The sequence below is a fragment of the Euphorbia lathyris genome, chromosome 2 (genome assembly GCF_963576675.1).
Source record: "Euphorbia lathyris chromosome 2, ddEupLath1.1, whole genome shotgun sequence".
Lineage (NCBI taxonomy): Eukaryota > Viridiplantae > Streptophyta > Magnoliopsida > Malpighiales > Euphorbiaceae > Euphorbia > Euphorbia lathyris.
Window position 1 is genome coordinate 90950555 of NC_088911.1, and position 71857 is coordinate 91022411.

Sequence of the window (71857 nt, forward strand, 5' to 3'; positions counted from 1 at the left end):
TGGCAATCCTACTATTGAGTCAGTCTCCCTAGTCAGCGGACTCAAATATAACTTACTCAGCGTAGCTCAACTATGTGATAATGGGAGAAAAGTTATATTTGATTACACTGGATGTAAAATATCCGAGGGTAAAACAAATGAGTTAATTTTAACTGCCCCTCGTATTGATAATATCTTTATGCTGAACTTGGAAAAGAAGTTTTCAAAAACTGTATGCTTAGTGTCAAAGGAAGAAAATTCCTGGCTATGACACAGGAGACTTGGTCATGTAAGCATGGACCTCCTGGCCAAATTAGCAAGAAAGCAATTGGTTGAGGGTCTGCCAGAACTTAAATTTGAAAAAGATCAACTATGCCATGCTTGCCAAGCTGGAAAACAAACCAAACAATCTTTTCATAGTAAAAACATTGTCTCAACTAAGCGTCCATTAGAGTTACTACACTTGGATCTCTTCGGTCCAGTCCAGCCGCTGAGCTTGGGTGGAAGAAGATTTTCCTTGGTCATTGTAGATGATTTTCTCGGTACACTTGGATCATCTTGTTGAGTAGCAAGGATGAAACCTTTGAGACATTTTCAAATTTGGTAAGAAAACTTGAAAATGATAAAGACCTTAAGTTAGCTCACATCCGAAGTGATAATGGTGGAGAATTCAAGAACCAACAGTTTGTTTAATTCTGTGAAACCAACGGCATTGACCATAATTTCTCTGCTCCTAGAATGCCTCAACAAAATGGGGTTGTTGAAAGGAAAAACAGAACCTTGGTTGAAATAGCCAGGACAATGCTGAGTGAGCATAGGCTTCCAAAGTACTTTTGGGGAGAAGCTGTCAACACAGCGTGCTATATTCTTAATAGGGCTCTTGTTAGACCTATACTAAAGAAAACCCCCTACGAACTTTAGAAAGGACGAAAGCCCAACATTGGATACTTTCGTGCCTTTGGCTGTAAATGTTTTATCTTAAATACCAAAGATAGCCTAGCTAAGTTTGACTCAAAAGTTGATGAAGCTATCTTTTTAGGCTACTCAACAAACAGCAAAGCATATAGAGTTTTCAATAAACGAACTCAAGTCTTAGAAAAGTCAGTATATGTTGAGTTCGATGAAACTAACCCTGCAGGTAGATACCAGTCGCTGACCGAGGATGACCCACACTCAGCACCCGCTGACCAAGAAACAGCCGCTGAGTCATTTCCTCAAGGGCTGGCCAAAGGTAAAAGTGAAACTCAAATTACTTTCACTGACCAATCTACACCTGCAGAGATTGTTGAAACACAACCAGCGCAAGACATCAATCTACCAAAAGAGATTAGGATACCAAGAGGTCACTCAGAGAGTGCCATTCTTGATGCCGCTGAGAATACCCTGATGATGAGAAATCAACTCAGGAGATACCTCAGCAACGTAGCATTCGTCTCAATCCAGGAGCCAAAGAATTTCGCTGAAGCTGAGTATGACGAATTCTGGATGAATGCAATGCAAGAAGAACTTGATCAGTTCAGACGAAATGAAGTATGGGATCTAGTGCCAAAACCAAGAAGCCAGAAGACCATAGGAACAAGATGGGTCTTCCGCAACAAGCTGGATGAACAAGGGAACGTGGTCAGAAACAAAGCAAGACTTGTAGCTCAGGGCTACAGTCAGCAAGAAGGTATTGACTACGGTGAGACCTTTGCCCCAGTGGCAAGGCTAGAGGCTATTAGAATTTTATGTGCATATGCAAGCTATATGAACTTTAAATTGTTTCAAATGGATGTTAAGAGTGCATTCCTTAATGGAGTTATAAACGAGGAAGTTTATGTTAATCAGCCTCCAGGGTTTGAGGATCCTAAATTCCCAAACCACGTTTATAAGCTCAAAAAGGCTCTGTATGGCCTCAAGCAATCACCACGTGCTTGATATGAGAGGCTGACCAGTTTCCTGCTGACTAGAAATTATGTCAGAGGTAAAGCTGATACAACCTTATTATTAAGAGGAAGGGTAAAGATACCCTGCTGGCTCAGATATATGTTGATGACATTATTTTTGGTGCCACTAACGAGTCAATGTGCAAGGAATTTAGCAAGCAGATGCAAACTGAGTTTGAAATGTCAATGATGGGAGAACTCAACTTCTTCCTTGGACTTCAAATCAAACAAGGGAAAAATGGCATCTTCATAAGTCAAACTAAGTACGCTAAGGAGATATTGAAGAAATATGAACTTGAAAATTGTAAGCCAATATCTACTCCAATGGGCACTGACACTGTCCTCTGCGCTGATGAGAATGGTAAGTCAGTAAACAGCAGATTGTACCGAGGTATGATTGGTTCTCTACTTTACTTAACTGCCAGTAGGCCGGACATTCAGTTCTCAGTATGTTATTGTGCTAGATATCAATCTAACCCTAAGGAATCTCATTACATAGCTGTAAAAAGAATCCTTAGATATTTGCAAGGCTCAGTGAATGCAGGTTTGTGGTATCCCAATACTTCAGATTTCACACTTATAGGATACACTGACGCTGACTATGGAAGAGACAAGCTTGAACGAAAAATCACCTCAGAAGGATGCCACTTCCTTGGGAGTTGTCTTGTGTCCTGGTTCAGCAAGAAGCAGGCGTCAGTAGCCCTGTCAACCACTGAAGCTGAGTACGTTGCTGTTGGAAGCTGTGTTGCTCAAGTCCTATGGATTAAGCAACAACTTGAAGATTTTGGCGTTCGGACTAAAAAAATTGAAGTCAAATGTGACAACAAAAGTGCCATTGACTTATCAAAGAACCCAATCCAACACAGCAGGATGAAGCATGTCAGCATAAGACATCACTTCATTAGAGATCACGTACTCAAGGAAGAGATCAAGCTGACCTATGTCCCAACTGATGAGCAGCCTGCTGATATCTTCACAAAGCCACTGGCTCGTGAGCAATTCAACATACTTAGAGAAGCCATTGGTATGTTTAATTCTCTTCAATAAATTCCAAGCATAGTATGCATGCTGAGTGAATTACCATGCTGAATGATTTGTGTTATTACATGCCGAGTAGATAAATATACATGCTGAGTATTTACCTCAAGCTGAGCTTCTACGCATAAGATCTATTCCTTTGCCTAACACTGACTACTCAGAATTTTAAACGCTTGAAATTCTTAACACTGAGTAAAGAGCCGTTGCAAACTTTAATGCAAAGCACGCAAATTAAATAGCCACCTAGGATGACGTATATGCTATAATTAGAAAACACACATGCCGTATGTGTTATAAATGCCAAAATCTTTGTCGATTGAGAATCTCGAGGCAAAATGGATTACTCAACGCCTTGGATCAACTCAACATCTCTATAAATAGTGGATGAATTCCCACGTCTATTTATTTACGCTTAGAAATCTTCGGCATTCATACTCTCTCTCTCTCAAAGTTCCCAAACCTCCCAAAAACTTATCTGAGAAAATGACTAAAATTTCTCTGAACATCTCCGGTGCCGGTCTCTCCCATAACCGCTCCGATGACAATCCCACTTCTCCTACTCAGCATAATCTCGCTGGAGCTACTACGCCGAGTAAGAAAGCTCAAGCTGTCCAAGCCACCTCTTCCAAAGGGAAACAACAGCAAAAGGACAAGGGTAAGAAAGTAGTACAATGCACCTACACTCAAGTCTTCGAGAGTGTGAGGGGGTGGAAGATTGACCACTCGCGGTGGTTCTCACAAGGATTCGTGGATGCCGAGCAGCCTTTCTGTGAGTGGATCAAGAACAAGGAATGGACCGAGCTGTTCTCAGTTCGGGATCCCACTTACCTTGAGTTGGTACGAGAATTTTACGCCAACCTGAAAGTCGCCAATGACAACAGGAACTACCTAGCAACTCATGTTTGAGGAAAGAACATCTCCATCAACTCAGCATATCTAGCCTCATTATTCAAGCAAAAAAACGAAGGAGCTATACTTCGTAAATCTGGTGACTATACGAAAATTGACTACATTCAGACCTTCTGCAAACCTGAGGGTCATGTAGGTGAAATTTCAAGCACTTCCATGGGTCAACATCAAAAGATGGCCCATTACATACTGACAAATTTCCTCTACCCTAAAATCAACTGCACCAACTCAGCAACCAACTTCGAGCAGTGTTTCATATGGCACATGCTGACCTACACGCTGATAAATATGCCTGTCTTCATAATCAGTGGATTTCTACAAAGTACAGGAACCCTTAGGTTAGGCTCCTTCATCACTCGAATCCTCCAGGATCACAAAGTGGACACGGTTTCGGAAATCCAAGTTCGGGGAACCGAAATTACAGCTGCTGCCCTATTTGGTTTGGCACATGACCTACCAATTATGGCGAAGGAAGGAAAAGGGGAAGCTGTCCAGAACGCTGAGGGGGAAAACACTGAGGGGGCTGTGACTAGAAAGGGCAGAACACAAAGAAAGAGGAAAGTTGTGCAAAGCACATCTAAAGGAGCTGCCTCCACCCCAAAGAGGATCAAAGTTGTATGTAAAGGAACAAAGCCGCAAACTCAGCAAAGTCCGGGTGGATCTAGGTCAGCTTCGAAATGACCTAGGCAAGCTGAAATTGAGACAGAAGAAAGAGAGGTTGATGACCAACCATTAAAGAAGAAGAAGAAGAAGCTCAATTTTGAGTTGAGACTTATAGATGCCCAGCCAACAGATATCGTCGTTCCTCGTAACTCACACTATGCACAGAGTCAAGGGATTGACGCTGAGCAACAGGATGAGGAAGAACAAGACCAATTGGGTGGTCTATTTGTTGAGGAAGAGTTGGATGACCAGTTAGAAGAAGAAGAACTGGATGATGAGTCTGAAGAAGAAGAAAGTGGTCAGAATGACACTGAGGAACCAGCAGATGATGAGCATCTTGAACCAATCAACACTGAGTTGGTTGATGAAGAAGAAACTGAGAACCAAGAAAATGCTCCTGTTGTTCAAAGGGATGCCTCACCCACTGGCTCTATTGAGTCTATTCTGTGTGACCCTACTCCTCCGAAGCTTAGGAGACTGAGAAAGAAGAAAGCCTTCAAAACACCCGTCATTGACCTCATGGGTGACTCACCGCTGAGGGATGAGATTCCCGATCTTACAGATGTCCAACTTAAATACTTCTCAATCCCTCCTGAGTCTCAACAAAGGCAACTAGAAAATCAAGCCTCTGTTTCTCCAAAGGAACATGCCGACTTAAATGTCTTCGCCAATCAAAGTACTACCGAGCAAGTGCTCGAAGATTCCGCTCCTTAAACTGTTGAGCAAGCTAAGGAATTTCCTCCTCAGGTGGAGACTGAACTTCCTAACATTCCATCACCTAGTCAGCTTCAGCCTGACACTGAGCAAGCAACTCTTTCTGCTGATCCTCCACTTCCCCAACTCAATGAGCAGAATCGGATTCAGTCAGTTTCAACTGACAATCCAAATTCCAGGCCAGCCGCTGACAATGCTGGGCCTTCCAATGACGAGCAGAACCAAACACTGCCCTTATTCGGTTCTACTCCACCTCCGGCACCTGGGCCAACACAAGATGGATCCTTTAGCTACCTCATTGCTTCTGAGTCTGGTCGAAGAATTGTTGCTCATGCTCCCATCCAGGACCTCCATCAATCAAGTACCAATGCCGCTGAATCTACCACTGTTGAGACAACTCCATTTTCGTCTGTCACTCAACTTCTTATGGAGATCAAAGGTATGAAGGATCTTTTGAGTGTCATGACTACACTACAATCTCAACAGCCCAGGCAGGACTCTATATTGAAGCTGGCCGAACTCCAGCTGACCATGGTCAACCATATAAACTCACTACAAAGGGAGTTTCATCAACTGTCAGCTGTGAACTCAGCATATGCCACTTCTGCCAAAGTACATAATCTCTTCAGCCAGCTTCACACTGAGCAAGAGAAAACCAATCACCAGCTTTCCACCTCCTCTCAATGCTCCATTGAGCAAATTAGCGAGGCTATGCGTCTGCTGAACTTAAACAGACAAGAGATGGCAACTGACGAGCTTAAAACCAATGAGATTCTAAAGTATTCTCGAGCAACTTTTAGCAATGTGCGCGAAATCAACGCTCAGCGTGAATATTATGACTCCTCTTTGCTAAAGATGTTTCATCAAGCCTTTTCCATGCTCACTAAAACCATGCACTGGATTGGCAAGTCTCAAGCCGTTGTCTTAAGTATGCTGAGTGCTGCATCAATTAGAATTCCTCGATCCATTGTGGATGATGGTGTTCCAATTTTCGACGGAATGAATGAAAGCACGAGAAAGCTAAAGGCATTTTCTCAGCGCCTCACTCAAGCTGCAATTGAAGCCACCTTCATTCCCAAACCTGATGATGGCAAAACGGGGGAGAAAGATCAAGCCCCAAGAACTCAGCAAGCTTCAGTTAGTCAGCAACACAAGGGCAAGGGCAAACAAAAGTAGCTTAACTTGTATTGTCTAGGATAGCTAGCTTTTGTTTTTGAACCTTTATATCTGTGTTCTTTTTGTGAACCCTGTTGTGCTGACTTTAAACTTGAAACAAATTATATGCATCTTTCATACTGACTACTCTTGTGCGATGCTTACTTAAGTGATTGATATAATTTGTTAAAACGCATCTTCATTAAATCAACTATGCTACACTGTCTATATTAATTGATGATATGTCTGCTGTGTTGATCATGCATGTTGACCACTTCTTATATGTCCATTTAACTAAAACTCATTGAACAAAGCATACTCAGCACTCTCTGATATTTAAACCTTCCGTGTAAAACTGAGTTAAATAGAATATGTTCCATGAGCTGACCTATCTCTGAAAACTGACCTTAGACTTACACAATTAAACCTTGAAATGTTTAGAGTAAAACTAAGTCAGTAGCTCAACCCTTATGGGGGAGTTATTTGATAAAATAAGGTCAACTATCATGGGGGAGCTCAACACTGAGTTCTTCGACTGAATATTTTTGCCAACATCAAAATGGGGGAGTTTGTTGAAACACCTTTCCACATGATTTTGATTTGACAAAATTATTTAAGTGATGATAAAAATATTCTAACACATTAAATTTAAATGCTTTGATTTATTACACTAATGTGTTTGTTCAATGTTGAGTTTAATTGTATATGAGACATTGAGATTAAAAAGCCCAAAGGCCCATAAAGTGGAAGTCAAGCACAAGTCAACACATCAATACCATTCGGCCTAAGAGTTCAAAACGTAGCCGTATCAACTAAAACGACGACTCAGCAAGAGAAGGATCGAGAAGCCTTCGTGGCAAAAGCTTCAAGAAGAAGCTGCTGAGTTGGACGACAAAGCAGTATGGACAGCGGCAGGCAATGTTCAACTTCTAGACAAAGTATTTCTACTTTGGGAAAAGTTCAGAAGGCGCAGAAAGCTATCTCGTGGACTTTTCCTTAATTATCGAAACATTCTGCCAAAGACTGACGAAGACAGAAGATGCGTGAATCCTATTGGCCAACGACGCTGAGCACGCCCAGAGTGACAACGACAGGAAGCCATTTCCCTCCAACGGTTATTTCGAAATTTGAAATGACCAGGTGCCTCAAGTGTCACTATATAAAGGCCATCCATTTGCTTCAATCGATACAGAACTTCAAGCAGTCGAAACGCTGACCAAATTCATACTCGAAGATTCTGTGAGAAAAGCAAAGCAAATACCTTACACCAATTTCCATATTATTGTGTAAAAGTCTAGAGTGATTTCCAATCATCTAAAGTGTCTTAGCAATCATTGTTTAGGACAAACACTTTATCATTTCTAGAAGAATAGAAATGAGAGGCTGAGTACTCGGTTATAGTACTCAGCGTAGATATAAGAGTGAGTAGAGGTATAGAGGAAGGTACTCTTGTTATACTCAGATTCTATTTGTAAAAGGTTTCGTGCTCTACCTTTAAAGAGCTCAGTAGAGAATTCAAAAATCTCGGAACGAGTTCCGGGGACTGGACGTAGGCGGAGAGGCCGAACCAGGATAAATCTGTTGAGTAATATCTTTCTAACCCTTAAACTCCTTTAATATATATATTGCTTGCTGTGAAAAACTAACTAATTAAAGAACTCATGCTGAGTTAAGTTTACTAAAAAGCTGAGTTTAGGAATAGACTCTAAGTGCTATTTTCTGACTCAAGTAAAGAAGCAGACTTAGTCACAAGTTGACTAAGCTTGTGTCTTGAATCTACTTAGTGACGCTGTGTAATCCTTTTCATAGAAAAAGAAGTCAGCGTTAACGGACAATTTTTTAAATAGTTCCTATCCCCCCTTGGAACTAACTTGTCACGTTATAAGGGACCAACAGACTATTCTTTAGATCCAATATGATAGGGACGTGATCCGATTTGTTACGAGGGAGATACCGTATCACCAATTCAGGGAAGCTGAGCCTGAAAGCCGTGTTGCATAGCACCCTATCCAGGCGCCAGGTAATTTTGGTACAAATAGTATGGCCATGAAACCAAGTAAATTTCGGCCCCTAGAAACCCAAATCAACAAGTTGCAAGTCATTAATCCATTGAGCAAAGATAGAGCATCGGTCCATGGTCCTCAGAGCTCCCCCAGCCTTCTTATCCGAGCCTTTTATACAATTGAAATCTCCAATCAGCACCCAGGGGCTAGCAATATTTAATTGGAGGGCCCTCATTACAGCCATGAATTCACGTTTAAATACAATCTGGGGCCGAACATAGATAAAAGAAGTCAAAAGGTCATATCCCGAGCGACTCCGGTCTTTAGAGTCACTAAAGTATGCAAAAATTTCTTATCTTGACTGATAACAGTCACCGAAATTACAGAGGAATTCCAAAACACCCAAATACCACCACTAAAGCTATCAGTATCAACAACCTCAACGTCAGAAAATTTGAGCTTGTGGCAAAGATCGTTAGCCCTGCTAGAAGGGAGAAGAGTCTCAAGAAGAACTAGAATCTCAGGTGTGTAAACCAAGATGAAGTGACGGAGAGCCCGGTGAAACTCATTACCACCAGCTCCAAAAAAATTCCAGGAAAAAATCACGATGAAAGAAAGAAGAAAAGTAACTATACATGGATGAACTCCAAACTATGCGACTGCCTTGCTACCGTCTAGTTGACCCATATTGAGATCCATATCACTCATAGGCTCTTTGATGCTAACACCAGGTTTATTGCGTTTGCTTCTTCTCGTACAATCCACTGTCCTAGAGGCATCTTCCTTTCTTTTTTTTTGTCTAATTCACATCCATCGAAGCATCTGATACTTCATCCAGCAGTTTTCCGAAGACATTAGACTCCCTAATCGAACGACTACTTGGAGGTCTAGCCGGACGAGTGCGAATCCATCCTGATTCCCCTGACAGCCCCGCACGAAAAGCAAATCCACCACTAGTGGCAGAAGGAATCATACTTGGCTCTTTGGAAGTTTTTGTTGCAGGATTAGTAGGGGGGTTATTATAGGGGATGAAATCAGATCCTTCACGTGACTGATGGGCTCCTGGATTTTATTCTGAGGAGTATATTTGCGTTTGGGGATGCACATCCACTCCCGGTAAGGTTTGCTACTCTTTATTTATGCCCGATGGTCATCTCACGGAAGCACTGCGACATCTCTGGACTTACTTACCTGGGTTTGAAGCATGGTATAAAAAATAGGCTCATTTACTCTTTCTTTAGCTACATTACCTATTGGGGCTTTCTGACCATTGTTTTGAGCCAAACATGGATGCGTGCAAGTCTCCTTACTGTGTCCATATCTTCCACACTTGGTACAGGCGATATACAATCCCTCATACTTAACATGATAGTTGTGACCATTCAATCAGAATTGGGCCACAAGCGGCTTATTCAATTCAATTTCAACACAAACAAGAGCAAACTTACCACGAGCCCTGCCAGCAGTATTCTTGTCTGCTTTAATTATTTTGCCAACAGAATTTCCAATCAACATTAGAGCTTCAGGTTGATAAAATTGCAACGGTAATTCGGGCATACATGCCCAAACCAAAGTAGAATCCATCGTACCATGGGAAGGAACAAAAGAATGAGACTATGTTCTAACCGTTAAGTAATGACTCTTTACCATCCATAAGCCAGATATAAGTTGATATATAATAATATCTGCACATCCTGGTATTGATTTGTGGGTCTATACTGCCACATCAACGCAATTTCAATCTTTTTAAAATACTAATTTACTTTACTTATTAATAACGAATTACATTTATGGTATATGAATTTTAATAGGTTTTGCATTATGGCAACCAAATTTTAATTTTATTCTTTAAAGAATACTATTATTTTAAATATTAAAAATATAATTTTATATATTAAATTCTTTTCCATCTCTTTCTATCTCCTTTCATCCTTCCCTTTCCTATTTATTTTTTAATATATAATTTTAATATTTTAAATATATTATTTAAAGTATTCTAAAATAAAAATACAATATTTTTAATACAATATTTATGTGAATGTTTTACAAGACACCAACATTAAAATTCAAATTTATCCAAAAAAAATTTTAAAATTCAAATCTGAGTTTGGCTCAGCTGTCAACTTAAAGATGTTATTGTTGTTGTTACTATTTATTATTTGTTAGTTATTAACTGTTACCTGTTTATTGATTGATTATTAGTGTTTAATAAAATTATAATTAAACGTTGATATTTGTATGTAAAATGACTAATATGAACATATATTAAATCAATTAACCTTTAGCCTTGAGACTCTCCTTAGAATGCGGGGAGTGAAGGTGAGTAATCAAGAGGAAGACTTGGATAGGCACTGTTGGGCGCTGACTAACAATGGAGTTTATTCTTGCAAATCGGCCTTTGAAGCTTTCTCTCTCTTTAGATCTGATCCTCCCTCGGATGTGTGGAAGTCGATTTGGACCCTTAAAGTTCCTTTCCGTATTAGGAGTTTCCTGTGGCTGGGCGTTAAGGACAGGCTTCTTACTAATTCGGATAGGCACAGAAGGCACTTGGCTGATTCTGGAGCTTGCAGTAGATGCAGAGGCCATGTTGAGACTTTGTGCCATGCTCTTAGAGATTGCTCTAATAGTAAAGAGGTTTGGAGGAAAATTCTCCCACACCATATTTTCTCTTCCTTCATGGCACATTCTGAGGTCGACTGGTTCTCTGATGGTGTTAGAGGAAAGTTGCTTCCATACATGGAGCATGGTGACATTTTCTTTGCTATTATCTGTCACCAAGTTTGGAAATGGAGAAACGAGGAGATTTTTGGAGATAAAACTGTTTTTATGACAAACTTAGCTGATTTCTTCTCGAAAAAACTTTTCTCTATTATCGATAGTTTCAAAGGAGAGTCCCTGGCCAGAGCCTCTCAGTGTTGTGATGTCCATCTCGTGGGATGGAGCAGGCCAAGAGAGGGGGTTGTGAAGCTGAATACTGATGGTTCCTGCCTCAGTAACGGTAAGATTGCGGCTGGAGGTGTGCTTAGAGATGTAGGGGGCGTCTGGCTTTCTGGGTTCTCCCAGAATTTAGGGTTGGGTTCTTCCTTTTCTGCGGAGCTCTGGGCTATTCTTACTGGAATCAATCTTGCTAAAAGGCTGGGTGTTAAGAGGCTCTCTGTGGAGTCTGATAATTTGGAAGCAATCAAAATGATTTCTGAAAATCATTCTATGGGTCTTAACAGTCGCAACCTCATCAAAGCTATTAAAAGGCTTTGCTCCTCCTTTGAGTTCGTAGAGTTCAGACACATTTTTAGAGAGCAGAATCGTGTTGCTGATCGCTTGGCGGCGGCGGGCCATGAAGGGACGTTAGGCGTTACTACCCTTCCTGTTTCCCCTAGTTTCATCTCTCATCTTCTCTTAGAAGATAGGATTGGGGTTAGCTTCCCTAGGCTAATTCCTGGGTAGTTTGTTGTTATTCATTTTTCTTTTCCTTTTCTACCAAAAAAAAAAAAAAATCAATTAACTATTAAATCTTATAAATGTAATTGCATATTTCGTTGGTAATATATTACGATCAACTATCTAGATATGAAAGATAGCATGGATCGAAAATAGAGAAGAAGAAAAGGTTACTTAATTTCTAATTAGTTGTACAAATTACACTTAAAGTCTTATTTATACTAACTAATCAATATAACTGCCTGCTAGCTGTCATTTTCTCTCCAATTTCCTTCAATATTGTTAGCCTTCCTAACTGTCATAAATTGAGTCAGTTTTCTTCTTGATTAGTTTATCTTGCACTTCTTTAATTCTAACACTCTTCCACAAGATAAACATCCTTTAATTGATATAATTCCCATCTTCTTCTTCTTTGTTGGTAACATAACATTGTGACTAAGAGCTTTTGTAAATAAGTCAGCATCTTTAGAGTAAACATGTGGTGTTTTAATGAAATCTAATCTGATGTAATTTCTGACTAAATAACAGTAGATTTCCATATGTTTAATTTTCTCATTAAACACATGATTCTTTGCAATAGCATAACTACTTCATTGTCACAATATAATGCAATTGGAACTGAACATTTGATGCCAAATTCTTTCCAGAGATAATTGATCCATTTCACTTCACAACTGGCTTGAGACATACTTTTGTACTCAATTCAGCAAAAGATTTACTCACCACTCCTTACTTAGTAAGGAACTTCCAGACCCAAACAATCTATTATGTTGTGCAACAATATACTCAGAATTTGTGGTAGAATCTACAACTGTGTTCTGCTTGAACGTTTTCCAACTGACACTTCTTTCGTTTAAAATGAACATGTATTCCGACTATAATCGATGTCAGATTCAGAACCAACAACAATGTATTAGGTAAACAATAAGGGACTAATATGTTATATATTTATATATATATAACGTAAAAAAAAAGGCTTAATATTAGGAGCTTCATGAACTTGGCCTAAAAAGTTGATTGACTTTATAAAATGTTTTATTTGCCCATAAACTTACTTAAATTGACATGATTAACTTTACAAGTATATGTGGAAGATCTTTATTAGATTTTTGGACAAGGATAAACATCAAATTTAGCCCTAACGTGTTAACGAAAGTGCAGATTTAGCCTTAACGTATGAAATTGTGTAAATTTAACCTAACGTTTCCAAGTAAGATCAATCTTAGCCATACATTATCGAAAATTAGAAAAATCGGTTTTACTGGTATTTAACTGTCAGTTCAGACATTCCAAATATCAATTATAATTAAGATATTTAGTGTATTACTAACAAAATTACAATTTTTATTTTTATTTTTTGTAGGGAAAAGAAGGAAAAAACAAAACACCACAACAAGTTAGCCCGGGATTAGCCTAGGAAAGCTAACTCTCACATTATCTTCCGAAAGCAAAGACAAAAGGAGGGAGACGAGAAAATCGAGCTCATGGCCTTCTATAGCAAGCCGATCTGCCATCCGATTCTGCTCTCTGTAAACATAAGTTGATACTATCGAAAGATGAGCAAATCCTTCTAATTGCCTTGACTAAATTCTGGCTCCCTAAGCACAGAGTCCTTTTATCAGAAATTAAATTGACTGCTTCAAATTGTCAAAAATATTTAATGTGTTATTAATATAGTTATAAAAACCAATAAAAAATTATGAAACTGCTTCAATTTATCGAAAAACTTATTTAAAATGTTTGATGTGATCAGTTAAATAACAGTTAGACTAGTCTTCAAATTTTTGATGACGCATGACTAAAATTGATCTTACTTTGAAATGTTAGGGTTAAATTTGCACTACTTTATACGCTAGGGCTAAATTCACACTTGTCTTGAAACGTTAAGATTAACTTTAGCCCTCATCTCATTTGGATAAATTGAGATGTATTTATCGCTTTAAACAAATTAATGAAGTAATAGCTAGAAAAGTTCATTTGTCAATAAGTGACTTTAAAAATATTTAGGTGACTAATAGTCAAGTTAAGCAAATTTCATTAGTTTATACGTTAGGGCTAAATCTATACTTCTCTTGAAACGTTAGGATTAATTTTGGCCCTTATTCCTTTTAGATAAATTAAAATGTATATCGCGTTAAACAAATTAATAAAGTAATAAAAATTTATTTTTTTCCAGCTTTTGGAAGAGCGACTTGTTCTCTTCTCTAATGGCAACCTAAAAAAAATAACGTCAAATTTAAAAAATTAACGAAACACTAGCAATATTTTTTTTTTGGGAAAAAGTTGAGCGGCTACTATATATTCCTTCGTTTCTATGAATAAAACGAAAAAATGATTTTCTCCTCCATGTACCGAATTGGTTTAAGGTGTTATTGAGCCTCTTATCTATTCAAAATTTTGTCACTTAACTCATGATCTATTATTCGGTCATATTTGACCCTTGAACTATCCCAATTGGTAAAATTTCATCCAATTTAAATAGAGACTTGGAAAACCCGTTATTCATCCTCATATGTAATTATATTTTGACATATGAGCTTGACACGTCACATATTTTGAAGTTTATTTATCACATAAAATCTCTTATGTCAAAATATTTAATTAGATTAGAAAAGAAAAATAAATTTCCAAACTAAAATTTATTAAATTTAAGTATCAAAATACCGTCACGTGCTAATAGAATAATAATTATATCAAGTCTCCATTTAAATTTGATGAAATTGCACCATTTGGGATAAGTCAATGGTCAAATGTGACTAAATAATAAGTCAGAGGCTAAATAGTAAAATTTGATAAATCGAGGACCAAATAAATAGTGGTTTAAACCTTTCGAATTTGACCAACGGTCGAATTGTTTGTGCCAGCGCGGTCCGTTCAATCTTGTTAGGATATTGGGAAGACCATATTCTATAATCATGCTCCACATCTTAAGCCGTTGATTTTCATGGTCAAACATCTTCCAAATAAAGTTGACCAATCGAACAGTCATTATTTTCGTCAAACAAGGAGATAACAAATTGCCAGTACGTACCAGAAAAACGACGCCGCATAAAGTTATTCCAGTCCATTTTTGGTTCTCTGTTACGAATTATGATCTTTTCTACAACAGAGGTTTTCAGTTTCTTTCTTATTCTTCTTTTTCTCCATTGCTAAACAATAGTTTAGAGAAATCAGAAATGTCTCTGAAGATGGACAGAGATCACTGGGCGTTTCTGGTAAGCGCTTCTTCTGTTGAAAATATTTGATGATTTTGTGTTCCCTTTTCTTTTTATAGGCATTCTTTTGAAGGTTTATGAGTGTGCATCGGCTTTCTCTTTTGTATGTGGATTTCGTCGCATATATGATATGACTTGTGCTCATAATTAATGTGGTCTTCTCCATCTTATGTATGGGTTGCCCTTTCTTCTTTCTATCCGGATGGAGAATGTGGGTTTTTGAACTCATCGTATTTGTATCATTATTCGGAAATGCTAATGTGCGTTTTATGTGGAATTATTTTGATTTCATGTTCCTAATAGGATTTGATCCACCCGAACCCTAATCTTGCTGGTTTTACATTCCTTAACGCTCTTGTCTTCAAATCTTATTGTTCATGCCATATGATTGGTTCACATACCTGTTTTATAGCTGTATTCGAGTAAAGATAAGATCTGTTTGGAGTAACATCTTGTTTCAAGCTTCATCATTTAATGAATTGCCACTTCTTTGATTTCATTGCATTCTCTTATCACTCATTTATGTGTTTATTTTGGTTGTTGAATACATAGGACGAGATTGAAGCACCAATGTGGGTGAATCTTACTGAAGAAGCAAGGGGTAACTACACAGACGTGTAAGGGTTTTCAACTATTATTATTAGATTTTTCAATGGTCCTCAAAATCTAAACATTGTGTTGCAGTATTGATTATTTTCTATTTGTTCTGTTGCAGAGATGATGGGTGGTTTCGCACTAGTCATCAGTAAGTTCTTTCCTCTCCTTGACGAACTTTTTCCATTAGTTCTCCAATTTACAAAGAATTTTTCTTATTGAGTATCTAATGCATAATAGTAATGTTCAATAAGCTCAGTTATTGACATATTCAGGTACCATCAATGTCCTTCTCTTGAGTTAAAAGCTGTGTTTGCTTATTCTGGTGAAGCCAGTGCATCCTCTGGCATTGATGTAAGTGGACAATCTTCCCCAAAGCTTCCATCATCAGTCTCGGGATCAAGGGGCAAGCCCCGCAAAAGCAAAAGACAGAAGGAAGCTGATTATGTTTTTCCATGGATTAAGAAACATCCAGTGAAGGTTTTAAGTGGCAAGTCTTCATGGATTTCAGGATCTGGTGAGGAAATAAAACCCAAAGCAAGTTTTATAAATTCCAAAGGAACTTGGAGGCCAAAAAGAAGCGTTGGTGTTGAGAGGGATTTAACTGGCAATGCCAAAGAAAATAATTTTAAAGCTATATCCAACCCTGGAGATTCTAAAGGAAGTTTGAGTTGTATGGAGCATCAGGCGGTTGATAGCAATACAAGTACCATTACTTCTGATAATGAACAGAAAATACAGCCAAAGAACCTGGAAGTATCAAGTCAAGCATTTGGTCATTCAAATGGACTTTTGTCAGCCTTGAGGACTAGTCTTAGGAAAAGCTGTGTTACAAGGCAAGCATCTAGAGTAGATGTTAGTAAGAAGGAATCAAGAGACAGCAATTCTGCATCCGGCAACTCTAGTGTAGGGTCTTCTTCAAAGCCTTGCTATAAGAATTCAACTTTTCAATTGAAGCAGCAAAGAGAACAAATAGCTGATAGCAGAAATGAGGCAAGGACAACAAGAGTAATAAGAAGCAAAGTGAAAGATTCTACTTTATCCAAGGTTTCGGATATTCAAGTGAAAGAAGGAACCCGTAATTCTAGACCAGGTAGGATAAATAATGGATCAAAGCCAGACAACCATAATGCCACAAAGCCAAAGGTTAGAAGATGTAGAAATTAGGGGCAAGTATTATGAACTTGTTTTTACTGTGATATTTCAAAATATTCATTTTTACAAGTTGCACCTAAATATATCATTAATATCTTTTATCAAAGTAATTGACTGTTGAGATAATCGATAATTGAATTTATGAAATATCTTTTATGTGGTAACAAGATCAAATTGATCAAAATTTTGCAGGCACAAAATCAGATGGTTCGTGCAAAAGCTTTAATGCCACTTGGAGTGAATGAACAGCACTCATCACATCATGCTGCCAAAGCCCAGAAAATGGTTGCACACAACAGATTGGTTAGTACTGGAAATGAGAATAAAACTGGAAGACTACTTGTGAACCAGAAAGGAAATGGTGGATATATCACAACTGGAGTCATGGCTAGGGGTCCAAAGGGGACAAAACAGGACACACTTTTTAAGGGGAATAGATCAAGATTGACTGGTCCGAAGGTATTAATTTTGATTATTGATTTGCAGCACAGCCTTGAAATTTTGATTAATTATGATGAAGATCAATTATCATTTTCTATTTCAGAACATAGCGTTGCATACTTAATTAGAAATTAAAAGCAAATAAAGTTTAGATTAGGTTACCGCTTTCAGTCCTCAGCTAGATTGGCTGATACATAGGTATTAATTTTGATTATTGATTTGCAGCACAGCCTTGAAATTTTGATTAATTATGATGAAATTCAATTATCATTTTCTATTTTAGAACATAGTGTTGCATATTTAATTAGAAATTAAAAGCAAATAAGGTTGCCTCTTTCAGTCCTCAATTAGATGTTGCATAAATAGAGAAATTGAATTTTAAACAGTTGTTTTGATGATTAGAAATTCGATTCAGATTCTTGTTATAGAAGAGTCTTTTGTATTATTTGCATCTTGTGGAAACTGTTTTCCCTGTATTCCGTTTGGTTTATTGCAAGGACGAAAGAAGTTTGAAGTTTGAAGGTTGTCTTTTCCACTTGCACAACTTCTGGGCAATCCAAGGGAATTGTCATGGTTTCTTCATATTTCAGTCCCTCATAATATATGTGCAGAAGTGGAGGGAAGATTTATTTGCTGCTAAAAAATTAAAATAATATTTTCCTTCTTGCTTATTAGCAGCTCTTATGTTTGGTGGAAGAGACAGCTACAGTTTGGAGGGGCCTTCAACTTGTGCAAAACAATGCTGCCTTATTAAGCATCTGATATTGACTGTGTTGCAAATGATAAAACGACATTCTTTTTTATAATCTTCAGCATACATATATGTTAGTATACTTTATAAATTTTACACCTAGAATTGTTTTACTAGAAACTGAATGCTAGAATATTGAGTGACAGAGTAGCTGACTTGCATGAAATTATTTTGAACAGGAAAAGGTTAGCAGTCCCAGAAGTAAACGAGGAATGACTACAGAGAGGGTGTATCTTCGATGAGCTGGTGTTGGTATGTTAGTTTCTGTGTACATAAATTCTTGACCTTGTCTAACTACAGAGCAAGCAGGGAATATTCCAAATTACTAGGGGCAATTTTTATACGGCTTCCCCTTTTCAATAGTCATGCTTAGCTTTCATGCACAGAAGCTTTCTAGTTCATTTCTTTATTGAACTCTTTGTCACTCTTACCTTGTGAAATTTGATACACAATTAATTGAGGGTTGGAATACTTTAAAGTGTCTCTAAATGTTGTAAGTTGATGTTGATTGGTATATATGAAAACATAAGTAATCTCGCTACTGAGCTCTAAAAGAGTTTGATCATGTGCTATATGAGAGTCTTCCATCGATGGCCACAAAGTTGCCCCCTAGTTCCTGTATGTTCATTCATTTATCTCAGGCTTTAAATCATCTCACTCAGTAACTACTTAATGCCCATAATAATTATCAAGATTTTTAACTATTTGACTTCTAATCAATTATTTCTTTACATTTATCAACAAATCTTTATATCTCAAACACTAATGGAAAATGATATCGGATTCAGAACATGTTTTTTTTGTATATAATAATGAATTTCAAGGTATAGATGAAAATTTTTAAGGTCACTTTTGGTATGTTTTAGTGCAATATAATGGAATGGAATGATGATTTTAGTACAATGTTTGATGAGCAAAAATTTTAAAAAATAAATTGATGACCTTGTCTAAAAACGAGAAAAAAAAATTGGGAAAGACGAGGAAAACGAGAAAAGAAGAAAATAGAAGACCCAACAAAAATGAGAAAAGAAGAAAAATAAAAAAAAATAAAAACAGAAAAAATTAGAAAATAGAAAAGCGAGAAAAATAAGAAAATGAGACAAACGGGAAAAATTGGGTTTGTTTTTTCGTTGTTTCATGTTTTTCTTGATTTTCTTTTTTTTTCATGTTTTTGTTTTTTTTTCATTTTTTTTTTTGTTTTTCACGTTTTTTTCGTTTTTCACATTTTTTTTCATTCTTCACGTTTTCCCTCTTATGCAATTTTCATGTTTTCCCTCTATTTTTTTCGTGTTCCATGTTTCCCTGCTTTTTGTGTGTATTTTTCACGTTTTTAGATTTTTCTCGATTCTTACGTTTTCACGTTTTTTCTTCTATTTTGGATCAAGTAAAAAAAACCATGTGGTTTGGTTTTTTTGCAAACGCATCTCCGTATTTTAAAAACTTACAAACGTGAATGATAAGGATTCGGATCCTCTCCTGTTGACTAAAAACAGGAGAGGTCCTGTTGATTTAATCCAGACCATCAGTCAAATTTTAAAGGCTCGGATGTTATTTAACTAGTTTTCTATTTTAAAAGTTATCTCAAATTTAAGTTAACAATATTTTACCGAAAACTCTCCCCACTCATTCCTCTTCTATTTATTTATGTAATTTTTACTTAGGCATTCTCAAACTAAGGTTTTAAAGTAAATTAGTATCTTAAAGGTTTAATACATCATTTGCACCATGAACTTGGCTAAAATGGTTAATTGGTCCCTTAAACTTTCAAAGTGTTTCGATAGTTCTCTGAATTTGCATAAAATGTTCAGTTAGCCCCCTAAACTTGTGTAAAATGTTATCAATTAATCATTCAGTTGTAAAAAATTAAGTCAAATGCGGAAGATATGTTACACGTGTCTTAGAATGTTATTACATACTTCACAAAATAGATTAAAACATTTTTAAAAATAATTTCTTATTTATTTGACTATAAAATATTTTCTTCTCTATTATTAGAATCACATATCCCGATCTTGGTCGTTTTACTTTGGCTTAATACATCATTTGCCCCCTGAACTTGTCCAAAAAGCTTGATTGGCCCTCTGAACTTTTAAAGTGTTCCGATAGCCCCCTGAACTTGCATAAAATGTTCAGTTAGCCCCCTGAACTTGCGTAAAATATAATTAATTGATCACTCGGTCGTAAAAAAGTAAGTTAAGTACGGAAGATGTATTCCACGAGTCTTAAAAAAAGTAAAACGACCAAAATCGGAGTATACGTTTCTAATATTAGAGAAGACAAGTTGTATAATTGAGCAAACAATAACTTCCTTTTAAATCTATTTTTTAATTATGTAATAACATTCTAAGATGCGTGAAATACATCTTCCGCGTTTAACTTATTTTTTTACGACCGAGTGATCAATTGATTACATTTTACGCAAGTTCAGGGGCTAACTGAACATTTTATGCAAGTTCAGGGGGCCAATCAAGCTTTTTGGACAAGTTCACGGGGCAAATGATGTATTAAGCCTTTTACTTTTTTAAGATGCGTGCAACATATCTTCCGCATTTAACTTACTTTTTTACAACTGAGTGATTAATTGATTACATTTTATGCAGTTCAGGGGGCTAAGCGACATTTTATGTAAGTTCAGGGGGCTATCGAGACATTTTGAAAGTTCAGGGAGATTACATTTTATGCAGTTCAGGGGGCTAAGCGACATTTTATGTAAGTTCAGGGGGCTATCGAGACATTTTGAAAGTTCAGGGAGCCAATCAACCATTTTGGACAGATTCAGGAGGCAAATGATGTATTAATCTTATCTTAAACTATTAAATCATCAATCTGGTCTCTGAATTAAACAGAAATCGCGAGTTGAGTCTTTATTCTAAACAAAAATCATCAATTAAGGTCTCATCGAAATTCATTCGGTTGAACAGTTTCAGATCCTTTTCACCAAACACATTTCGAACCAACACAAAGATTATTATAGTATATATCAAATAGTCATATTTTCTGATTTTAGAATATGATAGGGACTCAATTGATGATTTTTGCTTAGTTCAAAGACTTGATTAATGATTTTAATAGTTTAAGGTCTTAATTAACTTTAAATTTTTAGTTTGGGGATCCAATTGGTCTAATGCTTTAAAATAAATTTCAAGCGTTGATAAGATAAAGGCTTAATACATTAAAAATAAAAATGTGACTAAAACACGTGGGGTGAGTGGGGAGAGTTTTCGGTAAAATATTATTAAGTTAAATTTGAGATCTGTTAGTTTTTTAACTTTTAAAATAGAAAACTAGTTAAATAACATTTGAGCCTTTAAAATTTAATTGATGGTCTGGATTAAATCAACAGGCCCTCTCCTGTTTTTAGTCAACAGGAGAGGATCCAAATCCGAATGATAAAGGTACTTTTATCTTTTAAATATTCAAAATTTTAACATTTTTTTTATCTTTCTTTTTCCTTACCGATCTTTCTTTCTGCACTTCTCTTCTCATCTCTCTTGCATAAATTGAAACCCACAAAACTAACAAAATTTACATAATTGAAATCCTCAACATAACAAAGTTAAACGGCTTTAAATGTTTCCCCTTTTTTTTACAACGTGAACCTCAGACACTTGTTTGTAAGTTTTTAAAATTTGGAATTGCGTTTGTAAATGGGTCAAACCAGATGATTTTTATTGGGGGAGAATTCAAATAAACACTAAAAAAATAACATTTTTTATTCCTAAACTACCAAAAACAAGAATTATTTGGAAAATTACAAGATAATAAAAAGAAATGATACTAAAATATCATTTTTACTAAATACCAAACTCAATAGAAAGGAGTACTAAGCCAACCTATCTAAAATTCTTTTCATTTAAGCTACGCACAAACTCTAGATTAAAACGTGAAGCAATTTCACATTCGATATCTCCATGGAAATCCAGATCTCATTACTAGATAATCAAAAGAAATAATACTAAAATATCATTTTTACAACATTAAATACCAAATTCGATAGAAAGGAGTACTAAGCCAACCTATCTGAAATTCTTTCCATTTAAGATACGTACAAACTCTAAATTAAAACGTGAAGCAATTTCACATTCGATATCTCCATGGAAATTCAGATCTCATTACTACAAAAAAAAACATGGATTAACTGATATTTTTTTTATTTTAAATAAAGACATTAAATAAAATTTGAAAACAAAAAATCAAGTTTAAAAAGCTAAGGAACCGAAAGAAAGAAAAAAATAAAACAACATCATCGCGATTCTAATACAGGTAAAAAAATAAATAAAAATAATCTAAAATGATTAAAAATAGAAAAAATAACTACAACAATCTAAATATATATATATATATTAAAACATCCAATTTTAATACTTTCATTCCATTTTAATATTACGTAAATTTAATGAAATTGGATTAAAGCCAATGAAAATAAATGTTATCGATTATAACACAATTTCAAAACATTGAAAGTTTTAATAAAAGGTAGAAAACAATGTCTAAATCCACTCCTTTTAAATAATATTCCAAAAAGTAACACAAAAAACTCACAACACCAACTACAACAAAAATATTAACACATACAAAATAAACTCAAGAGAAACCAATAGAAACACAACAATTCATAAACAATAATTCCATTAAAACAACTTTAAGTATAAATATACATAAAATACACTAACTTTCATTTGATTCTAAATTCTAATGCGACAAAAAGTCACCAAAAGTAAAGCAAAGACAAATGAATAGAAGTTGGTTAAATGAAAGTGATTGAGAAAAAAAATAAAAATAAAACATGCTTAAAATTAGAGCGGTAAATGAGCTGAGCCGTTCAAGGGAGGATTGGTATTCGATTCGATTTATAAACGAGCCGAACTTGAGCACGACGAAGCTCGGTTCCAAAGCTCGCGAACAGACTCGATCATAGATTCATGAATAAGCTCGATTATAATGTTCATGAACACGTTCGTGAGCAAGCTTGGTTCGATTATTTTTTTAATAATAATATTTCTATAAAGAGAGAAATGTAAACAATGTAGTTTTGTATAAACATTCAAATCAATATAATTTTTTTTTAAAGTCGTGCGCAATGCACTTACATTAAACAAAGGTAAGCTCTCAACAACAGACAAAAAGCTTCATAGGTAAGCTCTCAACCAACAGACTAAGAGTTTCAAATCAATATAATTAATGACATAATTAATGCATTATTTGCGAGCGAAGTTCATGAACTGAATTAACAAGCTGGTCACGAGCAACGCTCGTGAATAGCTCGTGAGCAGTTTATAAACAGAATGTTAAGTTCGAGCTCAACCTCGTTAATTTTATAACTAGCCATGTATGAGCATACCAAAGCTGGGCTCAGTTCGGCTCGATTACAACCCTACTTGAAATAAGTTACAATGAAATCTACTAAATTACGGTTACAAACAATTCAGCATAATTTCACAAAAACTTAAAACACGATATAAAAAATTCATAATAATTTCACAAAAACTTAAAACACGATATAAAAAATTCATCTCATATCATTCGATTTAACCTAATTTAAACCAATTTCTTTTAATTTTTTACTTTTTTTTTAATATTTTACGATTTCATTCGATTTCTTCCAATTTCTTTAAATTTATAAGTATTTCATATAATCTAATCAAATTTAACATCTAACAAATTACTTAAAAAAAAAACATGACTAGAAACAACACAACAAAATTATATGAAATTGAATAAAATACAAAGAAAAAATATACATACATTCAATTTTCAAACAACTAAAACTTCTCCCAAAACCGATTTACTAGAAAACTTTTTCAACGGCATTTGTTTCCTAAATTCTTCACCATCTTCATCTGAACAATTTTTCCACTATCATTCTTATAAGAAGACTCAACATTCTTCACAGCATCATTTTTCATAGAAAGTTTTTTTATTTTGATCACCATGTAACTTCTTCCCCAAATATTTATTCAGTTTTTTTTCACAGAGTCACTACCTTCAAAAACATGTTTCCTCTTTCGATTCTTATCAAAAAATAATTCAACCAAATGTTTATCTTAATAACCATTAGAATCAATAGAAGTCGAACAATTATCTTTGTTAAAAGAAGAACTAAAATCCAATTTCTTATCAACTTTCACCGTTTATGAAATACAATAAAAAAACATATTGAATACAAAAAAACAATAAATAGAAACAAAAATCACGATACCATAAACACAGATGAATAAAAATTCAAACGAAAAAATGAAGGAAGACGATAAAAGTAAACTCTAAAAACGAGACAAGTCAAAGAAAAAGACAAGCAAAACAACACGAGAACAATGAATGGTAAAAATAAATACAAGACATAAAAAAAAACGGTATTAAAAAAAAAAAAATTAAAGAAAGGCATGTTCAAAAAATGCCAAAGTTATGCCGCGAAATGTACCCCAAAAGTGGGCATTTCATAAAATTTCCATTTTTTTTTATTTGTAGCTTTTTTTTTTATCTATTTCACGTTTTTTTTGTATTTTTTGTATTTTTCTTTACATTTTTTTTTTCCGTTTTTCATATTTTTCATGTTTGTCCCTTTTTTTACACATTCCCGTTTTTTCATTTTTCAGTTTTCTCTTTTTTCCTTCCATATTAATATGGCTAATCAAACATTGGATTAAGTTTGATAAATTAAGAATTCAAATTTTATTTTTTAGATTATAAGATTTATGAATTGGACTCTGGAATTTATAAATTAGAGCATAAAATTATACTTTATATATATATATATATATATATATATATATATATATATATATATATAGCGGGCACAAGATAATCATATTAAGAATTATGTTTTTTTAGTATGATTTAATTATAATTTTATAATTAGAAATAATTAAATATAATTTTGGATTCATTATATGAAAATCATAAATGATAACTAAACCCATATTTACTAAAAAGAAAAGGAGCCCAATTAGTCCTGAATCGCGCACAAAGCCCAAACTTACTACACATGAAAGGCCCAATTTCAAACCAAAAATAAAATAAAATTGGCTTCGCCCAGGCTCGAACTGGAGACCTTCAGTGTGTTAGACTGACGTGATAGCCAACTACACCACGAAACCTTGTTGTTAGGCATTCCATTACATTGGATATTATTGTCTGAAAAATGGGCCTAAGTATCAAAACTACAACTGTTAATTTAAATACGTAAATATCACTCATTGACATCGACATAAAACAAAAACGCCACTAAAAATTGGGGATACTACCTTGCATACATTTTTTTTTTTCAATAAGCACAGGAATTAAGGTAAAAATAACCCCTAAAATTAACAATCAATTTAGTTAAAAATGAATTTTAGGCATTGATTCAACTTTCAAATTTACAATATTTGACAAATTAGTAAAATTTTAGAAATTTTAATTATAAAAATGATTGCATTTCTAATTTATCAAATATATATCAACTTGGGAGTTGACTTGATACTTAAAATTCAATTTAGATTAAATTAATCTTATCAATTGATTGAACCTTATCACATGTATAATTTCATACTACAATCACATAAACTTATTAAAAATAAAACAAAATACTTATCAATATTTTTGTTGTTTAATAAAATTGAAAAAATAAATATTAAATTTTATTTTATTTTTTAAAACAAAAAAGAAAGGCAAAAAGCATCCTGAGGCCCCTGATTTTTCATTGTTTGGTGCATTAAGCCCTCGATCTTTTATTTAGACACATTGAGCCCCTGATCTTTCACAATTTGGTGCATTAAGCCCTCGATCTTTCATTTAGACACATTGAGCCATTGATCTTTCATATATGGGTGTATTAGATCCTTCCATAAATCAATTAATATATAGGTTTATTAAGGGCATGTTTGGTGTGACAACAAATGATGTTCTAAAAATAACAAATTCTAAAATAAAAAATATATTATACAAATTAATAAAAATAATTTAAATAAAAAATAAAAAATTTATTGAACACAATAAAACCTTGTTTTTCGATAATTATTGTTCTAAAAATAAAAATAATGTTAAAATTGAAGCACATTTTGTAGAAATAAGAAAGGTAATTTTATCAATAACAAGTAACTACAAACAACTGTTCATGAAAATAGTTTTTCGTGAAAAGCTCCAAAATGTTGCAGTGTCTAGAGAAAATGCGAAACGCTGCAGTTATATAAATCTAACCAAACATGCCCTTAATAAACCTATATATTAATTGATTTATGGAAGGGCCTAATACACCCATATATGAAAGATCAAGGGCTTAATGTGTCTAAATGAAAGATCGAGGGCTTAATGCACCAAATGATGAAAGATCAGAGACTTAATGTGTCTAAATAAAAGATCAAGGGCTTAATACACCAAACAATGAAAGATCAGGGGCCTCACGATACTTTTTGCCAAAAAGAAACTTCAAACTAAAACATCAGAAAGAAAATGCAGAGTATTGTCCCAAAACATGACCCAATCGATAGAATAACCCGTGTTACTATTCCACTAACGTTGCACAAAATAATAAGAAAATTTTGCCAAGTATAATTTTACAATCATCTATAATAAGATATCAAAAGTAGACAAATCCTGAGTAGAGGTTACCCTGAGAAGCTCTGAACCATCTGAAAAGCCAATTTGGATGAGGTCTCCATCCCTTAATGATAAGATATCATTGTGATCTTTAGTGAAACCCCAAAAATAACCCAACTTAAATGTCTACGATTTCGGTTAAGTATACCCATTTTTGTTAAAGTCGCAAGGTGCGCTAAGGCATTGAGGGGTTCTAGGCGCAAGGTGAGACGCGTGCCTTTCTCGAACATAAGGAGCATAAAATGAAATAAAATATATAAGTCATGTATGACAAATAGTTGTTGACTGCTCTTAATTCCTTTATATTCTTTCTATATTTACTCTTGATGTTTTTATTTGAATCAAGGTTAATATTAATCTTATTTGAATTAGATTAGTAGTCGAGCTTTATCAAATTTTTATTTTATTGAAAACAAAAATTTAAAAAAAAAAAAACTCTAGTGAAAACCCTCAGATCCTCCTTGATTCAGGCTCCGAGAAGCGAGACACGCAAGACGAGGGCATTTGGTACCACGTCTCACTTTTTGCATTCAAGGCTCAAAACCTTGAGCCTTGAGTGTAACGACCCGGTCCAGAGTGAGTGGTGTCGAGATAGAAGGTCTGAGTTATGAGATGGCAATGGGTATGAATGAACTGAATCCCACATCGGAAATGGAGAGGGAGTGATTGGAGCTTATTAGTGAGATGTGAATCCAATACATGCATACGCGTTTTAAAGCCGTGAGGCTCAAGATGTTGGATTTGAGCCAAAGCGGACAATATTTACATGGTATTAGCTAGGGTGTTACATTGAGTGAGGCGTGCCTTTAACAACGATTAGTACACCATAGTAGCATCAATATAACCAAGACGATTCTTTATTAAATTAATTTTTTCAGCATTAAGAGTAGTTTCTATAAGGATGTTCATTCTAGGCTTTTTTAGATTGACTATCATCAGAACAATGACTAACCAAAATCACCATTAGATCTAGGAGTTGTGAATCTAAACCTTACGATAGTTTTAATCTTTACCATAGAATTTTTAATAAATTTAAATCTAACGGTGACGGACCAACTTCACTTGGTCAATCACTGACCAGGTGAAAATTATTTGTATCCATTGATAACGACTTTCAACATTTAAAATACATTAAGTACTTATTAATTGTAAATTTGTTTAATAACACAATTTAAATATTTCAGTTACGTCACACAATCATTCATTCTGCTAAATAAAAAAATTTAACTTTTATAACTTAAAATTTTAAATTGAACCAATATTTTTAAATTCAATATAATTCAGAATTTATTTTTTCAACCATTAAAATTTAAAATTTAAGTTTTATCAACAATATCTAAAGCTTTTTGAGCCAATTTTGTAATTAACATTTTTTTTTTTTTTGGGTTATCAAACAGGGTATTATACTTGTGACCTGCTTTCCTCTCCATTTCACTCATCAAGGTTCTTCGGACTTAGCAACCCACAGTTTAATCAAACCTTTTACATATCTGCTCTTAATTTACATAGAGAGACAAAAGCATCCGGTGTAGATAAATTGAAACAGAGCAATGCATAATTAAATAGTCATGTACTCTAAATCATTTTGGACAAATACAACTCTACTCTGATTCAATGAATTCTAAGCCATGTGTTTAGCATATGCTAAAATTACATTACATACCAGTAGCACCCATTTACAGTTTAGGAACTCGCTTAAATGGAAATACTGTCTGCAAACTGAGCAGATGATCCCTAATTTAATTTGCCACTTCTTTTCTATATAACCTCAATACTGTACATGGTAATAAACTCCACAAATTTTTTTATATACTTCCTCAAAAGTAGAAAATAAAACTTAAATCATGTATTCACTCAGCAAAATTAGTCTGACAAACAGTTCCATATGCCTGATCACAGCACACAAGGTAATGGACCAGGAAGGAAAGATGCTTGTCACTACCTTCGTAAAGATCCATAATTCCGCGTTACCTGTAATAAGAACGGTCATTTTCAAGTCCAACTTTAAAGTGGTAGAATATAAAGTACTACTATTTATGTTTACATATGTAATAGGAGTTGTAATATGCACACATGACTACACAAATAAAGCATCACCTACCCGAGTTTGTGACTTGTTTAATCTCTTTCCCGCATCATCATCATCATCATCGTCATCATCCTTGCCCATAAGCAATCTCATTGTTGAGTTATCCGCTTTCTTTCCCCGCTTTGATGCTATGGCACCTCTACCTCTTCCCCTAGTAGCAGCTCTTTTGCGTCCTTTGCCTTGAAGACCTTCACCGTCATCCTTCAAAAGAACAAATTTTATTACATGGACTTTACTTTTACACATCCAATTTCATGTCAACTCATTCCATTCAAAGCAGAAGAAAATCTGGAGTCTCTGCACTAAAGCGGTAGATATACAACGTTGATACAAACTAATGCAGTTAGGTGGTCCTCCCTAACAATGGTTTCATTTAATGCTAAATTCAAAGGTGTAACAGTAGTTGCCAGAAGTTAATTTCAGGGATACTATAACCGGCCGATGGCTTTTTCTTTTTCTGTAAGAGTTGTTTGTACAGCAAGGTGTACTACATGATAGGCTATCGATTTTGATATTTCATAGCTATACAGTACCATATCCATATGATAACAACTTCAATTTAACACAGGAAAAACGATAAATGGCCAAAAGTGGCATGATTCATAAACTTATGGAAATATAAGCCCATACCGAACTGTCTTCAACCTCATTAATTATATTATTCTCAGCATCTTCACTCGAAGCAGAATCCACATTTTCATCCTCATTGACAGCGCTTCTAACAGCAGCAGTTGCAACAACTGAAGCAGATCTGCAACACCATAAGTTGAGAAAGAAGAATATGATTATGAGCATTCCCACATTCTATTATATGCATTCTTTTAACAACTTGAGGAAATAAGATTAGAAGATGTTTCATTTCTTCCACATTGCACAGCAGTTGAGAGATAGGAAGCTACCTACTATGCTGCATTTTCAGTCTCCCCAGCCACCAAAATTATTAACCAAATAGAGGTGGGTTGTAAAACTCAAAATATTTTACAAGATATTGAACTATGAGCTACTTTGAACATTTATTCATACTATAAACACGTAGCCAGTCTATAAGTTCATTTAGATAAAGTTGTGATATATATCGGGAAGATCATAGTTTGTTTATACAGATTATAGAACCGAACCCGAACCGGTAAAAACTTTGGTTCAAGTTATTTTTCTGATTCGATTTGGATTTCATTTTAGTAAAATTTTGATTTTGATTTTGGTTTTGGTTTTTGGTTCAGTTGTGGAGTACAAAAATTACCGACTTCCACGCTTATTTATTCATAAATTATAGTTATCTTTTATATATTATTTGTAGAAAATATCTGTTTTGTTAATTGAATTTGATTTATTTATTTTATTGTTTGTTTTTTTAACATGAATAAAAATGAAAAAGAAAATAGTAATTCATTTTGGTTAGTTCGGTCCGAACCGAATAAAATCAGTTCAGTTATTTTCAGTTTTCTAGTATCTTCAGTTCGTTTTGGTTTCCATAATTCTTCTATTTTCTATTTTCGGATAGGTTAACCAACAGTTCGATTACCCAAACCGAATGGTCTTCCCTAGTTATATAACAAGACGGTTTATATTTGTTATAGCAGCTATGCAATTAGTCATTTCTAACAGAACAAACCTTTGAGACTGGCGAAACCCAAGAGTTGCATCCAGAGTTGTTTGCTTCAAGCTAGTCGAACCTCTGCCCCTACCCCTGCCCCTCCCTCTTGTAGAAGTTTTACCCCTACCCGCTTCTGAAGCATCACGAGAAGACCTAGAAGATACTCTCGATCCTTTCTGGTTTTTACCAGATGCTCTTGAACCAAATACCTGTGCTGTGTCCTCATCGTCGCTAAAAGAAATAGCACTTCCAATTGCTGTGGCACTTGAGCTTCTAAAATCCTACATAAAATTGATAATAGGAGCTCAGGTAGCTGATAATGGTTCCATGTAGCTAGTTCAACTTCAACGAATACATAGAAAGAAGAGACATGCTTAGATCCTAACGGAATAAAGAAAAGGAAGATTGCAAAATGCAAATCAATAACCTCCATGGAAGGGGCACCAGATGTTGATTGTGGAGCATCCTTGGACATAGACCTTTCCTTAACACGTTCCTGCAACAAATGTGTCCAGTTACATCAATAAACAATGGTGACGTTTACTTACATGCATACCGGGCTTTAACTAGTACCATGTCAGCTGCAGTGTCACTGCTGTTTAAATTTCGTAATATTACTGCATTCAAGGCACATACATGCCACCCACCCCAAAATAAAAAATAAAAATAAAAACAAAAACAAACCCTTGACATCTTTGTAACAATATGATTCTCAGTGATTGTTATTAAAGTGAAGTTCAGTATTTATACAGGATACAGTTCATTCTAGGTGAACAACTATAATTAACAGTTTATCCTATATTCTAGGCTAGAGATAAATAATACAGAGAATAATAACTAAATACATAGTCTAATACACCCCGTAGTCTTAAGGTTCGGAGGGCGAACGTTGAGACTATTTCGAAAATCCTCAAACAGTGTCGACGGTAGACCTTTGGTGAAGATGTCAGCGATTTGGTAACGAGAGGACACGTGAAGGACACGGACCTCTCCTTTGGCAACTCGTTCTCGGACAAAATGAATATCCATTTGCACATGCTTAGTGCGGTGGTGTTGAACCGGGTTGCCTGTCAGATAGACTGCGCTGATGTTGTCACAGTACACTAGGGAGGATTTCTGAATTGGACAGCCAAGTTCTAATAGGAGATTGCGGATCCAGCATGTCTCAGACACAACATTGGCAACGCCGCGATATTCGGCCTCTGCGCTGGAACGGGACAGCGTTGGCTGTCTCTTCGCGGACCACGAGACTAGGTTGTCTCCTAGGAATACACAGTAGCCTGATGTTGAACGGCGAGTGTCGGGACAGCCTGCCCAATCGGCATCCGTATATGAAACCAATTGACTGAGAGGAGATGCTAGGAGTGTGAGCCCAAACTCAATAGTGCCTTTAACATACCTGAGAATGCGTTTAAGGGCAGCCATGTGTGTTGTTTTGGGGTTGTGCATGAACAGGCAGACTTGTTGAACCGCGTATGAGATGTCAGGTCGGGTAAGAGTAAGATACTGAAGTGCACCAGCCAATCTTCTATATTCAGTAGGATCATGGTAAGCAGAACCAGAAGAGATACTTAACTTTTGCTTGGTGTCCACTGGGGTGGTGGCCGAATTGCAAGAGCTGAGTCCGGCTTTGTCAATAATTTCGGAAGCATACTTCCGCTGAGAGAGGAATAGTGACCCTGGAGAGTGAGTTACTGATATTCCCAAGAAGTAATGTAGGGGACCCAAGTCTTTCATTGCAAATTCGGAGCTCAATTGGGACATTATGGAAGCCTGAAGTTTGTCAGAAGAGGTTATTAGCACTATATCATCAACATACAGAAGAAGGTAGGCCATGTCAGATCCTTGTTTGTAGACAAATAGAGAGCTGTCAGATATGCTATTGGAGAAACCGATTTTGATGACAAAATTAGCAAATCGTTGATACCAGGCCCGAGGAGCCTGTTTAAGGCCATACAAGGATTTTTGCAGCAGACAGACATGATCAGGATACTTGGGATCCCGGAACCCCAATGGTTGATGCATGTATACTGTTTCGTGAAGGTCCCCATGCAAGAATGCATTTTTGACGTCCAATTGCCGAATTTTCCAATTTTTAGACAGAGCTATGCTGAGGACAGCACTAATAGTAGCTGGTTTAACCACAGGGCTAAATGTTTCACCACAATCAATCCCTGGCAACTGTCCTGAACCATTGCCAACCAATCTTGCTTTATATCGCTCAAAGGAGCCATCTGACTTCGTTTTGTGCCTGAAAATCCACCAACTACGAATAATATTAGCACATTTAGGACGGGGTACAAGTACCCACGTCTTATTTTGAATAAGAGCCTCAAATTCATCAGTCATGGCTTGTATCCAGTTTGGATCACTTAATGCAAGAGAAGGTGTTTTAGGAATAGGAGATATGGGAGAATTGGTTAAGACAGAGAGATTTAACATTCGACGGGGTTTGTGGATTCCATGTTGGGCCCTTGTGGTCATTTTGTGAGTATTAGGAACCTGTATTTGAGGGGAAACGACAGAAGTATCAGACTGTGTTTGTGGTGCAGTAGAGGAGGATGTGGAAGATGATACGGACTCAGAGGTTTGTAATTGCGCTGTGCGCGCAGACGACGACTCGGAAGGACTGAAATTATGGGACGAGACCGGAGATGACGGTGACGGAGTGGTGAGACTCGACGGAACAGCAGGTGACACGGACTGATTGGCGCGACTGGATATAGGGGTGGACGACGGTGATTGTTTCGACGCAACAGGAGATGAGGACGCGATGGGTCTTGGAACTACGACTGACTCGAGGCTGACGGAGGGGCGACGAGGTGAGGGATTGCGGAAATGGACAGCGGGTAGGAAGTTGCTGTCCGACGCAGGAGGAAGTGAAGGGGAGGGATCGCAACTTTTAGGTGCGGTGGAAAACGGAAAGTTCGATTCGTCAAAGATAACATGTCGGGAGATGATTATTTTATTTTTAGACGTGTCCAGACACTTATAGCCCCTATGATTGGATGGATATCCTAAAAATACACATGGAAAAGAACGAGATTCAAGCTTATTTCGAGTTTGGGATGGAATTAGAGGGAAACAAAGGCATCCGAAGACGCGCAAGTGAGAGTAACTAGGTTCCTGGTGATATAGAATTTTAGTTGGTGATTGATATCCTAGAACTCTGTGCGGATATATATTGAGAAGATAAGTGGCTAAATCGAGAGCGTGGTGCCAGAATTTAAGAGGGATGGAAGCATGATGCATGACTGTTCTAATCAGATTATTAATAGTGCGAATGGTGCGTTCTGATTTTCCATTTTGGGGTGAGGTGTACGGACATGAGAACCGGAATTGCATGCCGTTAGTTTGACAGAATTGTTTGAAAGAATTATTATTGAATTCACCCCCATTGTCACATTGAAAAACTTTAATTTCTCTTTCAAATTGAGTTCTGACATAGGACCGAAAAATAAGAAAGACAGAGTAGACTTGTGATTTGTGAGCTAGCGGAAAGGTCCATAAAAAATTGGTGTAAGAGTCGAGAAATAATACATAAAACCGATGACCACCTGAGCTAAGGACGGGTGAAGTCCAGATATCACTATGAATTAAATCAAAGGGCATACATGCAAAATTGTTCGAGGACCGAAAAGGTAATTTTACTTGTTTTCCATTAATACAAGAAGAACAAACAGAATCAACCTTAACTTTATTACAAGGAATCAAATTTTTATTGACCAGGGCGTTCAAAACAGGAGGCCCTGGATGTCCTAATCTATGATGCCAAACGGCGGAAGACAAAGCAGTAAAGACAGATGGAGACGACGTGAATTGTGGGAGCTAGAGGTGACTGGATACAGAGCGCCGGAACTTTTACATCTCATGATAATAGTGCCCGTCTGTAAATCCTTCACAGAAAAACCGAAGGGATCAAATTCCACAGAAACTTGGTTATCTTTAGTAAATTGACGGACGGAAATAAGATTTTTGATAAGATGAGGTGCATGCAAAACATTGGTTAACTTTAAAGGGTGATGTTTAGAAGCTAAAACTGCATTACCAAATCCACAAACAGGCATACAATGACCATTACCGACAATGATATTTTCATTGAGGCTCGAATTAAAATAAGAGGTGAGTGTACCTTTGTCGGCTGTCATGTGTGAGGTAGCTCCGGTGTCCATGTGCCATTGATCAGAAGGTGGAGCTATTGTCATGGTGTGCATGGCTTCCGCAATGTCAGTAGGCACATATGATGATGCTTCCATATTAAGATGTGCTTGCTGCATAGGGGGACGAGGCCCCAAAATACCAGACCCTGACGGTTGTCTGCCTGATGTAGGATAAGGGCAGGGAGGAGATGCCCATTGTTGCGGTGGTGCCCAAGGGTAGGTATATCCCCAAGGAGCAATAGGAGCAGGGCGATAATGTGGAGGCTGAGACGACCGATGATGATGTCGACCACCTCTGCCACGATACGGACGGCCACCGTGTCGACCTCCGCGGTAAGAGGAGGAGCCGCGATGGTGCGCAGGTCGGGAAGATGAGTATTGCGGCGGCGCAATAGCAGTGTCACCAGACGACACAGTCAATGCAACGGATTCGGACGGAGGGAGAATCTTACGGGCACAAGCTGTTTCCTCCAGAATCAGCATGGATCGAGCTCTCTGAAAAGTGGGAAGGGGATCCCCATGTCTAATTTGAGTGCCGACAGTATCATACGCATCAGTCAAACCGGATATAAGCTGTAGCACCATCTGATCATTGGTAACCGGGCAATCCACATTTGATAATTGATCAGACAGGGATTTGAGGTGCTGACTGTATGTGGAGATGTCAGAATAGTCACTGAGTTTGGTTTTGGAGAACTCTTGTTGAAGAAATAGAGCCCGGGAATTTTTGTTGTCTGAGAAAATCTCCTGAAGACGGCTCCAGGCCCCGGCGGCTGTGGAGTCGGCTACAATAATAGTATGTAGAAGGTCAAGGGAGATGGTGTTATAGATCCATTGAAGAACAACAGCATCAATACGAGTCCAGAGAGCAGGATTGGATTGTTTGAGAGTATCAGCGGAAGGGTCTGTGGGTGAGGGAGGAAGTATGTGGTCCAGGACCTGAAATGCCGTGGCATGGAGTTTGAATAGAGCCGCCCAAGTAGGATAATGTCCCTTTTCTATGTCGAGGGTTATTTTGATGAAGGTAGATATGTTGGATACGGTGAGGGAGGGATGGTGATTAGGGTTTGTGTCTGTGATGCTAAGGGTTGAGTTTGTGTTGTTGAGGTTCGAGTTTGTGTTTGGTGGTGTTCCGGCGGTGGAGTTTACCGTGTTGGTACTCATGATCGGTGATGGGAGGAGAGGGATTGTGTTTCGGTTTGGCTGGATCGGTGGAGATGGTGGCCGGAATCTGGGACGGCGGCGGCGGCCGTATATTGGAGAAGAGAGATAGTGTTTCGGTGAAGGTAGGAGAGAGAGAGAGGATTAGGGTTAGGTTTAGGCCTCTGATACCATGTAACAATATGATTCTCAGTGATTGTTATTAATGTGAAGTTCAGTATTTATACAGGATACAGTTCATTCTAGGTGAACAACTATAATTAACAGCTTATCCTATATTCTAGGCTAGAGATAAATAATACAGAGAATAATAACTAAATACATAGTCTAATAATCTTCAATTGGTTTTATAAAGAAGCAAATAAAACAACTGTAGCAGATGCCAAGCTCAAAACACAAATTCATAATTGCAGAAATCTAACAATTGTACACAGGTAAACATTAGATGAAAAAATCTCATTTCTCAGGAAGCTTCCAGGGGAATGTGGTTAATAATCAGTGCTAGTCATACCAATTAAAAGACAAATATGAAAAGTTCAAGCTTCTTGCCTCCAAACATTCCCCGACTTTAAGAATGACATCCTCCTCTTCAAACTTTTTTACATCTGAATCCTTTGCAATTTTATTCTGCAGAAGAGAAAATAGTCAATGGTAATTATCAAGACGAAAGGACCCAAACAACGTAATAATAATAAATAAATAAATTAGAAAAGAAAAAGATAATGCCAACTCTCAACTTGAGAAAGGTAACCATGCACAATATATATAAAATCCAAAGAACAATGATGCACAGATAAATGATCTGAATATAAAATATAATCACAGACAACAGAAGTGGCCATCAATCAAAAAATTGCTTCCAAAATAGGGAAAATGGAATAAAATACTCACACGTGTTTCTTGAAGATTGTACTGCAGACAAGAATAGAATGCCAGTTTGTCATCTTTATTAACAAAATTGTGGAGTGCAACATCCAGATCATTGACAGGAAGAATCTCCATCTTCTGCAAGATAGGCATCATAATAGGGAGTTAAACTCAAATATATAATGGGACCAAATGGATATCCTGCTTCTACCCCATTTCCAGCATCTTCCACATTCAATTTAATAGTAACCAAATATATTCGTGAAACAAATACAATCAGCAAACACATCCTTCTGAAGCTGGAAAATAACAGCTTATCAGACATTTGAACCTACCTAGCTGCCAAACAAATTATCTGAAAAGTCAAAAATATCCAGATATGTCTAAAACTTTTTAATGAACACCAAAGTGAAGCAGTAACTATGAGATATAAACTGATAGAGAGCGGCCTAAGCCCGATTGATTCAAATTATGATGGGACACGTAATTGAAACAATTGGGCTTAGGTCGCTCTCTATCAAAAAAACGAATCAAAATCATGTAGGATTTGATGGTGAGTACCAGGTTACTTTCAGCCACCAATGCTTCTATGTTTTGTTGATTTAACTCTTCTGGACGAAGACGTTCAGAATCGTCAATTTTAGCTGCAAGTAACCCAAGAAAGATAGAATTATGTTATAGCATCATATTTTAATGCAACACTGTTTATTACTGACCAAAATAGGAAATTGAAAAGGAAAACATTGGTAACACATAAAAAATGTCTGTTTATGAGACAAGATGAAACCTGAAAATTATGCTTCACGCAAGAAAGAAAGGGAAGTAATCCCCTCTTTTATAGCATTTATAAATTTCTCAATATGCGTATCACTAAGCTGCTTTCGGGATGCATGCACAGACACATGGAATTTTTGAAGGATTACTAACTTTAAGGAATTTCCTTTCTGTTTTTTTTTCTCTGTCTTAATCCTAGGGATGACTAAAAGTCTTTGGACTGCTGATTTTTCGAAGATGCAACTTTAAGTACTTGCGCCATAACATATATCCATTGCATGCAATCTCACCAGTGTACAAACAGAAACACCTAAAAGGCTCAATGAAGCACACAAACATATTGTAGAATCCATGCAAATGCAGACGGTCCAAATATTGTAAATGGAAAAAGATCAAATATTGGATTCAAGTTACCATGTCCCTGACCCTTCCTGGAGGTCTTCGAGAATATAAGAATGTCTTGAGGATTAGCAACCTGAAAAATCAAGATAAGAGACAAAGTCATACTTTTATTCGACAAGTGATAACAGAGTAAACTTCTTGTTATCAGAATATGTAATGGACAGGAAATACCTTTCCTACATACTTCTGCCCAAACCTTTGAGGATTTATAGTCATAAATCCAGAGTAGTCTACCTGCCAAACCAATCAACAACTGAATATATCAATGCTATTGGGTAGTATAGACATAAATGTTACAGTTTTCCCACTCAGTAAACATATATTACCATCCAGAAAGTCAAACTTGCAAGAAAAGTCAAACTATTATTTTAAAATTGATGACAGAAGTTCTAAAACTCTCAGTAAGTTTTTAAGCAGGATACTATGTTTTCTAATAAGCCTAAAGGCAATGCAAGTAACATCTGTAATTTCTACCTCTAGCATTCAAACCTCTGTCCTCTGCAAAATATTTAGTTGAAAATCTATGGACATGTTTTCTGATCTAAAAATGATAGAGAACACTTAATATAACAAGATAGAGCATTCACTGGTTGCTTCAAAGATGTCTCAAATCCAATAAAAATTTAACAAATGCAAGATATGCTCAAATGGATGTTATATGCTCAAATGGATGTTACCTTTATTCGAACTAGTGGAAGTTTGAGCTCCGATCTGCTAACAGCCTTTCTAGTAGATTTCTCTATCAGACCACTAACCTACAAAATCAAAAAACAAAAAAAAAAAATCTTAGAATATGTTCAATAATGAAGAAGAACCTTCATAACTATAAGAATTAAGCTCAAACAAGAAAATACCATTTTATCCAAATGTTCAAGAATTGAATTATGATCATTGGGATCAACGTCAGCTTCATCCTTTAGTGAAACCTACAACATGAAACCCAGTAAACAATGAAAAGTTCTTTCACACTAATAATAATAATAATAAAGACCATTGCTAGGATACCTCCGCATATTCAAAAGGTCTCACTGAAGTCAAAGGTATCTTGGTTGGGCGATATTGATTTCCCTATGCAAATAGCAGCATAAAGAAGCTGGTTATCAACATGAGGCATAAACATTGCATTTAATAGCTGTAAATACAAAGAAATACATGGGATACCATGTAATCTGAAAGAGTACATGAATATATTTAACTTAAGAGGAATACATACATACATATATATGTACAAGATATTCCTAAAATTAACAAAAAGGTTTTTAGTCTTCGGCTTCTACCTTAATTTCTAGAAGCAGCACATGTTTTGGCTTTGATTCTCCATCAATAAGTGACGTTGCAACTGAAGAACCCGGTTGAGTGATGTGGAATCCCATTCCAGGAATTTCCTTAAAAACAAAATACATCTTCAATTCAGTCACGCCACAGATTAATTTTCAAGTAGTTGGAAAAATATGTTATTGACACCTGAGGATCTATTAAACATTCATGTTCATGCCCCCACACTATGAAGTCCAGAAATCTTGGTAGAAAGTGCTCGTTTATTGCATTTTTTGGATTTGCCTTCACTCTGGAAACCAAAATAAGACGTAAGATTCCAAACTCAGACACATTTACATATTAAGATATAACTCAAAAGAGTATCCTATATAAAAAAGACACCAGGTTTCATGAAATTAAATAAGTGTCTCTCTGTCCCCGCCTCTCTTTCTCTCTCCCTGTCTCTTTATCAGCAAGGTTCAACACAATCTTTGATATAAAAGTGGCAAGCACACATGCAAACAGACTCCCAATTGCACAAGCACAAACTTTCAGTAAAACACAACCTGTTCTGATGAAGTACCAGAATGTTGAACCAGTCAGAGAGTTCACACCCTTCTTGAGGCTCAGGTCTCATCCATTGCACTGCATGTGGTGTCTGAAGTAAGATAAAAACAAAATAACATATTAGTATTCTACAGGTCAGAAACTAAAGAGCAGCAAAATCATCATATGCCAAGCACCTGGAACATTCTATTGAGCCGTTCATCCCTAATGTTCCCAAGACCATAGAGAGCTACTGATGTGGAACCCTGCAATTCATATTAGTTATGCATACAAAGCTAATAACTGAACAGAGGAAATAAATAATGCCATGCATCTGCTAATACAATCTATCAAGTTACCTTCCTAATAAGGATAGGGTAGACTGTGATTTGACCAACACCGGAACCTTCAAGAGCCATTTTTCCAAAATAGTTTACAAGATTGCATGCTGAAAGAATGTCAACAGCTGAAAGGTTGTCCTGTTAAAAGAGAGCACAGTAAGTTAGAAAAGATAAATGATAAATATAAGACCAGATAAGTGTAACAGTCTAAAAATGTCACAAAGGTCAATCCTTCATCAGTATCTTACCTATCCTATTTGAACACTCAATATAATAGACAAAAAAAATTCATAGATATAGTTTCATTACTTCATCAGTTCTGGGAATATCTACAGAATATGATTGCCACACTACTAGGGGAACCGTGATAGGATTGTTTGGGTTTGCATTTTATTAAAACCCGCCAGATCATTTGCACTCAAAATTTAAATGAAAACTGAAGTAAATGAAATTTATGGAAGGGAAAACAGATGACTTTTACTTTGGAGAAGTATGAGGAAGAAAGGTTATTCAATGCAGCCTTTCTTCATAAATCATACAGACAATTTTTGGATATGTATGAAAAACAGACTTTCCATTCCGAAGTAGCTACAGATGCAACAGACAGCACATTTAAATGGACCTTTTACTTATGAATTCAATTTCCGCTTACTTTCTTTGGCTCTAGAAAATTAAAGCCAAGTTTGGAGTTCAATTACTAATTTCTGTTTCCCAAATTTCCATTACTCCCGCCATAAAGGGCAAGTGTGGCAATAACAAATATAATATGGTTCCTCTTCAAGAAAATCGCAAAGAATAATTTTGAATTACTAAAAATGCAGGAATAAGCCATCATTGCAAGAGTTGTGATACTGTACTAATGCTCATCATTGGGAATTTAATTTAATAATCTGCAACCAACTAGAAAATAATTGCTTATCAGATTATTAAAGTAACACTGATTCCAGCTTGCTTTTTCTTGGCAGCTGAGCAAAGAGGAAAATATACCTGAACAAAGTTTGCCCCCTTGCAATTACAACTGATATTTATGAGAACCACCAACATTATACACTAAGAAAGATACTTTGCAGTTCATTTACTATTTTGCTAAAGAAAAACAAATAGGTGCTAATATAAATCTATTAACAAGCATGTAGAAGAATAATTGATCTGTTGTTTCTACTGTATGAAGTAAAAAATCAGTGTACCATAAATCCATACCACTCCAGCAGGATCATCATGATTTCCATGGATACTGAACACCGGTAAACCAACATTAAAGTGGGGATCTTCATAATTTACATGGCCAAACCTGTTAAAAACAGATAGTTGATTTGTAAAAGTATTCTCAATGAAATCCTCTTTGGTTTCTCGAAAAGAAAAATATGCAGGCATGTCTCATTGCATGTATAGTCGTGTTTCTACATGTGCATGCATGGGATACAAAACCTTACATGCTATGTTGATGGTAAACTGTACAATACAACCACAGAAAGGTATCTTTAACTCTTGGGATACAAAACCTTACATGCTATGTTGATGGTAAACTGTACAATACAACCACAGAAAGGTATCTTTAACTCTCTTTTCTATAAAAATAAAGCATGCACTTACGTGTTTGCAAAATTCAAAGTCTGGTCACTAACAACTTGAAACTGCACAGGTAGATCATTGAGACAATGGCGACGGAGAATATCAATGGCCTTGACCAGTGTCGACCTTGAGGGCTTGTTTTCATGGAAAAGATCACCACCAAGGAGTAAGAAATCCACCTGTTACCATATAGAACTCAGAGGCTAGTGCGTGGGAAAACTCAATGTGTATAGTTCTGTCTAAGTTATTTGTCAATGATATCCACCATGTAAGCTAAATTAGACATCTCAGAGCTCCTTGTCATTACAACACAATTTTTTTTTTTTTTAAATTTAAACATTGATATAAAGGAATTGCAATATCTGCAAAATTAAAACCAACATATATGCAGGAGAGATGTCATGCCTACCATCAACTAAAATGGATAAAAACAAAATAGCACCTAGAGGACAATATTGATAGGGAAAAAAAGTGTGCATGATAGGCAAACAGTTCAACATGTATCTTCTGCTAAATAATATATGTACTAGCTATAGCAGGTATTTTTGGACCAGCTGAATTAATATACTAAAATTAGAAGAAAACAACAAATTGTATTAACACCTGCTTTTGCTCAGCTATCGAGCATATTTCTTCAAATGCCTGGAAAGAATCATGCCGTCGTATTTCATCCTTCTCCATATACCCCAAGTGACAATCAGTTGCAACAAGTATCCGAAGCGTATTTTGAATATCCTCCCTAGCAATCCACTCAAGCATATCAAGATAAATTCTAAGTGCAGCAAACAACAAATAGCTAACTTGTCTTTACTTCCAGATAAGGCTACATTTGCAGCAGTCAAGCACTGATGTCAACCAAGACTACCAAGTTAAAAACAGTTCAGGTTTATGCAACCATAGTAAAGTTTAAGAAGAGTTTCTTGTATAATACCGTGAGTCTCCAAATAAATGTGCTTTTTAGACAACTTTTTGTATTGCTCTATACTAAAACCAAGTCAAGATTATACTCCTTGTTTTGGCATTATTAACAAAGCAGAAAAACTCATCAAAAAAAAAAAAAAAAAACAAAGCAGAAAACATCCTTTTCTTGTTAATTGCTTCTTTCAAACTTGAAAACGAGATAATGCAAAATAAGAGAAAATTCACCTTGGCAAGTCCCCCATGCTTGCCAGGACACACGTCTTCAAAACCTAAACAGGGAGAAATCAAAAACCACATAATGGAAGTTAATAAATGTAAGCTTACAAAGCAATAAATAAAGAGTATAATTTTTTTAACTGAAACTCTCGCCATATAAACGAGGAGAGTGAAGCTAAACCCTAGAACAGCTGTCCAAACAATATAATACTTGCGAAATGACGACGCAATCATGTAAAAAGATGAGTAAACGAAGTATAAAACCGTTTTAGTTGCTGATTTATAAGAAGAAGAGGGACAAAAAAAAAATTCAATAAGGAGTAGAGAGTAAATACTCAGACGCTGTGGAAGTATCCGAAATTGTTCTGGTTTCTCCGGAAACACCTAGCTGATAACAAAGTCAATTAAACCAGAGGCAAAACACAGAGAGCATGGTGAACTGTACTTTTGAAGTTATGGTATTGTAAAGAGGAGTAAAGGAAAGACGAAATCAAGGAACAAAGATGATAGTGAAGAGAAAGGCGGACGTTTGCTGGCGGGCAATTTCAAAGAGGTCGGAAGCAAAAATGGGGAAAATTAACAAAGTGCGAAAAAAAAAAAAAAAAAAACTTGCGGTATACCGAATCAAACAAAATATTACAATGGTTAAATTCGAATTAGATGTTTCATTGAACATAGTTATTTTAAAATGGTCACCCAACTTCAATTTATTTTAATAAAATCATTAAATTTTCAGTTTTATTTCAATTAGGTCGCTCTTTCGATTTTAATGGTTAAAACACATTGAAATAATGACATGAGTTACACGTCAACATGAGTTAACTCAAATCTCTAACCGAAACGAAATGTGATAGCCACGTGTCGAAAAAAAACTAAATTTTTGTTTTTTTCTCATAAAAATAATCGACATATGATAGCCATGTGGCACATATGTGGATTCATGTGTCATTTCGATTAGAAATATGAGTTGTTTCATATTGACATATCACTATGTCATTATTTTGATGTTTTTTAATCACTGGAATCATCATAGTGACCTAATTGAGACAAAACTCAAAGTTTAGTGATTTTATTGAGACAAATTAAAGTTGAGTGACCATTTTGAGATAACCATGTAAGTTCAGTGACCAATTGTGCATTTAACCCGTTAAGTTCTGATTATAACCAAAGATTTTTGGGTAAATTCCAAAAAAAACCCATGTGGTTTGATGTTGTTCCAAAAAAACTCTTGTGGTTTGTTTTTACAAAAAAAAAGGACCGTGGTTTCACCGTTACCTAAAAAACGGAAAATGACTTAACACCGTTAAAAGTGCTGACGTGGCAAGGGGTAGAGTTGGAAAATTATTATTTTTTTTTTTATTTTTCTTTTTTCTTTTTCTTCTTCTCCTTCTTACTCTCCTCCTCCTCTTCTTCTTCTTCTTCTTCCTCCTCTCCTTCCTCCTCTTTTTCTTTTTCTTTTCTCTTTTTCTTCTCTTCTTCTTCCTCCTCTCCTCTCATCTTCTTCGATTTCTTTTTTTAAATTTCTGAAATCCAGACGTTACGTCTGAAATTCAGACGTTGAACGTCTGGATTTCAGACGTTAAATGTCTGAAACCCAGACGTTAACGTCTGGATTTCAGACATTGAACGTCTGAAATCCAGACGTTCAACGTCTGAAACCCAGACGTTCTTAAGAACGTCTGGATTTCAGACGTTCAGAATTCTGGATTAAAAAAAGATGAAAAAAAGAAGAAGAAGAGAAGAGAGAGAGGAAGAAGAAGAAAAAAGAAGAAGAAGAGAAGAAGAAGAAGAAGAAGAAGAGGAGGAGATGAAGAAGAAGAAAAAGAAAAAGAAAAATTAAAAAAAATAATTTTCCAACTCTACCCCTTGCCACGTCAGCATTTTTAACGGTGTTAAGTCATTTTCCGTTTTTCGGGTAACGGTGAAACCACGGTCCTTTTTTTTTGTAAAAACAAATTACAAGGGTTTTTTTGGAACAACATCAAACCACATGGATTTTTTTTTTGAATTTACCCAAGATTTTTTTATCTTAAGAAAATTATTCATACATATCAGCAAAAATTCAACCCCCGAAAAAAATAACTTCCTAAATCAAAATAATAAATTTAACGTTTTTTACTAATTTGACAGTTTATGAACTAAATTGATATTTAAGTTTATTTTACACAGTTGTAATTTGATTTTGAGATCTGTGTTTTGTCAATATATACATGTAATTGAAAAAATTGAAAAAATGCTCTTAATTGTCATCAATTACTTAAAAGTTTAATTTTAAATACTTTGTTTTGTAAGAAAAGCATATCACATATCTCTATTTACAAACTTTTAAATCATTGGCCTCTATTTGTAAATAAGGTAAACCACTGGCATTTTTTTCATACTTTGTCCTAATTCAATATTTTGGTTATTTTAGATAAATTTTTTAGAAAAATATACAAAAATAAACCTTGTGTTACATATGTTTTCGATCGGTACCTTTATGGTTTAAAAATTTACAAACTAGTACTTTGAGGTTCTTTCCATTAACAAACGCATGCCAAATTGACTAACAGTGGAAAAATGATTAATTTTATTCTTATATTTATTTATTTTATAAATTAACACTCTTATCATCTAATTATCACAAACAAATCCAAAAATAAAAAAATAAAAATCAATTACGATATTTTCTATATCTTTTTAATTTTTTATGTTTATTTTTTTATCTGTTCTATTTAATCTTTATTAATCTCTGAAATCAATTTAAAGTCAATTGAACATGTACATAGATGTAACACAAACAACTAGACGATCTCTTCCTTACTTCCATCCTCTCATACAAACATGGCCTAAATTTCTAATTGTCAAAATCTCTCCAAAAGACAAATCAAAACGAAATTGAAGCTTGTAAAAAGGAAGCTATAGTTGAGACAGAATTATAGTGGTTTGATTTTCTCTTTCTTTCTTAGCAACCAAACAAAGTCAAATAGTAAAAGAGAACTAGATTTCAAAGTGAAAACTAGTTCCTGGAACAAATTTGCACAAAGAAAACTAATCAAGACTGACGGAGATAATCGATTCACAAGGATGTAATCGCTGAAAGAGACGGATAGAATCGTGTCGGAAATGGAGTGATGGTTTAGGAGTTGCAGAGAAGCGGTCGGAGACTGAGAGGAGATCCAAGTACCCCGGATTCGTGGCTGCCGTCGACTATTAGGAAGAGGAACGGGGTAAGAACAAGTTGAAGGGTGAGAACGACAGAAGGATTACTTGGGGGCTGATTTTACAGGTGCGATCCCAATTTTTTTTTTCTAAATGGAACTTGCTTAATTTTTTTTTTTTGTATTTATGCATGTTATAATTTGAACAATTTTTAAGTATTAATGTACAATTTCTCAAAATTAAGCTAGATTTCGTATAATAACCTAACATTGTAAAAAAAAATTGGATTTAGGGAGGGTTGTACAGGTAAAAAAAAATTAAAAAAATTTGATTTCAGATGGTCTACCAAACCAAAAAAATTAATAATTTGGATTTAAGGATGCCTAATAGGCAAAAAAAAAAAAAAAAGAACAATAGAAATTTGGATTTAGGAAGGCCTAACATGTCAAAAAAAAATTAGAAATTTGGATTTAGGGAGGTCTAACAGGACAACAAAAATTAGAAATTTGGATTTAGAGAGACCTAATAAACCAAGAATATTTAGAAATTTGGATCTATAGAGGCTTAACAAGCTAAGCAAATTAGAAATTTGGATTTAAGGAGTACCTAATGGGCCTAAAATATTGAAATTTTGAATTTTGGACAAACATAACACGTAATGGGCCATTTTGGGAGGCTAATTCAACATCACTGTATTTTTTTTAGACAGGAGTCTAAAACTACCCGGGGTCAAGGTGGCTCCAGCGGCCGGACGGGCCCGGGCCCCCAGGCCCCCTGTCTACGCCCCTGAGGACAGATGACGAAACGAGAAAATGAGACCTCCACTAATTTTTAAAGGCGAAAACTAAAATAAGAAAAATTGATTTTAGAGAGAGACAAATTAACAAAGATGAGAGAGAATAGAGGGAAAGAAGAAAAAAAATAAGAAATTAAAGAGATATGGAAAAGATTATGTAATTGATTTTTATTTTTTATTTTGGGGTTTGTTTGTGATAGTTAGATAATAAGGATATCAATTTATAAAATAAATAAATATAAAGATAAAATTAACTTTTTTCCCTTTGACTGTTAACATAGTTAGTCAATTTGACATGTGTTTGCTAACAGAATAAACCTCAAGATACCAATTTGTAAATTTTTAAACCACAAGGGTGCCGATTGAAAACATATGTAACCACAAGGTTTATTTTTATACTTTTCCTTTTTTTATTAGAATAGGACCTGATTATTTGCCCAAAAATATAGCAAGGAAATTTTTTGTTCTGTGTTTGACTATAATATCAAAAACCGGAAAGAAGTGATAGGTGGATGTTATCATTACACAATAAGTCAATAACGTAATAAATGTAAGTATACCTAAGGTTGCTATGACAGTTAGATGGCTGATAGCAGAGCTTGTACATATATATGTAATGGTCTTGAGTTTAATATATTCATATAGGCTATCTACATAGTATCTCATGGATTTCTCCATATTTTCATGGTCTTTAACATGGTATCAGAGCCTTATTTTGGGTTTCTGGATTGAAATTCCAGAATTTGTTTTCTGCTTTGAGAGAAAAAAATTTGGGTTTCTAAATTTGTATTTTTGAGATGTTTCTTTTAGCATTATAGTTTGCCTTGTGAGCACACTATTTGGATCTATAATTCCAAGTCTCGGTTCTTCTTTCGCCATCATCGTCTCTTTGTTTACAACCTGTCTATTTGGTGAATTTTTTCTTTGTGTTGACGTTGTTGGCAACCTCTTATCAGTGATGTTTCAATTGAGTTATGTTTCCAACAAGGATTGTTGTTCCGTTGTCATCTCGTCGTCTACCTTTTTTGGGTTGCGTTTCCTGAATATATTCTAAAGTATATTGATTGTATTATCTTTAAGATTATGCTATTCGTATCTATAGCAAGTTGAGCATGATTAAAATTCATGCTTCAACTTGAGGGGGAGTGTTACAAAATAAGTCAATAATGTAAGCATGTCTAAAGCTGATATGACAGCTAGATGGCTGATACTACGGTCTCTATGTTTACTTAATTATAGGAGTAATGGGAGAATCTTGTGCATATATATGTAATGATCTTGAGTTTAATATATTCATGTAGGCTCTTAATCTACATTGTATCTCATGGATTTCTCCATATTTTTATGGTCTATAACATGGTATTAGAGCATTGTTTTGACTTTTGTTTTGTGTTTTTGGATTGAGATTCCATAATTTGTTTTCTGCTTTATGAGCAAAAAAAATTGGGTTTCTGGATTTGTATTTTTAGGCTGTTTCTTTCAGCATTACTGTTTATATTGTGAGCATACTATTTGGACCTAGGATTCCAAGTCTCAAGTCTTCTTTCACCAACATCTCCTATTTGTTTCCAACCTGTCTATCCGGTTAGTTTTCCGATGAATTTCTTCTTTATGCTGACGTTGCTGGCAGCCTCTTGACATTAATGTTTCAACTGGGTTTATGCTTCTCCATTTTCATCATGGATTGTTGTTCCGATGTCATCTCGACATCTACCTTTTGCTTGTCTGATTTGTTATTTTTGGTTGCCTCTCCCGAATTATATTTTATATTCTAATATATCCTGATTGTAATGTCTTCAAGGTTATGTTATTTGCATCTATATTTCAAGTTGAGCATGATTAAAATTCATGCTTCAACTTGAGAGTGAGTGGTACACAATAAGCCAATAATGTAATAAATATAAGCATGTTTAAGCTGTTGTGAAAACTAGATGCACTACACCAAATAGCCTCTCAAACCACGGTTAAATACCTTCGTCCCGTAAAATATAAATCTGTCACGGAGCTCGCTGTCGTTTGATGCACCTTCAGACGACGGTTACGTTCTGTCATGTGAAGGCACATCACATGACATTAGCATAATTGCGTGATGTCGTATTACTCGTGTTACGATGACAACTTATTTATTATTACCATCACATTTAATTTAATCGCATGACATCCTAATAATTAAAAACGTCAAGTATACATATGGAAAATTGGCATATTGAATTTGCGATGACAGTTTGTGTAATAATTTCTGTCGTTCTAGCTTGTTTTAGATGACATAGGTCTTAATCAATCATGTCAATGGATTTATTTTTAGATGACGTATTCGCTTATTTTAATGCATTTTTATGTTGTCACTTTTTACTTTCTTCTTCGAATGAATTTCTGATTTTTACCTGAATAATGAAACATACTCAAATGAAAATGAAATTCTGTATATCAATGGTTTTAATTTTGTTGGAGACCAATGCTCATAATCTGTTTACATTTGTAAACATAAATTTTTGAATTACAACTCAAAAAATAAGCAATACATATCCAATTTTTGAAACAAATCGATATTGATGTATCTGCATATCTTGAAGTTATTATTAGGCCTATAATCCCAAAGTTTTGATATCTGCAAAACCAAAAGCAGGTCATTAATTCACTAACATCATTACACAAAACCCTAGACGCACTAAGGACCTTTCCCCTTTCATGACCTTTCACTTAGCCACTATCATATCAGTATAAATAATAAGCTTTTCAATCATTAAGTTCCATACACTGTCAATCCATACATTCAACCTAGAAAACTTACATTGTATAATGGCCACCCTTGTAAGTGTTCAGGAAAATGTAATTTTAGACCTATGGCGACTGTACCTGGAGAACCCAAGGTGGCTTCTGGCCATCAGAGGTATTACATTATCAATCCATATTTTCTTCTTTAACTCTTCTTGATTTCATCTTTCTACTTGTAATGATTCTTCTTATCTTTGATGGATAACAGGTCCTCTGGATGATAATTCTTTAAAATGGGCGGTCAGAATAAAAGGCCCCTAATACATCCATATGAAAGGGGTGTATTTCAAATCTGAATCAGCTACCCTTTGGAGTTCCCAGACAGATCTCCAACAGTAATATTAACTTATCTCATTAAGATATATGAACCTACATGACATTGCATACACATACACTAATCAATGTATCCTCTTATTTTCAGTTTCGCTTTAGGAATAAGATCTATCATCTTAACGTGACTCCTAAGGGATGATTTCTCTTCCCCATCTCCTTTCTCACCCTTCCTATCCCACTGCCACTGTATAGATCTGCCACAATTTATCTAGTTCATTTAATAAACACTTAATCATGTTTGTGATCTAATTAGTCTATGCATTTTATAGCTGATGTGACATATATATATGATCTACTGATACAACCCCATAATGATGAGCCATTTCCTGGGCAAGAAGAAGTTGCTGAGCAATACCTCAGCAACAGGGCAGATTATGAAGAGCTTGCCTGGAGATGGACTGAGGAGCATGCAATGTGGATATGAGCTCCAAATGTGGTTCTCTTTGAAATTCCAAATCTCCTTTACTATCACATAGTAAAGGAGATTTGGAATTTCAAGGATAATCGAAAGGCAACACTCACCCCCCCCCCTTTTGTAATATAATGTAGAGCTTGTTATTCAGTTCATATGTATATGTATATTCAAGTCACATCAAAAGACATCTTATCGTTTGCAAGTAGCCTAAATTGACCTTTTACTACATGCTTCATATATGCTCAATGGCCCTTTTACAATGTTCCTACCACTTGGATTATACTCGTTGAACAATGAACATGGTAATGAAGTATATGATGATGTCACCACAAGGGACTCTCTTTGTGCTGAATGCATCATAAACCTATCACCATGCTGAATGCTTTTGTTTACGATAACAAGCCAAGTGAAAAGGAACATCGTAAAAATATAGCCAGTCAGTTCTAGCAGTATAACTCGTAGGTATAAGAGTATGGCCAATCACAATGAACGTTCAAAGCTTAAGAGTATGCCTAATCGGCTACATGCTCAATGAACATTCATACACATACTCAATGAGTTATAGCTTTCTAAACCGAACATCAAACATAAACATGCTTCATACATGATAAGCCCAAAATATACCTAAAATAACATACATAAATATATCAATTTCATGTAAAAAATACATTAATTATATTATTTTGGAAATATTTCATATTGGTATTTGTTACTTGTGTGCAAGGTGTTAATTATTTGGAAAAATCCAAATAGGAGCTAAAATGGAGTAGAAATGAGTAAGAAATCAAGTTTTCAGTGAAAGACGCGTATGAGAATCAAAAGTCGCATCAGAGATTTGAAGCACACAACAAAAAAGAAGAAGACAAGTTTCTATCACGACCGAGATTATCAAAATCTCAACCGCGACACTCGCTCCTTCCCTCCTTCCTTCCTCTTCCCCTTGTCACTATATAGATTCTTGAAATCTCTATAGAAACAGCAAAAAATTTCAGCACAATTAACATGTTTTTATTTCCAAATGACACATCATTTCATCCGGATAGAGGCGACTCTTCACCAACAGACACGTTTCTTCAACACACCTCTTGGATAATTATAAATAGAGGAAGAATTCAGAGTTTCAATGTTGTTCTAGTTCAAAATTTTGTTAGAGACATACTTGTTAGACAAAGTTACAAGTTGTACAAATAGTTGTAGATGTTGGTCCCTTGTAGGGTTGCAAGTATAGTTCCAAGGGGGGGGGGGTTAGGAACTATTTAAACTTTTTCGCAATTAGGGCAGACTTCTTTTTCCAAGGAAAAAGGTTTTAACAGCGGCGCTGAGTAAACAGCAAGATACTGGCTTAGTCAACTGGTGACTAGGTCAGTTTCTTAGCTTGAGTCAGGAGATAGCACTTAGAGTCTATTTCTGAGCTCAGATGTTCAACACGCACAACTCAACTTGACCTCTTTACTTGGTCAGTTGTTGGTTATTTTAAGCAAGCAATATATATAAGGAGTTAAAGGTAAGAAATACTTTACTCAGCAGATTTATCCAGGTTCGGCTTCTTCTAAGCCTACGTCCTGTCCTCGGAACACGTTCCGAGATTTCGAATCCTCTACTGAGCTCTTTAAAAGTAGAGCCTCAAACCTTTTACAATCTTAGCAACTGAGTATAACAAGAGTACCTTCCTCTATACCTCTACTCAATCCTAATCTCTCGCTGAGTACTATAACCGAGTACTCAGCCTCTCCTTTCTATCTCTAGAAATGATAAGTGTTTGTCCTATACAATGATTTGCTAAGACACTTTAGACGATTGAAATAATCACTCTAGACTTTTACACAAATATATGAATTGTAGTGTAAGATTGCTTTGCTTCTTTGCTTGCAGAACTTGTGTAGAAATTTGGTCAGCGTAATGGCTTGATCAAGTTCTGTATCGAATGAAGCTTCTGATGGCACTATTTATAGAGACGTCTGGGCATCGGTCATTTCGAATTTTGAAATAACCGTTGGAGGGAAACGGCTTCTTGTCGTTGTCATCCTGACTTGCTCAGAGCTCTCGGCCAATCAGATTTACGTATCTTCTGTCCTCGGTCAGCTTTTGGTCAGCTCGGCAGAGTGTCTCTCCATTTGTGGTAATGTCAACTAGACAGCATACTGTGTCGTCTGAACTTTACCCAAAGAGGAAATACTTTGTCTGGAAGTTTTCCTTAGCCAGCTGCTGTCTTGTACGTTTGTCGAATCTACTCATCAGCTTCATCTTGAAGTTGTTCCCGAAGGTCTTCTAGATCCTTCTATTGCTGAGTTGCGTTTTGTCCAAAGCGACAACGTTTTGACAAACGTGGGCCGAGTTGTACTGAGTTGTTTGACTTGGGCTTTGACACTTGTATTGGGCTTGGGCCTTTTAATTCTTGTGTCTTATAAACAATTTAACTCAACATTGAACAAACACATTAGTAGAATAAATCAAAGCATTTAAACTTAGTGTGTTTAGAATATATATTTCAATTATACTTAAACAATTTTGTCAAATCAAAATTATGTGGAAAGGTGTTTCAACTAACTCTCCCATTTTGATGTTGGCAAAACTATTCAGCGAGGAACTCAGTATTGAGCTCCCCCATGATAGTTGACCTATTATAACTTAGCAAACTCCCCCATAAGGGTTGAGCTACTGACTTAGTTTTACTCTAAACATTTAAAGGATTAATCGAGTAAGTCTAAGGTCAGTTTTCAGATATAGGTCAGCTTATTCAACATATTCTATTTACTCAGTATTAAGCGGAAGGTTTAATCATATAGAGTGCGATGAGTAATTTGTTGTTCAATGAGTTCTTAACAGACAATGTTTTATAAACATATAAGTCAAAGTTAATCATATTATAAGCATAGGATTAGTTTGAAGATACTTTAATAACTTAATACTTGGCATCAGATAAAATAATTCATAACTCATATAATGAACGATGCAAGTAATTATATAAGTAGTCGGTGCATTAGAAATAACAGAAATAGGTACAAAGGATAACATAAAAAAAACGTTCTAGCCTATCTCTATTTCGTTTTCTTTTGTTGAGACTGACTACGCTCATGCTGAGCTCTAGCTGCTTGTTCTTTCTCCCCCGTTTTGTCAGCATCAGGAGGAGGAAGTCTGAAGGCATCAGTTAAGACAGCACGAGTCAGTTCTTGGGACAGCACCTTAAGTTTCTCAGCGCTTTCATTGACGCCGTCAAAAATTGCAACTCCATCAGTGGATACCTCTTCAGGTATGTTGAGTTCAGCAGCACTGATCATGTTGACGTTAAACGCATGAGCTTTGCCTTGCCAGATGAGTGCTTCAGTAAGACCAGCAAAGACTTGGTGAAAAGTCTTTAGAAGGGCTGTGTCGTAATACTGACGTTGAATATTGGTATGACGAATGTGGTTGAAGGTTTGTCGTGTGATAGACAGCATCTCATTCTGTTTCATTGAGTCAGTATCCATCTCTTGCTTATTCAGATTCAGCAAGCGAATAGCCTCACCAATTTGCTCCACTGAGCACTGATTGTAAGAGACCATTTGCTCATTGGTCTTAAGTTGCTCGGTGTGAAGCTGAGCAAAGAGCATATTGACTTCAGATGAAGTGGCATAGTCGGGGTTCACAGCTGACAAGTTCTGAACTTGTTGTTGTAAAGAGTTCAAGTGTTGCACAGTTGTCAGCTGGATCTCAGCCAGCTTGGCGATTGAATCCTGCTTAGCTTGCTGTGCTTGAAAAGAAATGATGACGTTCAGCAGGTCCTTGAGTCCCTTAACTTTGTTGAGAAGCTGAGTGACCTGGGAGAGCTGAGTAGTCTCAATAGATGAAGACCCAGCGGCAGCAGGAGTGGATTGTTAAAGGTCTCTGATTAACGCTTGCACTGAGTCAATTATCCTTTTGCCGGACTCAGTGGCATTCATATAGCTTTGAGAGCCTGCAGGGACATCAGTATGACCGGAAGGAAGAGGAGTGAAAGGAGTGACATGGTCAGTGACTGGAAGTGTTGTACCAATCTGCACTTGAGGTTCTGGGATAGTTGATTGATCGGCAGGGATGTTAATAGGAGAAGTAGAAATGCGAATACTGTCTGTGCTGACGGGGGCGGATATGTTTGAAGTCAGCACCATGCTTGAAGAAATAGCATTGACAGTAATCGCCTCAACCTGACTTGTTGAGGTGGCAGAAGCATTTTGGTCGGCATGTTCCTGTTGAGAAGAAACAGAGGCTTGCTTTTCTAAGGACGCCGATGCAGTAGAAGTGGGTTGGCGTTTGAAAAATTTGAGCTTAACTGTGGAGGGGTCCTTAGTTGGCTTTGAAATAACAAAGTCTGTAGGTATGGCGTTGAGGGGAGTCAGTGTAGAAGGCTTCTGCTTTTTCTGAGGTTGCTCAGTAGTTTCCTTAGTTCCAGGCTCACCTTGCCTGCTTCATTTCTCAGCTGACTTACCAGCTGACTTCTGCCTTTTAGCTGGAGACTCAACATCTTTGGAAAGAGTCTCAGCAGCTTTTCTTTTCCGAGAAGCTGGGGCCTTAGTCCTTCTTCCTTTCTTTGGGACAGCAGTTCCCTCAGCTTGCTGTTCAGTAGTCGTAGCAGCAGCTTTTCCTTTCTTTAGAGGCTGACCGAACTTCAATGCTCTCAGTGAAGCCGCTGTGATCTCAGATCCTCTAGCTGTTTCTTCATCGGTCAGGTCTACCTGATGATCAATGAGGATCCTGGTGATGAGCGATCCTAGCCTCAGCGTACCAGTACTTCATAGGAAGCCAGCGACAAGAAAGACTGGCATATTGATTGGTGTGTATGTCAGCATATGCCATATAAAGCATTGCTCGAAGTTCGTTGCTGAGGTAGTGCAGTTGATCTTCGGATAGATGAAATAGGTCAGCAGATAATGAGCCATCTTCTAGTGCTGACCCATAGATGAAGCTGAGACTTCTCCTGAGTGGCCCTCAGGTTTGCAGAAGTTGACCTCGTACCCAGTGCCATCCTGATCTCCTGATCTCCTTAGCCTTGTTCCCTCAGTTTTTAACTGGAGCAAATTTCCTAGGTAGAGAGGGTTTATGAAGATGGTTTTCTCCTTCACCACGGTTACCAAGTAGTCCTGGTTATCATTGGCAACGCGAAGGTTGTGGTAAAACTCCTTTACCAGGTCAGGATAAGTATGATCCCTAATGGAAAATAGCCCAGTCCATCCATTCTGTGAAATCCACTCGCAGAAGGGTTGTTCGTTTTGTACGAAGGCTTCAGATACCCATCTTGAGGGCTCAACTTTCCATTCTCGGACGTTTTCAAAAACCTTTGTGTAGGTCCTGACTTTTTCAGGCTTTCCCTTACCGGAGGATTGGCCAGTTTTTCCTTTGCTCGGCGAGGTGACCTTGGTAGGTTCTGGCACAGAGGTTTGCCTGGAAGTGTCATCGGAGCTGGGCTTAGGGTGGCCAGCACCGGAGATGTTGTAGGAAACCTTAGTCATTGTTGAGGATGGGAAAGCTTAGATGGGTTTTAGAGAGAAAGAATTTCTTTGCCAGAGAGTTCGATAAGCGTAAAGAATAAAAATGGGGAATTACCCATTATTTATAGAGGCGAGGAATGGATCTTATCGAATCCATGTGTCAGTTTTGCCTCGGGATTGTGAACTGACAATAATCCTGGCATTTATGACACATTCGGCACGTACGTCATCCTAGGTGGCTATACGCGTGCTTTTGCAATTATTCTAACGGATATAACACTCAGCGTTTAGAATGCCAAGCGTTTGATATTCTAAGTGGTCAGTATTGCATAAGGGATGATTTCTAAGTTTAAAGCTAGCTTACTCAGTGTGCAAGTTTACTCAGTATTTGTTGTTTAATTAATTTCAGTGAGTACACAGCAAAAACAATCATTCAGCATAGTAATTCACTCAGCATGCATATTCATTTAGTTCAGGAATTTACTGAAGAGGATTAAACATACCAATAGCTTCTCTCAGTATGCTGAACTGCTCACGGGCCAGTGGCTTCGTGAAGATATCCGCAAGCTGTTCGTCCGTTGGGATAAAGGTCAGCTTGATCTCACCTTTGAGTACATGGTCTCTAATGAAGTGATGTCTGATGCTGACATGCTTCATTCTGCTGTGTTGAATTGGGTTCTTTGAAAGATCAATTGCACTTTTGTTGTCACATTTGACTTCAATTGTCTTCGTTTGAACACCATAGTCTTCAAGCTGTTGCTTAATCCATAGGACTTGAGCAACACAATGACCAGCAGCAATGTACTCAGCTTCAGTGGTAGACAAGGCTACTGACGCCTGCTTCTTGCTGAACCAGGATACAAGACAGCTTCCTAAGAAGTGACATCCTCCAGAGATGCTTTTACGTTCCAGCTTATCCCGTCCATAGTCAGCGTCAGTGTATCCGATGAGTGTGAAATCATGAGTATTGGGATACCATAAACCTGCGTTCACTGAGCTTTGCAAATATCTAAGGATTCTTTTTACAGCAATGTAATGAGATTCCTTAGGGTTAGATTGATATCTAGCACAGTAGCATACTGAAAACTGAATGTCCGGTCTACTAGCTGTTAAGTAAAGTAGAGAGCCTATCATATTGATATCAGCTCAAGGTTGTTAGACCTTTTACAGTGAGCTTTTAAGCTCTGATACCACTTGTTGGTCCCTTGTAGGGTTGCAAGTATAGTTCCAAGGGGGGGGGGGGGTTAGGAACTATTTAAACTTTTTCGCAATTAAGGCAGACTTCTTTTTCTAAGGAAAAAGGTTTTAACAACGGCGCTGAGTAAACAGCAAGATACTGGCTTAGTCAACTGGTGACTAGGTCAGTTTCTTAGCTTGAGTCAGGAGATAACACTTAGAGTCTATTCTTGAGCTCAGATGTTCAACACGCACAACTCAACTTGACCTCTTTACTTGGTCAGTTTTTGGTTATTTTAAGCAAGCAATATATATAAGGAGTTAAAGGTAAGAAATACTTTACTCAGCAGATTTATCCAGGTTCGGCTTCTTCTAAGCCTACGTCCTGTCCCCGGAACACGTTCCGAGATTTCGAATCCTCTACGAGCTCTTTAAAGGTAGAGCCTCAAACCTTTTACAATCTTAGCAACTGAGTATAACAAGAGTACCTTCCTCTATACCTCTACTCAATCCTAATCTCTCGCTGAGTACTATAACCGAGTACTCAGCCTCTCCTTTCTATCTCTAGAAATGATAAGTGTTTTTCCTATACAATGATTTGCTAAGACACTTTAGACGATTGAAATAATCACTCTAGACTTTTACACAAATATATGAATTGTAGTGTAAGATTGCTTTGCTTCTTTGCTTGCAGAACTTGTGTAGAAATTTGGTCAGCGTAATGGCTTGATCAAGTTCTGTATCGAATGAAGCTTCTGATGGCACTATTTATAGAGACGTCTGGGCATCGGTCATTTCGAATTTCGAAATAACCATTGGAGGGAAACGGCTTCCTGTCGTTGTCATCCTGACTTGCTCAGAGCTCTCGGCCAATCAGATTTACGTATCTTCTGTCCTCGGTCAGCTTTTGGTCAGCTCGGCAGAGTGTCTCTCCATTTGTGGTAATGTCAACTAGACAGCATACTGTGTCGTCTGAACTTTACCCAAAGAGGAAATACTTTGTCTGGAAGTTTTCCTTAGCCAGCTGCTGTCTTGTACGTTTGTCGAATCTACTCAGCAGCTTCATCTTGAAGTTGTTCCGAAGGTCTTCTAGATCCTTCTATTGCTGAGTTGCGTTTTGTCCAAAGCGACAACGTTTTGACAAACGTGGGCCGAGTTGTACTGAGTTGTTTGACTTGGGCTTTGACACTTGTATTGGGCTTGGGCCTTTTAATTCTTGTGTCTTATAAACAATTTAACTCAACATTGAACAAACACATTAGTAGAATAAATCAAAGCATTTAAACTTAGTGTGTTTAGAATATGTATTTCAATTATACTTAAACAATTTTGTCAAATCAAAATTATGTGGAAAGGTGTTTCAACTAACTCCCCCATTTTGATGTTGGCAAAACTATTCAGCGAGGAACTCAGTATTGAGCTCCCCCATGATAGTTGACCTATTATAACTTAGCAAACTCCCCCATAAGGGTTGAGCTACTGACTTAGTTTTACTCTAAACATTTAAAGGATTAATCGAGTAAGTCTAAGGTCAGTTTTCAGATATAGGTCAGCTTATTCAACATATTCTATTTACTCAGTATTAAGCGGAAGGTTTAATCATATAGAGTGCGATGAGTAATTTGTTGTTCAATGAGTTCTTAACAGACAATGTTTTATAAACATATAAGTCAAAGTTAATCATATTATAAGCATAGGATTAGTTTGAAGATACTTTAATAACTTAATACTTGGCATCAGATAAAATAATTCATAACTCATATAATGAACGATGCAAGTAATTATATAAGTAGTCGGTGCATTAGAAATAACAGAAATAGGTACAAAGGATAACATAAAAAAAACGTTCTAGCCTATCTCTATTTCGTTTTCTTTTGTTGAGACTGACTACGCTCATGCTGAGCTCTAGCTGCTTATTCTTTCTCCCCCGTTTTGTCAGCATCAGGAGGAGGAAGTCTGAAGGCATCAGTTAAGACAGCACGAGTCAGTTCTTGGGACAGCACCTTAAGTTTCTCAGCGCTTTCATTGACGCCGTCAAAAATTGCAACTCCATCAGTGGATACCTCTTCAGGTATGTTGAGTTCAGCAGCACTGATCATGTTGACGTTAAACGCATGAGCTTTGCCTTGCCAGATGAGTGCTTCAGTAAGACCAGCAAAGACTTGGTGAAAAGTCTTTAGAAGGGCTGTGTCGTAATACTGACGTTGAATATTGGTATGACGAATGTGGTTGAAGGTTTGTCGTGTGATAGACAGCATCTCATTCTGTTTCATTGAGTCAGTATCCATCTCTTGCTTATTCAGATTCAGCAAGCGAATAGCCTCACCAATTTGCTCCACTGAGCACTGATTGTAAGAGACCATTTGCTCATTGGTCTTAAGTTGCTCGGTGTGAAGCTGAGCAAAGAGCATATTGACTTCAGATGAAGTGGCATAGTCGGGGTTCACAGCTGACAAGTTCTGAACTTGTTGTTGTAAAGAGTTCAAGTGTTGCACAGTTGTCAGCTGGATCTCAGCCAGCTTGGCGATTGAATCCTGCTTAGCTTGCTGTGCTTGAAAAGAAATGATGACGTTCAGCAGGTCCTTGAGTCCCTTAACTTTGTTGAGAAGCTGAGTGACCTGGGAGAGCTGAGTAGTCTCAATAGATGAAGACCCAGCAGTAGCAGGAGTGGATTGTTGAAGGTCTCTGATTAACGCTTGCACTGAGTCAATTATCCTTTTGCCGGACTCAGTGGCATTCATATAGCTTTGAGAGCCTGCAGGGACATCAGTATGACCGGAAGGAAGAGGAGTGAAAGGAGTGACATGGTCAGTGACTGGAAGTGTTGTACCAATCTGCACTTGAGGTTCTGGGATAGTTGATTGATCGGCAGGGATGTTAATAGGAGAAGTAGAAATGCGAATACTGTCTGTGCTGACGGGGGCGGATATGTTTGAAGTCAGCACCATGCTTGAAGAAATAGCATTGACAGTAATCGCCTCAACCTGACTTGTTGAGGTGGCAGAAGCATTTTGGTCGGTATGTTCCTGTTGAGAAGAAACAGAGGCTTGCTTTTCTAAGGACGCCGATGCAGTAGAAGTGGGTTGGCGTTTGAAAAATTTGAGCTTAACTGTGGAGGGGTCCTTAGTTGGCTTTGAAATAACAAAGTCTGTAGGTATGGCGTTGAGGGGAGTCAGTGTAGAAGGCTTCTGCTTTTTCTGAGGTTGCTCAGTAGTTTCCTTAGTTCCAGGCTCACCTTGCCTGCTTCATTTCTCAGCTGACTTACCAGCTGACTTCTGCCTTTTAGCTGGAGACTCAACATCTTTGGAAGGAGTCTCAGCAGCTTTTCTTTTCTGAGAAGCTGGGGCCTTAGTCCTTCTTCCTTTCTTTGGGACAGCAGTTCCCTCAGCTTGCTGTTCAGTAGTCGAAGCAGCAGCTTTTCCTTTCTTTAGAGGCTGACCGAACTTCAATGCTCTCAGCGAAGCCGCTGTGATCTCAGATCCTCTAGCTGTTTCTTCATCGGTCAGGTCTACCTGATGATCAATGAGGATCCTGGTGATGAGCGATCCTAGCCTCAGCGTACCAGTACTTCATAGGAAGCCAGCGACAAGAAAGACTGGCATATTGATTGGTGTGTATGTCAGCATATGCCATATAAAGCATTGCTCGAAGTTCGTTGCTGAGGTAGTGCAGTTGATCTTCGGATAGATGAAATAGGTCAGCAGATAATGAGCCATCTTCTGGTGTTGACCCATAGATGAAGCTGAGACTTCTCCTGAGTGGCCCTCAGGTTTGCAGAAGTTGACCTCGTACCCAGTGCCATCCTGATCTCCTGATCTCCTTAGCCTTGTTCCCTCAGTTTTTAACTGGAGCAAATTTCCTAGGTAGAGAGGGTTTATGAAGATGGTTTTCTCCTTCACCACGGTTACCAAGTAGTCCTGGTTATCATTGGCAACGCGAAGGTTGTGGTAAAACTCCTTTACCAGGTCAGGATAAGTATGATCCCTAATGGAAAATAGCCCAGTCCATCCATTCTGTGAAATCCACTCGCAGAAGGGTTGTTCGTTTTGTACGAAGGCTTCAGATACCCATCTTGAGGGCTCAACTTTCCATTCTCGGACGTTTTCAAAAACCTTTGTGTAGGTCCTGACTTTTTCAGGCTTTCCCTTACCGGAGGATTGGCCAGTTTTTCCTTTGCTCGGCGAGGTGACCTTGGTAGGTTCTGGCACAGAGGTTTGCCTGGAAGTGTCATCGGAGCTGGGCTTAGGGTGGCTAGCACCGGAGATGTTGTAGGAAACCTTAGTCATTGTTGAGGATGGGAAAGCTTAGATGGGTTTTAGAGAGAAAGAATTTCTTTACCAGAGAGTTCGATAAGCGTAAAGAATAAAAATGGGGAATTACCCATTATTTATAGAGGCGAGGAATGGATCTTATCGAATCCATGTGTCAGTTTTGCCTCGGGATTGTGAACTGACAATAATCCTGGCATTTATGACACATTCGGCGCGTACGCCATCCTAGGTGGCTATACGCGTGCTTTTGCAATTATTCTAACGGATATAACACTCAGCGTTTAGAATGCCAAGCGTTTGATATTCTAAGTGGTCAGTATTGCATAAGGGATGATTTCTAAGTTTAAAGCTAGCTTACTCAGTGTGCAACTTTACTCAGTATTTGCTGTTTAATTAATTTCAATGAGTACACAGCAAAAACAATCATTCAGCATAGTAATTCACTCAGCATGCATATTCATTTAGTTCAGGAATTTACTGAAGAGGATTAAACATACCAATAGCTTCTCTCAGTATGCTGAACTGCTCACGGGCCAGTGGCTTCGTGAAGATATCCGCAAGCTGTTCGTCCGTTGGGATAAAGGTCAGCTTGATCTCACCTTTGAGTACATGGTCTCTAATGAAGTGATGTCTGATGCTGACATGCTTCATTCTGCTGTGTTGAATTGGGTTCTTTGAAAGATCAATTGCACTTTTGTTGTCACATTTGACTTCAATTGTCTTCGTTTGAACACCATAGTCTTCAAGCTGTTGCTTAATCCATAGGACTTGAGCAACACAATGACCAGCAGCAATGTACTCAGCTTCAGTGGTAGACAAGGCTACTGACGCCTGCTTCTTGCTGAACCAGGATACAAGACAGCTTCCTAAGAAGTGACATCCTCCAGAGATGCTTTTACGTTCCAGCTTATCCCATCCATAGTCAGCGTCAGTGTATCCGATGAGTGTGAAATCATGAGTATTGGGATACCATAAACCTGCGTTCACTGAGCTTTGCAAATATTTAAGGATTCTTTTTACAGCAATGTAATGAGATTCCTTAGGGTTAGATTGATATCTAGCACAGTAGCATACTGAAAACTGAATGTCCGGTCTACTAGCTGTTAAGTAAAGTAGAGAGCCTATCATACCTCGATATAATTTGCTGTCTACTGACTTACCATTCTCGTCAGTGCAGAGGACAGTGTCAGTGCCCATAGGAGTGGATATTGGCTTGCAATTTTCCAAGTCATATTTTTTTAATATCTCCTTGGCATATTTGGCTTGACTGATGAAGATGCCATTCTTTCCTTGTTTAATTTGAAGACCGAGGAAGAAGTTGAGTTCTCCCATCATGGACATTTCAAACTCAGTCTGCATTTGTTTGCTAAACTCTTTGCACATTGATTCGTTAGTTGCACCAAATATTATATCATCAACATAAATTTGGGCCAGCAGGGTATCTTTACCCTTTCTCTTAATGAATAAGGTTGTATCAGCTTTGCCCCCGACGTAATTTCTAGTCAGCAGGAAACTGGTCAGCCTCTCATACCAAGCACGTGGTGCTTGCTTGAGGCCGTACAGAGCCTTTTTGAGTTTATAAACGTGGTTAGGGAATTTATGGTCCTCAAAACCTGGAGGTTGATTAACATAAACCTCCTCGTTTATAACTCCATTAAGAAATGCACTTTTGACATCCATTTGGAATAATTTAAAGTTCATATAAGATGCATATACACATAGAATTCTAATTGCCTCTAGCCTTGCCACTGGGGCAAAGGTCTCACCGTAGTCAATACCTTCTTGCTGACTGTAGCCCTGAGCTACAAGCCTTGCTTTGTTCCTGACTACATTCCCTTGTTCATCCATCTTGTTCCTGAAGACCCATCTTGTTCCAATGGTCTTTTGACTCTTTGGATGAGGCACTAGCTCCCATACATCGTTTCTTCTGAATTGATCGAGCTCCTTTTGCATTGCGTTCATCCAGAATTCATCGTACTCAGCTTCAGCGAAATTCTTCGGTTCTTGAACTGAGACGAAAGCAACATTGCTGAGGTACTTCCTGAGTTGATTCCTCGTCATCAGGGTATTCCCAGCAGAATCAAGGATTACACTTTCTGAGTGCCCTCTTGGGATCCTTATCTCTTTAGGTAGATTCATGTCTTGTGCTGTCTGTGTTTCAACAATCTCTGCAGAAGTAGATGGGTCAGTAAAAGTAATCTTAGGTTCACTCTTACTCTTGGTCAGCCTTTTCGTGAATGACTCAGTAGCTGGATCTTGGTCAGCGGTTACTGAGTGTGGATCATCTTCGGTCAACGGCTGGTATCTACCTGCAGGGTTAGTTTCGTCGAACTCCACATGTACTGACTCTTCTAGAACTTGAGTTCGCTTATTAAAAACTCTGTATGCTTTGCTGTTTGTTGAGTAGCCCAAAAAGATAGCCTCATCAGCTTTTGAGTCAAACTTTGCTAAGCTATCTTTGGTATTTAAAATAAAACATTTACAGCCAAAGGCACGAAAGTATCCAATGTTGGGCTTTCGTCCTTTCCAAAGTTCATAGGGGGTTTTCTTTAATATAGGTCTAGCTAGAGCCCTATTAAGAATATAGCACGCTGTGTTAACAACCTCTCCCCAAAAATACTTTGGAAGCCTATGCTCATCCAGCATTGTCCTGGCTATTTCAACCAGAGTTCTGTTCTTCCTTTCTACAACCCCATTTTGTTGAGGTGTTCTAGGAGCAGAGAAATTGTGGTCAATGCCGCTGGCTTCACAGAATTCAATAAACTTTTGGTTTTTGAATTCTCCACCATTATCGCTACGGATGTGAGCTAATTTTAGGTCTTTATCATTTTCAATTTTTCTAACCAAATTTGAAAATGTCTCAAAGGTTTCATCCTTGCTGGTCAGCAAGATGACCCACGTATACCGAGAGAAGTCATCTATAATGACCAAGAAAAATCTTCTTCCACCCAGACTCAGCGGCTGGACTGGACCGAAGAGATCCAAGTGTAGTAACTCTAACGGACGCTTAGTTGAGACAATATTTTTGCTGTGAAAAGATTGTTTGGTTTGTTTTCCAGCTTGGCAAGCGTGGCATAATTGATCTTTTTCAAATTTAAGTTCAGGCAGTCCCTCAACCAATTGCTTTCTTGCTAGTTTGGCCAGGAGGTCCATGCTTACATGACCAAGTCTCCTGTGCCATAGCCAGGAATTCTCTTCCTTTGATACTAAGCACACAGTTTTTGAAAACTTTTTCTCTAAGTCTAGCATAAAGACATTATCTATGCGAGGGGCAGTTAAGATTAACTCATTTGTTTTACCCTCGTATATTTTACATCCAGTAGCATCAAATATAACTTTTCTCCCATTGTCACATAGCTGAGCTACGCTGAGTAAGTTATATTTGAGTCCGCTGACTAGGGAGACAGATTCAATAGTAGGATTACCTCTGATGGTTCCTGACCCTACTATCTTACCCTTCTTGTTGTCTCCAAAACTTACACTTCCTCCTCGTTTACGCTCAAACGTGATGAACTGAGTTTCATCACCTGTCATATGCCTTGAGCATGCGCTGTCAATATACCACATCTTTGACTTCTCAGCACATCTCAGGCTTACCTGCATTGTAACTAGTTACTTTTAGGTACCCAATTCTTTTTGGGTCCTTGCTTGTTAGGTGCAACAGGTAAAGCATCATATTTTATTTTATGGCGACATACTTGGACAGTATGGCCATTCTTTCCACAGAAGTCACAGCTGACCTTCTGTTTAGGATGTTTCACTGACTTGTCAGCACCCTAGTGCTGAGCGTGCCAGCACACCTTAGTGGTGTGTCCTATCTTCCCACAAAAGTCACACTGGACTTTTCGCTGGGGATTCCATCTCTGCTGAGTACCTTGGTACTGAGTTCTCAGAGGACTGTTTCTTTTATTTGGAACCTTTAGTTGGTTCTGGATATTTGTAACGTCCTTTCTCAGTTTCTTTGAAACTGATTGGACTTCAGAGACAGACTCATGTATGATCTTCATGTTATCATGCAGAGTTGAATTGTCCTGAAGAAGGAATCTGAGGTCACTCAGTTTGACCTCTTCCACTTCGTCACAGTGCCTGCTGAGTGCTCTAACTTTCTTATTACACTTCTTGACAAGTGTGTAGAGATCACTCAGGGCATTAACCATATCGTTTATGAGCTGGGGAAGAGTAATTACCTCATTTGATTGCTCTTTGTCATCTGATGCGACGGATAGGTCAGCATGCTCAGAGACGCACGGCTCAGTAAGTTCGTCAGCCATGAAGCATATCTTTGCTGACTCGGTGGCCTCAGTTTCTGTAGATGAAGACTCATCACTGTCGCTCCATGTAGCCACCATTGCCTTTTTGCCGTTCTTCTTGTCTTTCCTCAGTGTGGGGTAGCTTGACTTAATATGGCTGGTTTAATGGCACTCAAAGCATGTAATGGGCTTTGAGCTGTCCTTTTTGTATTTGCTGTCGCTTGAGTCAGCTTTATACTTATCAAACTTTCTGTAAGGCTTCTTAGAGTATTTGTCATTCTTCCTGAATAGCCTTTTCATCTTCCTTGTGAACATGGCCATCTCCTCATCATCAGTTGAGCTCCCGTCAGTGGAGTCAGCTTTCATGACAAAGGATTTCTGCTTCTTGTCTTCAGATTTTTCCTTCACCTCGAAGTTTTTCATAGATATCTCATGGGTCAGCAACGAGCCGATGAGTTCGTCATATTTGTAGGTGGTTAAATCCTGAGCTTCCTCAACAGCTGTCTTCTTTGCTTGCCAGTCTTTAGGAAGACTCCTGAGTATCTTTTTGACTTGTTCTTCCTCAGTGAAGATTTTCCCAAGTCTCTTGAGCTCATTAATGATGTTGGTGAACCTTGCATTCATGTCTGAAATGCCCTCATCATTGTTCATCTCGAACAGCTCGTACAGTCTCATCTGCTGATTCACTTTGGAATCCTTTACTTTATTAGTTCCCTCGTAGGTGACTTCCAGCTTTTTCCAGATCTCTTGTGCCGACTCACAACCTGAGATTTTATTATATTCTGCAGCATCGAGCGCACAGTGAAGCATATTGATAGCCGAAGTGTGATTTTGAAGCTTCTTAAGATCATCCTCTGTCCATTTGGCCTCATCCTTTACAACTCTTTGGCCAGCCACAACTTCGACATGTACAAATGGGCCTTGGACTATAGATAGCCAGGCACTCATGTTTGTAGCCTGAATGAAATTTTTCATCCCATTCTTCCAGAAGGTATAGTTTGACCCGAAGAATAGGGGAGGCCTAGTAATGGACAGCCCCTCAGGCAGTATCTGAGTTGTTTGGTTTCCAGGGAGAAACCGAGTGCTATTTTCGCCCATGGTAGGGATCAGCTCAAGGTTGTTAGACCTTTTACAGTGAGCTTTTAAGCTCTGATACCACTTGTTGGTCCCTTGTAGGGTTGCAAGTATAGTTCCAAGGGGGGGGGGGGGTTAGGAACTATTTAAACTTTTTCGCAATTAAGGCAGACTTCTTTTTCTAAGGAAAAAGGTTTTAACAACGGCGCTGAGTAAACAGCAAGATACTGGCTTAGTCAACTGGTGACTAGGTCAGTTTCTTAGCTTGAGTCAGGAGATAGCACTTAGAGTCTATTCCTGAGCTCAGATGTTCAACACGCACAACTCAACTTGACCTCTTTACTTGGTCAGTATTTGGTTATTTTAAGCAAGCAATATATATAAGGAGTTAAAGGTAAGAAATACTTTACTCAGCAGATTTATCCAGGTTCGGCTTCTTCTAAGCCTACGTCCTGTCCCCGGAACACGTTCCGAGATTTCGAATCCTCTACGAGCTCTTTAAAGGTAGAGCCTCAAACCTTTTACAATCTTAGCAACTGAGTATAACAAGAGTACCTTCCTCTATACCTCTACTCAATCCTAATCTCTCGCTGAGTACTATAACCGAGTACTCAGCCTCTCCTTTCTATCTCTAGAAATGATAAGTGTTTGTCCTATACAATGATTTGCTAAGACACTTTAGACGATTGAAATAATCACTCTAGACTTTTACACAAATATATGAATTGTAGTGTAAGATTGCTTTGCTTCTTTGCTTGCAGAACTTGTGTAGAAATTTGGTCAGCGTAATGGCTTGATCAAGTTCTGTATCGAATGAAGCTTCTGATGGCACTATTTATAGAGACGTCTGGGCATCGGTCATTTCGAATTTCGAAATAACCGTTGGAGGGAAACGGCTTCCTGTCGTTGTCATCCTGACTTGCTCAGAGCTCTCGGCCAATCAGATTTACGTATCTTCTGTCCTCGGTCAGCTTTTGGTCAGCTCGGCAGAGTGTCTCTCCATTTGTGGTAATGTCAACTAGACAACATACTGTGTCGTCTGAACTTTACCCAAAGAGGAAATACTTTGTCTGGAAGTTTTCCTTAGCCAGCTGCTGTCTTGTACGTTTGTCGAATCTACTCAGCAGCTTCATCTTGAAGTTGTTCCCGAAGGTCTTCTAGATCCTTCTGTTGCTGAGTTGCGTTTTGTCCAAAGCGACAACGTTTTGACAAACGTGGGTCGAGTTGTACTGAGTTGTTTGACTTGGGCTTTGACACTTGTATTGGGCTTGGGCCTTTTAATTCTTGTGTCTTATAAACAATTTAACTCAACATTAAACAAACACATTAGTAGAATAAATCAAAGCATTTAAACTTAGTGTGTTTAGAATATGTATTTCAATTATACTTAAACAATTTTGTCAAATCAAAATTATGTGGAAAGGTGTTTCAACAGTAGATACAAGATACAAATTTTATTGTTTACATTAGAGTTTTCTTCGAAGTCGAGTTTATACTATGTAGTTTGGCCGAAAGGTGCTACTTCGAGGATTCACCGAGAAGAACCAGTATTGGGGCAACCCACGGTCTGACAAACCTACAAAGTTGAGCAAAGGATTGACAACTCGGAACTCTTCCTAGTCAAATGCCAATCAAACTTCTTCTCTATTAACTCGTGATGTTTCAATTCAAACTAATAAATATCTTTTTAATTCCATTCCATCTTCACTATTGTTTTATTTAAAGTTGGATCTAATGATATTCTTTAAGTAAATCTAATTGGTGTTTTCATGCAAAAATATTTAGAAAGAAATTTGGTATTTTCAAATGCAAACTTGGTTGAACACTTAAGCAAATTCGGATTTATATTTGGTCATTGCGGTAATTCGAATAATCGGGTTTAGATTCCGAATTTGATTAAGGTTTTCAGTCTTAGACCGAAAGGGAAAGATTGATTACAGTTCAATGTTTTTAAATTGAATCGATTGATAATTTGCTATATCTTTTTAAACAAATCAAAGTTAAAGTTGTATTTTCGCTTAGTGTAAATAATCATTGAAATGAACTTTAATATAAACATAATTTCTATAAATTGTAATCTTAACTATAACCAGAATTAGAATCAGAAACCTTTTTAAACCATTTAACGATTTTTCTATTAACCTCGAGAAAAAGAATTTAATCAGAATTATAGTTTTTATTATTAAAACATTCCCTGTGGAATCGATATCTTTTTATTACTACATGCGATACCGTGCACTTGCGGAATTCGCGCAATAATATACATACACATACACAGTCAGTTCTAGCTTCCTAAACAGTTCTATCCAACCAATCATTTCATAGCAATATAACTCGTAGGTAGAAGGGTATGTCTAATCAGCTACATGCTTAATGAACATTCATTAGATCCAACTAGATTTCTTTATATTTTCAAATTTCTAGTTAGGCTTAGATTTGTTAATTGTCAAATTTCTTTCTAAATATTTTCATGGTCTATAACTAGGGCCATAAATGAGTTGAGCCACTCATGAACGACTCAATAAAAGCTCGATCGTATTCGACTCGATTTATAAACGAGACGAGCTTGAGCACGACGAAGCTCGGCTCGAAAGCTCAAGAGCAGGCTCGATTATAAGTTCATGAACAAGCTCGATTATATTTTTCATGAATTCGCTTGGTTCGATTATTTTTTTAATAATAATATTTCTATAAAAGGGGAAATGTAAAACAATAGTAGTTTTGTGTAAAATTTAGTTTTATAGATTTCAAAACTATATAGTTTTGTGTTAAAGAAATTTTAAATCAACATAATTAATGAGTTCTTCACGAACGAAGTTCATGAACTGAATTAACGAGCTGCTCGCGAGCTCGTTAACAAGCTCGTGAATAGCTCATGAACATAATATTAAGTTCGAGACCAAGTTTGGGCTCGTCAATTTTTTGATGAGCCAAGCCTGAGTAGGCCAAAGCTCGACTCGACTTGATTACAACAATATCTATAATAAAAAGGTAAGAAAAAATTGAGTATGGTTACAAATGGTTAGATTCCGATAGAGTAATAATAGAACTGTTTTTAGTATAATAATAACAAACTCATTACATCCAAAATTGACTTTAGAGACTTTTTCTCTAGTAGTAACTTCATTATATTTCAACGAGTCAATCTATATAATAATAACTAAAATTGTTGTGTATTTCTACGAAGGAAAACTCGATAATAGAACACTAAAACAAAACACTAAGATAGAAAGAAATACGTCTCATATAGTTAGAAAGAACAGTACACTCCAAATAAAAACATAATGATAAAATCTACCATAGTAAAAGATTTATCAAAAGTTTTATCAATATACGTGGCTTATCTTTCAATTAATAAAGGTAGAAAGAAAAAAGTTTCTTCTTCAACTTCAATTTCTTCTGGCTACATGATCCTAATTGTTCCACATTTAAAATCTAAGTGCAACTGATTGGTGGGATGGAAAGATTTTTTTTTTTAAATAATTGACGGAAATAAAAATGAAAGATGTGATAATGTAAATTTACAAATATAGGATGTGCTGGTTTGTGCATTTTGCAATTAGAATGACATTTCCATAAACTAAAAGGTTCATAATTAAAAAAAAAGACTTAAAACACTTTTTGGTCCCTGACCTATCCAAAATTTGTACATTTGGCCCCTGACCTATTATTTGGTCATATTTGGTCCCTGACCTATCAAATTAGATAATATTCAACCCATATTGAATGGAAAATTAACTTTGTTGGAAAATTAACAGCAGTCACCAGTATAAAACGACACATGACACATAAATAAAATTAATTTTTAACTGGAGATGGCAACTGTAACTATTTTACACAGTAAAAAAATCCTAAAAAACTTTTTTTAGTGTTCCGATAGAGTGAAAATTAATTTTATTTATGTGTCATGTATCATTTTTGTATTGGTTACTGCCGTTAATTTTCTAAAAGAGTTAATTTTTCATTCAATATGGGTTGGATTTTATCTAATTTGATAAGTTAGGGGCCAAATATGACCAAATAATAGGTCAGGGGCCAAATGCACAAATTTTGGATAGGTCAGGGACCAAAAAGTGCTTTAAACCTTAAAAAAATAGTTGAGAAAATGATATTATATTTCATAATTAAAAAAATAGTTGAGAAAATGATATTATATTCAATGTAAAGTATTGGGTCCAATGGCTTTTTGTTAAAAATGGGTAAGCTGAAGAGTATTATCTCGAGAGAGTCCGGGCATGTATTATGTTATGTTCCTTCAGCCCACAGCACATGCAGACTGCAAACCCAACTAGTAGTTTGACCCCACTTTTTTACTGGGCCAAATTACAAATCTAAACTCAATTAAAATGCTCCATTTATATAGGGTGTTGTTAAATATAGCCCCAATTTCCCACCTCTAGCCCTGTGAAAGGACGAAAGTGTCCTTTCAGGCTTTGAGGTGGGAAATTGGGGAAAAAAACATCTCCCTACACGCGGGCGTGAGGTAATCACGCCTCACCATGTGGTGAGGCATGAGGTAATCACGCCTCACCACAAGGTGAGGCGTGGGACTATCACGTCCGCACCTACGGTGAGGCATGATAGCCTCACGCCTCACCTTGTGGTGAAGCGTGATTACCTCACGTCCGCATGAATAAATCACAAAAAAAATTGTTCATAATTTTGGTAACTCGAATTATCCGTTTAGAAATAAAATTACGACATTTTAACTCGTATTACCCTTTAACAAATAAAATTTAAAAACATAAACATTAAAATAAAAATTAATAATCATCAAAATTAATAAACATAAAAATTTATAAACATAAAAGAGTAAATATAATATCAAAAGTGTTAAAATGTATGAAGTTCTACAAAAAATAATCTAATTCGCCCGACGCCACGCATCCATAAACTCATCCATCTCCCTCTTAATGCGTGGAGCATCCTCGTCAGATCGGTGGGTAACCGCTAGTTGAGTGACACGCCACAACCAGCTAACCCACTGCAAAATAAATAAATAAATAAATAATAACAAATAAACACATATAAACTAATACTAAATAATAATATTAAATAATAATAAACTTACAAATTCTCTGTTGGCGCGAGCATGCTGTACCGGTCCAACCTGTGGTGCATGAAGGAGATGAGGATGTGAATATCGCATATACCAGTCCATATAAGCAGGATCACAGACAGTGGAATCGTATCCAACTGGTCGGCATCTCCTCCAATCAATGCCCCGAGCCGATGGAAATCTCCGCCAGGTATCCTCAACTGTGACTAAGGAATGCGTGAGCTTATACGCTATAGATCTCCATGGTCGTACTACTTTATCAGGTCTAATACGCTCAGATGGGATAGGTTGAGTATATCCGACCTATCATAGCGCTCGATCGGGCATATATGGCTCGACGATGTCTCTATACCGTATCCAACCGGCGTAGGACACTCGAAGCCGATCATCATCGGGGACAGGACCATAAGGCAACCACGTCACCTGAAAAAAAAATAATACTCAATAAAAATAATAATATACTATAAATAATGCTTAAATTAATTCTAAAATTTTATAAAATACCTCTGCCTCCGTCATACGGTCCAGCTGCCCACGTGTGGTATCTAGTCGGGTGGTCGTCTTGCCTGGTACCCCGACCTCCCATCTCAGTGCACGGGCATGGTCAGCTGGGATCAAGTGAGCTCCTCTATGCGGCCGGAACACATAAATTAATTGTAATTATACTAA

The 71857-nt window shown here is 36.9% G+C and overlaps 3 protein-coding genes, 1 long non-coding RNA gene and 1 other non-coding gene across 12 annotated transcripts; 2 read left to right on the top strand and 3 right to left on the bottom strand.

Annotated features, from left to right (window-relative positions):
* Positions 1–14767: 14767 nt before the first annotated feature.
* LOC136218933 (uncharacterized) lies at positions 14768–18321 on the top strand. 3 transcript variants are annotated; one of them, XR_010683978.1, is made up of 7 exons: positions 14768–15039; positions 15592–15656; positions 15755–15784; positions 15909–16779; positions 16981–17247; positions 17905–18053; positions 18160–18321. XR_010683978.1 is itself a non-coding variant. In XM_066006113.1 (6 exons), the coding sequence occupies exons 1-6, from the start codon at positions 15001–15003 to the stop codon at positions 18220–18222; spliced, it is 1335 nt and encodes a 444-aa protein (XP_065862185.1). In that variant the 5' UTR covers positions 14773–15000; the 3' UTR covers positions 18223–18321. The 3 variants fall into 3 exon arrangements, 1 of the variants encoding a protein (XP_065862185.1); XR_010683979.1 differs by having other exon boundaries at positions 14769–15039; positions 17908–18053; XM_066006113.1 differs by lacking the exon at positions 17905–18053 and having other exon boundaries at positions 14773–15039.
* Positions 18322–25000: 6679 nt separating this feature from the next.
* Positions 25001–25074, bottom strand: TRNAV-AAC (transfer RNA valine (anticodon AAC)). Its single transcript has one exon. It is a non-coding gene; the product is annotated as a tRNA-Val (tRNA).
* A 3035-nt stretch (positions 25075–28109) lies between these two features.
* Positions 28110–43036, bottom strand: LOC136218934 (double-strand break repair protein MRE11). 4 transcript variants are annotated; one of them, XM_066006115.1, is made up of 23 exons: positions 42790–43036; positions 42464–42507; positions 41921–42056; positions 41339–41496; positions 40946–41036; positions 39764–39883; positions 39602–39670; positions 39425–39516; positions 39066–39168; positions 38879–38986; positions 38607–38669; positions 38456–38527; positions 38279–38356; positions 37773–37835; positions 37614–37674; positions 36987–37069; positions 36450–36563; positions 36108–36185; positions 30665–30733; positions 30256–30518; positions 29274–29394; positions 28656–28844; positions 28110–28525 (listed from the first exon to the last, which is right to left on the bottom strand). In XM_066006115.1, the coding sequence occupies exons 2-23, from the start codon at positions 42478–42480 to the stop codon at positions 28493–28495; spliced, it is 2181 nt and encodes a 726-aa protein (XP_065862187.1). In that variant the 5' UTR covers positions 42481–42507; positions 42790–43036; the 3' UTR covers positions 28110–28492. The 4 variants fall into 4 exon arrangements, with proteins under 4 accessions (XP_065862187.1, XP_065862188.1, XP_065862186.1 ...); XM_066006116.1 differs by lacking the exons at positions 42464–42507; positions 42790–43036 and having other exon boundaries at positions 29289–29394; positions 41921–42091; XM_066006114.1 differs by lacking the exons at positions 42464–42507; positions 42790–43036 and having other exon boundaries at positions 41921–42091.
* Positions 34000–35561, bottom strand: LOC136218935 (uncharacterized). Its single transcript, XM_066006118.1, has 2 exons — positions 34370–35561; positions 34000–34133 (listed from the first exon to the last, which is right to left on the bottom strand). The coding sequence occupies exons 1-2, from the start codon at positions 35559–35561 to the stop codon at positions 34099–34101; spliced, it is 1227 nt and encodes a 408-aa protein (XP_065862190.1). The 3' UTR covers positions 34000–34098.
* Positions 43037–45201: 2165 nt separating the features above from the next.
* On the top strand, positions 45202–50623 carry LOC136218936 (uncharacterized). Of its 3 annotated transcripts, none has more exons than XR_010683981.1 (4): positions 45202–45722; positions 46301–49281; positions 49375–49501; positions 49588–50623. It is a non-coding gene; the product is annotated as an uncharacterized lncRNA (long non-coding RNA). The 3 variants fall into 3 exon arrangements; XR_010683982.1 differs by having other exon boundaries at positions 46305–49281; XR_010683980.1 differs by having other exon boundaries at positions 49215–49281; positions 49588–50622.
* Positions 50624–71857: the final 21234 nt, after the last annotated feature.

What these genes read in the sequence shown, in the direction of transcription:
- LOC136218933 (XM_066006113.1), top strand. Translation starts at nt 15,001, where the DNA reads ATGTCTCTGAAGATGGACAGAGATCACTGGGCGTTTCTG. An exon ending in ATAATGCCACAAAGCCAAAG is followed by an intron (nt 16,780 to 16,980) that starts GTTAGAAGATGT and finishes AAAATTTTGCAG; the next exon opens with GCACAAAATCAGATGGTTCG. An exon ending in CAAGATTGACTGGTCCGAAG is followed by an intron (nt 17,248 to 18,159) that starts GTATTAATTTTG and finishes TATTTTGAACAG; the next exon opens with GAAAAGGTTAGCAGTCCCAG.
- LOC136218935 (XM_066006118.1), bottom strand. Translation starts at nt 35,561, where the DNA reads ATGAGTACCAACACGGTAAACTCCACCGCCGGAACACCACCAAACACA. An exon ending in ACACATGACAGCCGACAAAG is followed by an intron (nt 34,134 to 34,369) that starts GTACACTCACCT and finishes TTTTCTGTGAAG; the next exon opens with GATTTACAGACGGGCACTAT.
- LOC136218934 (XM_066006114.1), bottom strand. Translation starts at nt 42,076, where the DNA reads ATGCTTGAGTGGATTGCTAGGGAGGATATTCAAAATACGCTTCGGATA. An exon ending in CTGGTACTTCATCAGAACAG is followed by an intron (nt 39,169 to 39,424) that starts GTTGTGTTTTAC and finishes TTTGGTTTCCAG; the next exon opens with AGTGAAGGCAAATCCAAAAA. An exon ending in AATGTTTAATAGATCCTCAG is followed by an intron (nt 38,987 to 39,065) that starts GTGTCAATAACA and finishes TTTGTTTTTAAG; the next exon opens with GAAATTCCTGGAATGGGATT.